Below are 72,089 nucleotides of genomic sequence, written 5' to 3' on the forward strand. Positions count from 1 at the left end.
GTGTTCGGGGAGCTCGACGGTGAATCACGAACTACGACGTTGCTTGTTGCTCGAAGACTACACCGGTCTGATTCCTGGTCTTCCTTAACCACTCACAGAAGAACCGTCACGTAGTGACGCTGGATCGCGTGATCTATCGCATTTCTATTATCGTCTAGACACCTAAAAATCAATCGACCGTTCGAGAGATTACCTCACAAAATATCGCGTGGCTCTTCCTTTCTCGTTCTAATCTCTCTCGTATACATCTCGCAGCAATCTGCAGAACCACAGTTTTTCAAACGGTGAAAGACGCAAAGGATGTTACAGTGACTCATGCATTCGATCATATTTCGAATATACAATTGCAAAAATTTTTATGAAACTTCTACTGATGTAATATCATAGTTTTTATACTTCGAGATAAATTTTACGTAATTTTGAAACAAGATTCCTAGTTTGGTTCGTAATTATGTCAAATAAATATAACAGCCGCGTCCGTGAACGAATTTGTGGGTTACTGTAACTAGACGAAAGTAAAACTCTCACACTTGGTTACGATTCTCGATTGCTGAAGATCTCGAACGATCTATCAATTGTATTCATGGACCATACTATCTTGGCTACAATAAAAAAAGTCGAGCTGACCAGACGATCAAAAAAGAATAGTCATACGTAGGTATACACGTATTAATTACGTAAAAGGCTGTGTATACAGCGGGACGCGATCCAGCTCTAGAGACGCGCGACACTTCTCGACAAGCGTGTCGGACACCGGTGACGAACCAGGATAACCGAGCAGGGTATATACACATAGTAAATCATCGATGAGTGTTCGAAGGCTTCTCGGCACTGAGTGTTCAGGCGTCGTCCCTACCACTGAGCGCTTGACTGGACCACTGGTGAGTATGACTTCTAAACACTCAGTGTCCAGGAGCGTTCGACCACTCATCGATGATTTACTCTGTATATATCGAGGGAGGGGCGGTAACCGTACGTGACCATCCTTTCACGATTATTATTGCACACCGTCGGGTTCTTCGTCTTCCCGACGAAAAGGACACCGCCCGTTTCTTGGGTAAGAAACGCTGAATCTCGTTTCGCGCCGATTCACCGTCGAGCTCGGGACTAGCTGGCGACCCCCAATCGCAACGAGGGGCCGCGTGGCGTACGAACGAGGAGGAAATTCAGCGGCGACAACACGCGAAACGAAAAGAAAGATCCTAGTAAATGCACGATAATGAATGTCACGGGTAGTGTTGCTGCTGGATCGGTTGCTGGCTGTTGCTGCATCGATGATGTGAGGCGGCGGCCGCGGCGACAGCGATACTCGACGCCGACGTCGCGACAGCGGCGGCTGCTGCGGCAGCGGCGGCGGTGGTTACGTCGGTCTGTAACGCGTGACCGAAGCATCGCTGAAATCTCAGCGGTATTCCTGCTTGCTAGTAGGCGGCAGGATGGACGGTTAGTCACTGCGGCGGCAGACCGGTCGGCGGTTTGAATTCGCTTACGACCGACACACCGGTCGGCGGTTTGAATTCCCCGGCGACGGACACAACGCCGCCGCCTCCGTTCGCCTGACCCGGGAACTGGGCCGTGGACACGGGTGGTTGATGATTGAACGCTGGCGCGTAACACTGCGGGAAATACAGCTCCGGTTTGACCACCGTAGGCGTGAGACCCCTCGGTACTGGAACAGGGCCCAGACCAGCCGGTGTACCGGGCGGTTTGGTGTCGCTGCTCGAATTCCGGCGCATCTTCGCCGCATGCGGATTCATATGGTTGTCGATGTGCTTCTTCACTTCTGGTTCGGTGGCAAAACGCCGCCTGCAGTTCGGCATCGGACAACAGAACGGTCGATCGCCCTGATGGGTACGCGTGTGCTGGTCCAGTATCGCTTTTTGACGGAAATCTTTGCCGCACTGCTGGCACTTGTACGGCTTCTCACCGGTATGGATACGTACGTGCTGGTTCAGGATCGTACGCTGACGAAAGTTCCGGCCGCAGTACACGCAACCGTACGGTTTTTCGTTCGTGTGGATACGCAAGTGTTGGGTCAGATGGGACTGTTGCCTGAACCTTTTGCCGCACTCCGGGCACGGATACGGTCGTGACTCGATGTGTATACAACCGTGCTGCAACAGCGTCGACTTTTGCTTGAACTCTTTCTGGCAGATCGGGCAACGCACGTAGAGCGGCATACCCGCGGAACGACCGTGCTGTATCACGTCCGGTAAACAACCCTTGATACCGCCCTGTTGCTTGATGTATTGGAGTGCGCCGAAGCTGCCTGGGCCGCTTGCCCCGAAAACCGCGTGATTACCGCCCTTCGGATCCTTGAAGTACGCCGGATATTGGATGGAATTCACGTCCGGCGCCGGACTGAACGCACCCGATTGTGTGTCCGTGTCCCCGAACGTCGAGGCCACCTCCTCCTTTCCCTCCTCAGGCGGGAACGGCACGTCTTGGGGCCAGAGTGTCGGCGTCATGCCGTTCTTGAAGATCAGATGCGGGCTCACGTCTGCAACAGAAACAGAGAACACACGGTTCATTCCTTCGGCTGATACGACACGACGGTACACACGGTCGTTGGAGGAAGTATTATTTTTATTTTTTGTTAGTTCGCCTGGACTACGGTACCCGCGTGTGGTGAAACCCCGGATCAGTAAAGAGAATATACCGGAAGAACATTGGAATATACAGTAAATCATCGATCAGTGTTCGAAGGTTCCTCTCGGCACTGGATGTTCGGACGTCATCACCACCACTAGAGGGCAGGGTCTCCTGTGGAACCAAACAAGCGCCCAGTGGTGGGTATGACGTTTGAACACTCAATGCTGAGAAGTCTTGGAATGCTCATGAATGATTTACCGTAGATTGGAAAAAGTTAGATGTTCCGTTTTCGAAGAACGCAACAGTCCTGTTCGTCTGCTACATTCCAATGTTACTGAAGCAAGAAACGCGAGAGAGAGAGAGACCGATCGCGAATTGTTGAACAGTTTACGGACGCGGACAGATCATATATCCGTGATCCACCTCCTCCACCTTCACGAAGGGATGCTTTTAATAGGGAAGTAACACTACGGAGGAGTTAGGTGATGTCGATTAGTAGCCGATGCCAGAACAGAGATCACGTAATTAATATCGGTGAATCTGTATTGCAACGTAGAGATGAAGAGTTGGAAGAGGGTCAGTACGCGGAGGACATCTCAAGAGGAATTGTAGGATGGGAGGCTCCTCTATCTCACAGCTCACCAGCACATTCGCGCGTCCAGCTCAACCGTTCTGTGATTCTTTCGGTTGGCTCTCTGGTGGCAACGAGGCCGATGCTCGATCAATTTTCGTGTGAATTTATTATTCTCTTTCATCTGGTGAATGAACGGAACGAAGATTGACCGGTGTGTCCGTGTCCTTGGATCGAGCAAGGGACAAGTGGAGAACGAAAAAATGGATCGAAAAAACGAAACGAAACAGAGAGGACGATTGTTAGTACGAAATGAATGTTTGCCTGTGAATGAATGGAGAATGATGATCAAGAGAGAGAATGAGAGATAGAGAGGGAGAGAGAGAGAGAAAGAGAGACAGACGATAGCGGTGGCAAAGGTAATGGACATCGAACAGTATCTGAAACTCTCTTTCTCTCTCTCTATATATATATATGATCTAATGATGACGATGAAGAGATGAGACGATGGTGATGGTGGCGGTGACGGTGATAATGGCAAACACAATAAGAAAAAACCAGTGAATAAATGGGGGGTGGGGGGTCAAATGTGTGGTTGTGGTGGACGCCCTCTGGGAGTCTGGGAGGCAGAGAGAAATGCTCGCCTTGGTGTGTGCGGACGTGCTGATTCAGGATCGCCTTCTGACGGAAGTGTTTTCCGCACTCCGGACATTGGTATGGCTTCTCACCCGAGTGGATGCGCAGATGCTGGTTGAGGATCGCACGCTGCCGGAACGTACGCTCGCAGTACACGCACGCGTACGGCTTCTCGTTCGCGTGTATACGTAGATGCTGGGTTAGGTGCGATTGCTGCCTGAACCGACAACGTTGATTTCTGTTTGAAATCTTTCCCGCATGTCAGACACTTGAACAAACGTAGATCGCTGTTCGCCCCTTTGCCGGACTTGCCGCTCTGCTGTACGATGTCCGGCAATCCGGTCGTCATGTTCGGTGCCCCAGGGCTGGCGTATTGGTGCGCGTCCAGAATCGGCCCGCCGTCACCTTGGCCGAGGGACGTGAGCATCACGCCCGGCTGCTTGAGATAGTGCAACGCTGAGAAACCACCGGGCGTGAGCATATGAGGTGGCACGGACGGCGATGGATGCGGCCTGGCCTCTTTGAAATAATGCTGGGGATACTGTTGTAGCTCACCAGCGCCTGGAAAGCAATCGCTACGGTCCACCTCGTGTGGCGTTAGTTGCTGTTGCGGCGAATGATCTTGCTGTTGTGTTTGTTGTTGTTGTTGTTGTTGCTGCTGTTGGACTTGTTGTTGCTGCTGTTGTTGTTGTTGTACCTGCTGTTGCGTTTGTTGTTGTTGAACCTGTTGTTGCGTTTGTTGTTGTTGTTGTTGCTGCTGTTGCTGTTGTTGTTGCTGCTGTTGTTGTTGTTGTTGCTGTGAGGTGGCAGGATTCGATTGTATATCGTCGTCGGGCGGGCTTAAGGCTTGAGGCTCAGGGGGTGCCGAGGGGTATGGCGAGGGCACTGGTGAGGCCAACGAAGGCGGGGGACCGCCACTTTCTCCCTCGACAGGGGGACCACAGGCCTGCTGTGGACTGCCGGACGAGGAGGAGCCCTGCTGTTGCTGTTGTTGTTGTTGTTGCGGATACAGTCCGCCGTCCTGGAGAGATCCCGGCCCCGGGCCCCATTGCCCCTGGGGTCTCTCCATGTTGTCCTTGTATAATACGTACGGCGCGCCAGTATCTGGAATCAGACAAGTCGAACGAACCTTTATCGATGCGTGCTCGTGCAAAAGTAACAAGCGTCCCCGCGTTGCCTTTGTTTCAGTAACGGGAGAAGAAGCAAGAAAGAAAGACAGAAAAAAAGAAAGGGAGAGATCGAGATTGGTCGGTTCAAGTGGACTCAATTCGTTACCAACAACGCTGGGATAAGGAGTTCTAGGATTCTCGTGCAAACCACCGTGTGTGTACGTGAGTAGATTTTCTAATTGCTTATGAAAATACTAGTAATGAATTCGCCGCCTGACATTGTCGAGTACAACAAGAAATTCTGACAACGGTTCGTTTCTTCGGCGTGATCACTCGCGGAAACAAGCCTAATATCCACCAAGTTTACATAAATTGTTAATCATTTTTCCCGTTTCGCTAACGACCCCACCAGCGCGGCGCATCGGATCAGTAACGGAAACGCGGTTATATCATCGGACAAGCGCGAACATTACAAGTAACGATTATATGGTACGCGATTTAATACGCTCGTAAAGCCCCGCGCACGCTTACGTCGATCCAATTTATAATGGAGATCCATGGGTTGGAAACGAAAGAGGCGCGTGCCCACGGATACGCGGAAGGTTCGTTTTATGTTTATTCGTATTGTATCGTTTGACCTTGTTGACGTTGTTCCGATCAGAAGACAACGATAAATTTCTTTCTCCTCCTTTTGGATCTGTCGCGATCGGCACACACGGCTAATCTCGCGTCTCTCCCGATTCCTCGACGATCGAGCATCTTTCGATGCGAGTGAAACATTGTATCGGATCGGGTCCGCGCACAGCGGCCGAGGCGTGTACATTTTCTACCTATACCACGTTCAATCGACCACGTTCCTGGTCACGCATGGTCAGACACGTCCGGTTCGAGCTTCGCGCAAGTTCAACGGCTGTTATGCAGGTCGGATGCACGCGGGGATACCACGTCCGCGCGAATGATTTATGAAGTGTTCCACTGTATCTGCGATGTCGAATCTCTCTGGCCGACCGTTCTGCGAGAGGCGGTGCAAAAAACGTTCGCGGTTTACCTCTCTCTCTCGCCACATTCTCGCGCTCCCTCTTCGTCGTCTCGGCCTTTCGCGCGCGTGCGATCGTAGGCGGCGACCGTGTTCGGACATTAGAATTGCGAAGAAAAAAGTCTATCGACGGTTATAGTTTTGTTTTGTTATTGTTCTTATTGATTCCACGGGTTATGGCGATTCGTTATTATACATACATGAACTAATTGAAAATAGAGAATAGTTCCACCTCTGACGTGCATATTTAGCTAAAAGATATGCAGCCCAACATTCTAACTTGCAAAGTTGCTTGTGAAGTAAGCCACAGAAGGATCAATGTCACAAATATAAACCTTGAATCCTTTTCTATTTGGAGCTTTCGAGAATAGGATGAATTCTATGACTCCTAGCCTCTATTCGTTCACTTCTCGCGTCGCTTCTTCACGCTCTCCAGGTGACAAAGGTAGATCCGCTGGCGATAACAGTGATCCAACGGAAGATTTAGTCTCACGATTAAGTAATCGTTCCCCAGCGACACTTTTCTGTTTTCGGACTGCGCCACTTGAAACAGTGACCCGATGAAGAAGAAATCACTCGACAGTCCGGGGTAATTGAATCGATAGAGTAGTCATCTAACAAAACGATGAACCTCTGGTTCAAGCGTCGGCAAATGGTCGAACCATTACTCTAGGTCTCCGGGAACAGAGAGAGAGAGACTACTATACACCTCTATATCCTCCTCTATCAACGATTACATTTGTCACCAATTGTTGACCGTCCACCGATTCGATCGGTAAATCTCTGAATCGCGTGTGTAAAGTAAACAATCGATCCCAACTCCACGAATCCTCTATCCAACAAATTCCGATCGGTCCATATCCTACGAGGAAAATCTTTTCAACAATGAGAAATCATCAGTTTAAAGGCCATAATGCTGAATTCCAAATTGGACGAAATAAGTGATACAAGAAACGAGGACACGGAATCATCGAGGCTCGTTACGGAATCACCGACGACACGCGTCTGTCGTAATCACGGCTATCAACGGTATATACAGAGTTGCATATTACGAGGAAAACAACGGTCCTCCGGCAGATTCGCTCGCTCGTTCGTTTCGCGCGCGCGCCACGCATCTCATGATTATGGAATTCGCATTATGCAACGTTACGCACAAAGTATTCCGTTTTATCGGATTAATTACCTCGGCTCTTTATTCCATTCTTTCGTTTATCCCGATCGTCGCGCCGGTCAACGCTACACGGGACGTATACATATACATACAAATACCGCGTAATCCGCTCGTTCGTGCCTCCTGTTTCAAACCTCTGAGGTTTTTGTATTTTGCGTCGAGGGGGCTATGACGCATCGACGGATTATCTTCGTTCCTCCGTTTATTAATATCAAGAGCACGCTTTCTTGCGTACCACGGCTACTCCGCTCGCCCCCCCCCCTCCCCAACCACTCTTTTTTTATTTCTCGGTCCAAGAGGAGGGAATGCGTATCGCCCTGTTGAACCGGGCACCGGTCTTCTCTCGCTTTTGTTGCTCGATCGCAGCCGGTGCGTTCCACCGTGACAAGTGTTGTTGAACCTGCTCGGAAGAAAGATACGATACCACACAACGACGACTAGCACAACTGGGCAACTGTTGGTACTCGCGATCTCGGTTGCGACACCGGAAAATTTACGGTTCTCACCGAGTTTCCCCTAAAAAGAGTTTTTGTGCGCGATCGACGACAGATTGTGGGGGCGGTGAGTCATTTCGACACACAGTGAATGGCGGAACCCGCCAAGAATCAGATTTACCCAGATAAATTTCTTGAAATTGATCGCGTGATGAAAGAGGCTGACGAGAATGGACTTTGAACGACGGGCAGGTTTTACCATAAAGGAAAAAAACTACCGGTTCGATTGTTGCCCAATTCTTTCGTTGTGGACTCTTCTCTCGGGTTAGTCATCGAGCACAGAACTATGGAAACTATAGAATTTTTGTTTGATTAGATTTTTGTTCAATCCTCCGACAACAGTGTCTGGATAGATCCCCATTATGACCTATGATTTTGGAAACTTCAGGGAACGTTCCAATTTGCAGAAACTGATAAAGACTAAGCACAGTATACATATGTAGATCCGAGTGACAAAGGAGTAAGATTCAAAGAAGCAGTGTGGATTTGTCGTAGAGTGGATTGTAGTGTGAATAATAGTGTGGAAATGAACGTTATCGTAGTAATATAGTAGAATAGTTGTATATATAGTCTTAGGCATTTCGTATTATTATATATTCTTAGTTAAATGTATTTTCGTTTATATTACACTTTAATCTGGATTCACGATGCTCGTCCAAATCCCACACTAAATAAAGCCGTGTACAATTGTTTCATATTAGCATTTTGTGAGACAGGCCAGCCTATTCTACAGAAATTCGTTTCGAAACCCATCCAAAGACAAACGGGTATGGGTTTATCTGGTTACCTAGATAATCGCGGTTTATTTGGTCACGGAAAACATTCGTTAATCATTCGAACAAGCCTATACATCGAAACGTTAGAGCTCCACTAACTTCAAACGTAATAAAGAGTTTTATCATAGATTCTAGATTTAATTCAAACGAATGACAATTTCGAAATGTTCAAAGTAATTTGATCACCCACTGTACTTGTAACCATAAAAATTTACCAACAATTTCCTGAAAAAAGAAAACTCTCGCCGGAGAAGCAAAAAGATCGTCCGTAGATTCGCTCGCGGATGCAAGTTAAGGCAGCGTGAATTAATGCGAGTCGCGTTAGATTCAGTTAGTGCTTAGCAAAACAAATTCGAGCTGCGGATATCATCCGACGTGGACGAATAGTTCGCCGCCGGGGCCGTTCAAGCGTTTCGTCGGATCCACGAGTTCCCGGGCTCGGGGATACACGCGACGATCATTAAACGCCCGTGTCATCTGCAGTTTCGCGATCAATTTGAAGCGCTACACGCGGTTCTAGCCTCCGCCCCTCCTCCTCCCCTTCGAAACGACGCGTTTTGCTTTTTCCATCGCGACGTTAACGAAAGGAAACGACTTCGTTGCTGTTCGTCACGCTCGATTGTTATATGTACGTGGTCTTTTGATACACGTCCGTCTGCCAAGTGATGTGATATGTACTACGCTCGGCGTTCACGGAATCCATTCCTCGATGTGATTGGTTCTTTCGATCGATGGACCTTGAGATTCTGGGAAAATCGCCGGCGTTGCGAAACAGCCATCGTTTCTTACGGCCAATCGGGGGATATTCGATCATCAATTTCGCGAACGTTAATCCAGATTTTTCTGTTAATAAAAATTCTTCATTTCCGGTGCTTACTTGACTATTGAGGAACAAATTAATTGTTTGTTCATCGAGAATTGAAAAGTTTATTAACCTTGTTCCGATCTGAATTAGTTCTCTCGAACAAAAGGACAACATATTAAAAATATAAAAAAATAAACAAAAAAACGAATAATCGTTAACCTGGTCACTTCATCTTTTTGGTGTCTCGTACAGAAATTTGTTTCCAAAAAATCAAGAAGTAATAGTCGTTGTTCGGAAAGGAAATAGTCGGTTTTTGGCTGTTAATTGTTTTCGCTTTGTAACGGTAGACGTATAGATTTTCGTTGGTTAAAGTGCTAAAAAGAACCGTAAGAAAACGAAAGCATTCTTTTGCCGTTTCTTCGATACAAGTTCGAATCCTCCCAAAGTCGAAGCTCAATAAACCCCCAGCTGGAGAGCCTTAACAACTTGCCTATACGACAAATTTAACGACGCCCGAAGTACGTATCACAATTGCGCTTGGAAGATTAGCGCTTCGATAAATCCAGTTCTATGAAAGAAATTCTGCATTGTAGTCGATACACCCGACTCCCGACGAAGGAAATATTATCGTCGAGCGGATTAGACCTCGAACGACGCGAAATCGCTTTGGTGAACGCTAGAGACACAAGAGGAGGAGGAGGAAGCGGAGTCCTCTATTCTTCTCCCGACGGTTTCCTCCTCGAGCATGTAACAAAAATAATTCTTTCCAAACGCGATCGTTGATCCACGGCTCTCGAGAACGAAACGCATCCCGTCGTCGACATGCTTCGCGAATCGGTGTGCAGGAACAGCGCCGACGGAATCATAGTTTTTTTCCCCTCCACCTCCGTTATTTTCATGTCCTTATCGCGCGACGTCAGGATTGATCGGGCCGCATCTACATAATATTATCGCTTATTTATTCTGCCGGCTGTCGCTGAAACGGGCTCCCGGCGTATCATTAATTACGCTGATGAGTGTTCTGTGGCGCGCGCGCAAGCCAGCGGATTCCCGTCGATTATACAATACACGGGGTTCACTCTGATGATCAATAAACAAGTGCGATACGAACGATTCGCATTCAAAGAGAATTATGCGGGATCCGGAAACTGGAATCTTTATGTTGCTTTTCGCCGCGGCGACATTCAAACGACTCTTCGAAATTAAATCGATACACGGTCTGGTCCAGACACTTTCGACTCGATTTGAGATCCGTGAACGTAACGCGTCGGTTGTATTCTTTTAACCCTGATCCGCTGCGGTGAAAACACAGACGAGGAAGATGATCAAGGTGGGGGCGTAGGGTAAGAAGGGGGCGGGGAAGCGTCACTCGTGTTAGGTCCGCGGTTATGGCTCGACGTTCCTCTCTTTCTCTCCCTCTCTACCTTGTCCACGGAACACGCTGGAAATACACTAAAAGGATAAACATGTAGAACGATTTCGGGGGATAAGGTGATCCTCCCCGCGGCGTCTGGACCTTTTTCGCGGGCATCGAAGGATATATCCGTTGTCGGGTCTCTCGTGTAGATCTTAATCTGGGTATTTTGGGAACCGGACGGAGAGAAATAAGAGGAGCAGAACGCGACGGCTGGGGAGCTTATGAGAAGACGCGAAATAAAGAAAATCGCAATTGCGTTTTTGCATGAATCAGAAATACGATATATAACAATAAGAAAGACACGGCGCTGGAAAGCGAGATCGAACAGCGGCTTGGTGGTTCGGACGCGCACAAGTGGTCGGGACCATGAAGGCTCATTCTATTAACCTTGAGAGTGAAAAAAAGACAGTGCTTATGATCGCTTCGCTGGAAAACACTTCCTTTCGGAATCGGCTAAGGCTTTTTCTGCGGCGGAGTTTTGTAACGACGTCTGGCCAGACACGTCAGAGGTGCTGGGATAACTATTATTCCATGATAAAATGCAGTGAGGTTTTTACATCATACGGAACCAGGTGGAATTTTTAATACGATAAATATAATTGTATTTGACTATGATTTCTAAAAATTACTTCATAGATCTCTGTACTCGCATAAAGTTTCGCGTTCTAGTCATGAAGACTACGGTATCGCGGCGGTTCGACCATTTTCAAGTAGAATCAGTTCTCAGGGTCAGACCGCGCCGACGAACAATCAATTCCACCTCAATTTTCGGGTTATATTCGTTCTCTATAACTTCCCTAATAACTATTCTCAATAAAAAAATTAACGAATATTAATTAACTGTAAATGACATAAACTCCACATCGATCCTATTTCAATCTAAACAAATGTAATCGCTATTAATCCGCTCACAGCATCTTTCTCAAACAAGTCATATTCATAAAACAAGAACCAATAGTCATTTTAAGATGATATAAAACATTTTTTAAAATATATATTTTCTTATACAAAAGTGATAAAGTGAGCGTTTACTCTAGTAGACAAATGCAGTTAGCGGGTTAATCCTACCTCGTCCCAATTTCAAATTTTATTTTCACCCACACCTTTGACTCCGCAATCCCTCTCTGTCCCAGAAAGAAAGATTTATATGTATTTTTCATTCCGATTCGTCCTCATTCGCAACAAAGGCGTCGATCGGGTATCATTCATGCGTATACACACACCTACACACACATGGTGCACGCCTAACGGAAAACGTGTTCCAGACGTATTTTTTTCCCAATTTCTATGATAACCGAACGAGTTCGCCGTTATCGCAAACAGTCTTAGTATTTAAATGACATTGGCATCGAAACGAGCGAGCGCGCGCACGGCCGTGCAATTTTAAACGCGAAGGCTGGCTCCCGCTCTAGCCGGTCGCGGTGAAGGTTGATATACAGATTTCGCGGTGAAGGTCGGTTTACAATATCCGGTATCCGAGGCGGCTCGGTATTCCGAGAGTATCTATCCGTGTGCTTTCTCTCGAGTCCCGCGTGCACGCGCGCGCGCGCGCGCCTCCTCTGCGATACATCAGGCCGCGCGAAAAATAATTGCTCCCGTCCGACGGAAAGCACAAATTTATCTGGCCTTTTTTTCTCTCCCCCCTCCATGTCCCCCCCGTGCTCGTACACGCTCTGTTCGATACCGTCGCCGGTGAAACGTGACGGTAATCGGGGCCTCTCGATCACACGCACGCACGCATCGTTCTTTAAATCAATCGTTATTTCCGAGACTTCGTTTTCTATCGGCTTCGCGGACTTTTCACTACCGTTTCTAGAATAACTTTTTTTCCAGCCATTTTTTTCATCCAAAAAGAAATGAATCTTTAAGAGTGACTTATTCGCGCAGTGGGTAAGGGCTAAAGTCATTATCATACTACTAAATATAATTGTAGTAGTCCAGTTTTGGCGAAATAGTTTGTTATCGAAATTTCAATTGCGTATTTCTCTTACACTCACGGGTTTTCCAACGACAATGGTCGTAAAGTAGACCCTTTTTGCCGACGAGTTCCACCGACGTCGTATGGACCGTGTACTAATTATTCCGTTTCATTTCTGAAAGACGGTATATGCATTGCCAACTAATAACGGGCGGTTCACCAGCTGGCGGTGATACGAAAAAAAACAAAATCAATCCGCAGGAAAATTCTGCCCGCGATCAATGGGACGACACAGTGGCAATTCATGTTAATATACGGATGTTATTAAATTGCAAGAATCGAAATATGTTAAATATGCGCGACGAGTCAACCCGTGATATTCACTTAACAGGTTAATTAGCATTCGAAGCGTTGCAGTTTCTTCCTGCTATTTAAATGTATCCACGGCGTTCAATTAAAATATGTGTATACGGAAAACATTGAAGCGATACACACGAGTTTAGGACAAGCTCCCTATACACTAGTCCTGTGATTCATATACACAATTATCGAAACACTGTTTACATATACATATACAATTCAGTGGCTCGAAACTCGGAACCGGCGCGAGCGTTTCGAATCGAGCACGGGATCGACGGAGATCAGTAGAGCGTATCTCCTTCCTGAAATTTCAAAACGATACACATACACGTGACTTCCCTCCCAATTTCTCGACGTGTCGGTGTGTGTCTCGAAAAGGTTGCGCAAGAATTCACCGAAAGTCCGGCGGTACGCGAGACGACGATAAGAGAGGCGTTGTTGCGGGTATAATATCCGCGGATCGAGGATCCCCGCGAGTGATCCATACACACATACAGACACAGGTTTTGCGGACGACGGCGGCGCGTAAAAATAAGTGTGCGCGCCTCGTAAATTTAATTGCGAGACGCGGCAGCGGGTAGGCAAGGAGATGATATTTTTCACGTAGGTGGACAAGCCCGTTCGGCGGCTACGGCGGTTGCGGTCTGGAAACAGGATTCTCCGGGCGACCAATCGCGCGGACCGTGTGTTTCCTTTAACATTGTTTTCATACATATTTTCTGAGAGCGCTTTTAGAGGTCAGCCGTGTTACGACACATTCCTGTCGGCTGAATCGGTCGCGTCGGGTGTTCCACACTGAAGCTCCCTCCGCTATTCTCCAAGGAGGCAGAAAGCTGAGGGCACGACACACACGATCGCAAACGACCGAAACTGAGAGTCGGTAGGTACAGTAAATCCTCGGTAAGTGAACACTCATCCAGGATTTACTGTATTCAAAATTCTGCTCCATTTTCATTTTTAAACATTACTATCGAATCGGAGTCGAACATCCTTAGTAGATACCTGTTGTACAGGAATTCGCGCGGTTTTTCTTGACAAAGGACAATCAAAAAGTAGACGTATGTATATACGTCCATCCGATCCACGGAGTCCCCGCTCCACTTGCTCCTCTCTCTTTCTCTGAATGACGTTTTGGCGTGCGCAACCGGTTTGCCAGCGAAGGAATTTCTACGAAATTAAACGTCTCCCCCCTCACTCCCTCCTCGATAAAAATATAGCCGGGCTTCGGTTGTCTCGAGCGATAAATTAGATGGCTTCGTTTTCTAGACCGTCGTATAAATAAAATATATCAGACGGCGGAGGGACGCGTCCCGTAAATACATGGACGGAGAGACGACAAACGGGAAAGTGTTGTGTCGACCCCTGTGTGTTGCATCGCGGATGAATCGGTGAAAACGCGATCGCCGCGAAAGGGGGGAATAGGGAGGAACTTCCTCGTCGTGGTGGCTGGGAAACCTTCCAGAAGAAAGCTTTTTCGGGGCACTGAGACAGAACGAGGGGTGGAGGGGGAGGAGGTGTCCATGGAAAGCGTGAAGTTCGGAGGGATGCGAAATTAGCGTAATTGTTGGGGTAATGGAGTAAACGTAACGAATAGACTACGGATTTTCGTGCATTAATCCGTAAATGTGAATATATGTAAAATCGAACGGAGTGAAAATTTCAGAATTGGTGGGTATAAAGTTTGCTTTATGTTGAATGTTTGCAAATCATTGACAATAATTTCAATTGGATAAATTGATCCATCGGAATCTGAATTTCCATAAAAATCTGCGGTCTATATACGAGTTATTTTTAAGCGAAGATGACAGTAGGATTAATGACTTTTATCGTAAGATCGAAAAGAGGGAAGATCAGATGGTGTTCTGAAAATCGAATACAGGAGGGTTTGGACAGAAGACGTTGTTCTGCCAATCAGATACGATTCTTCGAAGAGACACCGAGTTTTCTTCTTTAACACGAGGAACGGTACACCAATTAGAGGACGCTATATTTGAAACCGTAGGGAATGCATCGTCGAACAAGACCATCTTGCCAAAGGAAACATAAAACCGAGAGGTTCTGCAAAACATAGACCATTTAATACCGAGAAACTACCCGCAAGAAAATTACAGTAATCCGATGATTAACGAATAAACATTCTCTCCCATCTATCAAAACTTTGAGAATGAACGCTCTGTCCGCACCTGCCTCATTACGGTCGGAACACCCAACAATAAATTTAAAATCACAACACTCTACCTAAAATTCATTTTATCGACCAGCGGACGAACACCATTAACCTGTCATTCACCAAAAATGTTCAACGTGAAATTCCAGCTTTGCGATTCTACACTCGCATTTTCACCCAGTTTCAGCGTGAAAATTAAAATAAACAACAAAGTTCTGTATGGTCGGTAAACAGATAAATCGGAGGCATCGATAACTCATCTGGACCAGAAAAGGCGGGGGAATTATCACGGTCAGTGAAAGTTCCGTCCGTGTGTCGTTATTCTTGGCGAAATGCGTTCTACTTTTTTTTTTTCGTTCTGTCGATCGTGACTCGAGCACACGTCTCGAAGGGAACTAGTCCGCCGGTTCCTGGAAGAGGGAACACCACACGTAAAATATAATTGAATCGGTCGTTAGAATTCGACGCCGTGAGAAGAAGAAAAAAGGCTCCATCTGCTGCACGCGAGCGCGTAGACAAAATACCAACGGTGGCCGTCGATTTTATTGCTGGGAAAAGCCGGGTAACACGCCATTAGGCGCGCGTTATTGGAACACCGTGTTGACGGTTCACCCCCTGCCACTCCCCCATGTCGGTGTCGTAAAGGACCGCTGTTTCCTTCGCGTTCTTCTTGCTCGATCGACGGTCTTACGTATTCTTCGATAGGTTTCAACGACTCCGTGGCGTTTTATTAACCCGAGCTTTCCCGTTGATCTTTACTACTTGTGTGCCTGACGAGCTAGATAAAATCGGTCTAGAAACGTTCCGTCCCGTTGTTCAACACCGCTGCCGTCTCAGAGTCCGTCCCTCTTGTGTGTACGTGTGCTCGAGCCCTCCACACGGAGGATATCGTTCCAGAGTGATTTTTCGCCGTTTTGTGGGAGACGGAAGAGACTCGAAAGCCTCGTGCTTCTGTCGAGTTCGCGGTAAAGCATACTTCGTTTTTTTTTCGACAATAGCTTCGAGGACATATGAAACCCAAAATGAACGATTTGAAACTGTGATGCAGTTGGGAGATTATGATATATAAATCTCGATACAGGATCGAGGAATTGCCTACGATGAGACTTTATGAACTATTTTACACGGTGCAACTTTTTTCCATCAGTTCGTATACGGGAGGCTACGGTGTATTATTATTCAGGACATAAGGGATTCCGTACAAACGTAAGCAAGACATATCCGTTGGAACGAAGCGCTATTACCAAGCAATATTGAACTTGATCCACTCCAAGAGACCGCACGGCCTCTCTGACGCGAATTTTCTTCAATTCGTCGCGCATCGCCAGTCTCAAGGGTCTCTCTCTCACTCTCGCGCCTCGTTTGACTGTCCAATTCATCTCGTTAAACGCGGCTCGGTACGAACGCGTCTAATTCGCCGAAAGATTGCGGCCAACTGCGGCTACGACCTTTGGCGTTCCCGCGAAAACCGATGCGAATCGAACGATCTCGAAATAATCGGTCCCCATCAAACGATGACGTTTCCGCCAGGATCGTCGGCGCATATTGCAAAATCAATGGAAACGCGAGGAAATATTAATGCTCTGAACGAATCGGTCCGAATCTCGTTAAAGAATCAGCCGGTTTACTCTCACGTTTGTTTGTAACCCAGAGAATCATCGACAGCGACGATCGCGCGCGATGATCGACCCAACCTACAGTGACTCATAAATTTGTTCACGGACGGCTATCACATTCATTTGACCAAAGTACGTACCAAACTACGAATCTTGTTTCAAAATTACGTAAAGTTTATCACGAAAGCATGATAAAAGTAAAAATCACGAGGATACATCAGTAGAAATTACATAGAAATTTGTACAATTAATCGTACATGCGAAATGATCGAAACAATACACCGTGGACAAATACTCGCTTTATTTCGTGCCCCGTAAGAACGAATGTACCGACCCCATCATCGACCTGGGTTGTTGACATAGGCGGGTTAGGGTCAAACACATTCTAAAAAATTTAAACAATCGTCGCCTTTGGATAGCACGCGGATCCGCGAGAGATTATTAATCGTGGCGGAACCGAAAGGGGAATAACAAAAGATCGCCCGGATAATTATCGTGGAAGGCCATTGGGAAAACAGTTTGGATCGCGCGCTAGTTTCCCGCGTGTTTTCAGAGCCCTCTCCCGCCCGACAGATCGCCTGGCATGGAAAGCATCGTCCGAGAGAGACGATAAGAGGTCGAAGCTATCGTGCCACTTGGAAGAAAGTTTACGTTCACGCACGATACCCCTTTCACTGATTTATCGTCGGTCTGTCGGTGTCAGTGAGCGACAATAAAGTTTTTCCTCGCATCCGGCCCTCCTACACCCTCCAATCCTCTTCGCCATCTCCCATGTAATCGCGTGTGTATTCAGGAGGGCCGCGTTTTCTCGCCGCAGAGTGCACTAAACGCGTTCCAGCCACCGTCGCCATTTCTTCACCAACGAAGTTTCGAAAATTTCCCCTACCACCACGAGACAGAATTTTATTTTGCCACATCATCGAAGCCAAAGCGAAGAGAGCATCGCGATCGGAGCTTCCAGGCGGACGACCCACGCTTGGAAAATCCCGTTTAAAACGATTGATCGCGGGACAGTTGGTCTGTGTAACACGCACCCCATCCACTTACTCGATCTTCGATAAACTTTCCGTGTACGAGGAGTCCTTAGGGGGATTGATTCTTCTGCTTGGAGGTCTAATAAAAAATGTCGGTCGAAATCTTAACTGGTGAGGTGGGGTCTTAGAAACCCCATAAATAGTTTTAGAAGATTTTATTTTTACTCGATAGTTGTTTAATGGGAGGATTCTTCAGTTTAATGTTTTCGTACATGAGAATGCAGAACAACTGGCTGTGGTATAAGTGATAAGATTGCCACCTAACCAGTAACGGGTTAAGAAGCTTTCTGCACGTTGAAGGATCCATGAATCTTTTTGGTGTCGTATTCACGAAACACTTGAGTAAACGCACAGTTCACCGGATAGATATTGACTCGAGAACGAAGAAATTCTGAGAACTTCGAACGCGACGACGAACCTGTGTCACTCGAGTCCCTGACACTTTGAGCGTACGCTGAAACGCAAACTATATAAAATTTCAATATTATAAAATTACAAACACAATTAATTTTACGGAATACATAACGTACCAACGTTAGAAAGATTTGTCGATCTATTAATATCATCGTGTGAGGATTCATTCGCATAATTCGTCACTTATAAATTAAAAGGACGCTACAAATTCTTAGCGGATAGTTTTCGCGTTGGTGTTGACAAACGTATAAGCCGTCAGCCACGTTCATTAATACCCGCTGCCAATGTACGCGCGGTTCCTTGAATCTCTTGGAACGATCGAGGATAAATTGAAACAACGTCGTTCACGAAACCGTGACGATTACACTCTCCAGAAGACATTTATCACCGTTAGGGATATTCAGATTGAATCAGACACGAGCCCCGCGACATTTCAAATCGCCATCTCTCGATAACCCAATTTTACAATAATTTTACGGGGAACCGCGGGCAGACAGCATCCTCGATCATTTTCTGATAACCGATAACACAGGCTGATATCACACCTTCTCCACCCTTTCTTTCACCCGAGGATCGTACCTCGAAAGACGGTGGTTATCAATGGGAACGACAGTTACTTATCACTTTCATCGGAAGCTTTCGTCCCGCTGGAACAATCGGCTTATGAATTATTCGCGACCCATAATTGCATCGATCCTCAGCGGGGTATACACCTGCAGCAAGAGCCCGATTGAACGTTGCCCGACGGCCCTTCTTTTTTGCTGGGCGAACAATCACGTTACGGCCGTCAAGTTCATTGAATGCTAAAACGCCGCCGTCGCGATAATTGCCACCGGGAGAGGCGAAACGGAACCTCGCCAGGGAACGAATTCAAAGGATTAGAAAGCGTCCAACGGATACGAAAAATGCAACCTTGCCCCCATGCAGGGGGAAGGAGAAACCGGGGACACGGTTCTTCGCGAATAATGAGAAATATAGGACATATGTGAAAAAAAAAAAACGAAACCTGACGGATCGCTCGACTCTGGACTGGAATCAGATCCTCTCGCGTTAGAATTCTCGATGTAAGTGGGAAAAACGTGCGAGTAAACGGGAAGAGATTTTCGAATTCGATTTCGCCCGAGCACGGGAACACGCTGAATCTGGAACCGTTTCTCGAGTTCTTCGTCGTCACAATGTAAGAAGCGTCCTATTTGACACTGAGCCCGCCTCGACGATATCGTTGAACGAAAAAAAAAAGAAGAAAAAAAGAAAATGGGTGGAGAAAACCCCTTGAAGCTTTACAAAGAGTTTCTAGCCAACGGAAGTTAGAAGAGCACGAAAGAAGAAGTAGAAGAAGAAGAAGAAGAAGATGCGGTAACACAAGTGTGTTCGAATTCGATTTTATGCTCCATAGAGAAGTTTCCACGACACTCAAAGTATATATTGTAGCACTAGTCTCGAGTACGCGTGCACTCTTTCTCTCTCTTTCTCCCAGTTGGACGATATCATTGATTTTTCGGAAATGACCGGGGCCCCCGATTACGTTGGCAGAAGCCGTCTTTACGATTTGTTTTGGCGGCGAGGAACGCGTAAAAGAGAGGAACGTGAGAGGAGGAAGACAGCAAGCAGCACGAGAAGATAAAGAGAGACATACTGACAGAGAGAACGTGGGGGCGGTAAAGGGGAGAAACCGTCGACGGGGAATACCGTGGAACGGTGAGAATCGGCGAGAACGAGAGAGAAAGAGAGAGAAAAAGTGAGAAGGAAAGGGAGAGGTTGAGCGAGTGCGAGAGAGAGAGAGAAAGAAGGAAATGGCTGGTGGTTACGCATGCGCGCTTTTTTCGTCAGACAGCATTTTTAAAGATTTTTCCTCCCGTAGCAGCTTGCAGATTTAAGTCGCCAGGTCGATCCCGTCGATTCCCGAACGCCCCGAGCCGGCTGCACTTCGTTACGACGCCCCCGCCGCCCCCATTGCAACCAGCTCGGAACACACACATACACAGGCGTATCGGGTCTTTTTTGCTACCCCTTTCGTCCCTTTAATTCCCTTATCGAAATTCGTACCGACCAACGTGGAAGGGGGACTTTGGAAAGGCACAGGGGAGAAGTATGTATACGTATACATAGAATACAGACCCGCTCGCGAAGAGATCAGGAATTCCGTTGTAACTTCTGTATCGAAAGGCCTCTTTCACCTGACAAACGAAAGTTGTTCGTCGCTCGCGCGTTGAGAAGTGCAGAGCATATATCAAGAGCGTATGTAGCTACGATGAATTATTCTTTTGGTTCTTTTGTTTATTCGTTCGCGCTCGACACGTTCCGCGTGGAGTAATGTCGGAAGATTCGGATGGGGAACAGGTGTGGTCGGGAGTCGTAATTCCGAAGTCTTTGGTTGAATAACTTCTCTGTTTGTACAACTGTGCTCACGGTGTAATGTACCTGTTGGTAGTTCGGTAAACAGTTTTGCTTTTGTTTCCGATGAAATTCGTAAATCTTGATCGTTCCTTCTTTCTTCGAGATGGCTCGATGTAAGAAACGATTTCGAAGCCGAAAGCAAGAGACAGTGGAGTGAAATTGGATCCTTTGTAGTACTTTTTTGTCTACAAGCAGAAGAAAACAGGGGTCTCCTTTGACTCGTGGAAGAAAAATTATATTGGGAAAATTTTGCGTTCAACAACTGAGAATATCGCGTCACATTAATTTTGGTTTGCTAATGATCTCGCCCTTCCAAAATCGGCTGCGTCGAATTTCGTCGGATTTCGACACGTTCACTAAACATTTCACCGAAGAACAGCTTTCGGTAGTTACGGTTGTCTACGGGGCTCGTGAACGATTTTTTATGATTATTTAATTCTTCCTCGAATACTTAAAGGGCACAGCGAAAATGTCGCCTGTGGTTTGTATCACCTTTGTGCGCTAACGACGGCATTTGTTTAGGCTCGCCGACACGAGCCACCGCGGATGGCCGTTGCGGCTCATGCATCTTCGATATCGACTTGGTTTCAACGGTTCCTCGTTGACGGCGATCTGACGATTCCGACCGCCATGTGGCATGTATGTATCTGTGTTTAGCAGTTTCTGGTAGCACAAGAAGAAATAATATGCTTATTATTATTCGTAAGAATTTTTTATCCCTCAAAGTTCCTAACACCTCTTTTACACATTCGTGTTGTTCACCGGTGACAGATACAGAACTTTCCGTTCACGCAGCGTCGGCCACTGGTGACCCCGTCATGTAATACGAATACAAATGGCGTGTACGGAAAGTCAGCGAATGAAATACAGTCAACGTGGTGAGAACGTGTTAACACATTGACAGTCACGATGGTCACGGGTGCCATTAAATTCTACGAGAAAGCATTAAATTTATAAAGACACATTTAACCCTCCTATCCAGGAGGTAAGGTGGGTTGTTGACGACCCAAGGGAATTTCCAATTTTCCAGGACTTTCCTTCGAATTTTTATTTTATCGAAAAAATTAACGTTTTAACGATCTTCCAATTAACCCTCCAAGACGCATAGAGGAGCGCGGAAGTGGGGTGTGGCCTCTGAAATTTACGATTGACCCGCGAAATCGCGAATAACCTAGCCTCTGTATGTACGTGTCTGTGTCTGCTCTCGAAAGTCCCCACGGTGACGTTTAATTGACCGGGGTGAAAGCGACTTTGTGGGCTCAAAGTGAAGGCGCTGGCCTCTGTCGATATGCGTGCAAATAAAATGAAAACACCAGACGGTCGGATGTTGGCCCGGGAGAGAAAACCAGATCCTCCCCGATATTAGAAGTTTCCCGTATCTCGCGATGTGTCCACGACGGAATTACACGTCTCGTCGCCCTCCACGTCTTCGTTTTTCATTCCTCCGCCGAACGAGCAAATACGAGGAGGGATCGTGGAGCGAAGAAGACGAAGAAGTGTGCTCGTTTTCGCCAGTACGCAACACGTATGTACAACAACCGAAACCTCGGATGCTGGCAGGGGTTAAACGCTCATGAAAACTTTATGAGAAGATTAAGGTCAGTTTATTGCTGTGCATCCCCGCAGCATGGTGTTCAACCACGGGGAATTTCGGTCCAGATGACAGGGCTCGGTTATCGTGCCTTTATCGCGCGACATTTCGCGACATCGTGAAAACGAAGGACTGGGGGGGATCGCGCGCACATTTTCCCCGCGGTCAATCGGTTCTACGTAGTCTCCCTTTCACCCCTGGATCGAGGAACAGCGATCGGCGGAACAAAGAAAAGGACAAAAGGATGCCGCAGTAATGGATTGAAAGAACAGGGTTGCGGCTCGCGAGCCGCAGTTTGGCCATCGTCGGTATATAATAACCCCACGTATATTCTACTATCATGTGGTGCGAATGAAACTGTCCCCCATTGCAACATTTTCCCGCGCAATGTAGCGAATTCGCCTGGATGATAAAATTTCGATAAAAGTTCGATTCCCGTCTCCATTTATGGAGTTTCATTGAAGTCGACGGCGTAACACTTCCAGCCCCGCCATCCCTTTAGTTAACACGCGCACCGGACGCGATGCAGGTTCATTCTCATTCCGAATCGACGGAGGATCGGTTATTTTGTCGCGCGTCCTTGCGCGGGGCCACGTCGCGGGGCGAGTGTTTCACCTCCTCTCCACCCGAGGCTCGCTTAAGATTCTCCGGGAACGCGGCTGATTTAATCGTACGCGGATAACAATACCCGCGGCTGCACGCGACTGGGCATATTGAACTTTCGCGTCGTGAGAAGAAATAGAAATGGCCGTTTAGCCGATAACGCCTCTCAACCCCACCAAACACTATTTTCTGTTCTTTTTCGTGGGAGGTACACCAATGTGATGGTGGTTTAATCGCTCTACAACACCTGGCGTGCCGCTGAAATATCACCGTATATATCATTAAACTGTTCGTCACCTTTGTTGGTTCGTTCGTTAACAGACGTTTATCGAGAAGAAAATATACAATTTCGAGAATACATACAGACTGAAAAGCCTTCGATGTGAATTTGCGATCTCTTTTCTCGAGGTTCCTATCGGAGAATTGGTGACTGGCAAAAGACTTTGGACGCGTGTTGGAAGGCCTAATTAATGAGGGTGACATACGATGAACGACAACGGAGCTCTGCCTCATTGACACGTCGCTCGACACCGAATTCTATACGAGCATCTGGGGTCGTCGCCACCGGGGTACATTGAACTTTCGCGTTTGTCCCAAGAAATGGAAACAGGCGGTTCATCAGATAACGATTTTTCACCACCGAGTGCCGCGGAGGGAAGCAACACTCTTTTTTCGCGGAGGATTACACCCCGAAGAAACTTCCACGATGTTGCGAGAGTTTTATGGTCATCTTGCTAACCCATGGTTTTTTGACAATCGTCTTACGAAACTTTGTGTACGCGAGTTAAGAAATATGTATATGCCAACAGAGTAATTGAAAGTTTCAAGAACAAAGAATAAGGATTACTTTTGTTTCATCTGGAATTCCCGACTTAACGGAATCACCACGCAAGAGCTGTAACGTGGATAGAAACAATAGATACGGCTCGTCTTGCTTTAGGAATAAGTTAAAAAATAATATTTAGTATCTGAATTGCCGAAATATGTAAAAATTGCACGTATGCCAATTAGCTTTAGCGACGCCCGTGAAGAAATATTAAACTCGCATGAAAAAGTCGCATCCCTTTCTCAGTTTTCTTCCGTCAATCAAGACACGAAACAACACTGGTGGTACTGACTTATCGGGAGTGGATTCTGTACGAGAAAACGGAGAGTCTCGACCCCGTCGAGCCAAGAAACATACGCATACATTCAAGCAACTGGGGGACGTCGTGTGCTCGCGCGTGCTCGATCCGCAACACGCGGAGACGAGACGATTATTTACAAGGAATCATTCATAAGTCCCTTTTAATGTCGGAACGATCGCCCGTCGGGGCTAAGTTTAGCGATAAACCGGCGCCAGAATGCGTCCATTGTTCGGAGGGGGCACTTTCACGAAAGAAGCTCGAGGGAGTCCGCCGCGACATTAGCGCACTTCGAGCAACAGATCGACGATCCGTGAATTAAAAATATCTTCAACTGATTTCGAAATTACAACGTTTCTCGCGCATCGAGCTGTTAGCAGAACTGGCAAACTTATTCATAAAACTCGAAGTATCTCCAATACTATGAACTTTCCGAAAAAAGTTGTAACCTACCATTCTACAGAAACAATTAATATTGATATCGGAAAAAAATATCGAAAAGCCGTTTTTCCTACAGGAATTGGACCACAGTAAAATTAAGTGATCTAAATCATGAAATCTCACCGTGACGAGCCACATGTGTTCACTAGATTTCCACCCCCGACAGACGGCTGTGAACTGTTCCCGCGCACGGATCACTTCGATCCCCTGATACAAATAGTAGATCTCGCGAATTAGTTGTAGAACACCGATTGGTTGGTTCCATTCTTGCTGGTGTTACGGCAGGAGGGTAGAAACGCGGGGGAAGGGTAACCGATCCAGGCAGTATTGGCAGGAGGCCGCACTCAGGAGTTAAAATCACTCGTGGGGGCTCGCGGAAAACATTCATTTGCAAGAGCAAACATTCCTCTCGCTATTTATCGAGTGTCAGAGGGAATACCTGCGGCCCATTTTCGTATCGAGCGCCGAAGGGACCGGGTGGCGGCAGTGGTCGTGGAAAGGAAAAGAGAGACGAAAAAACACCCCCGCGCCACGAATCGGGGGAGGGGCGGGGGGAGCGAAACAAAAACATAACTTTCCACGATGGCGGCGCGCGAAGGGTGCTCGAGGAACGAGTGGGTCCTCCTCTAGTATATTCGATCGTTGTTATATACCTCGTCAGATCGAATGTTTGTTTTCAGAAAAATAGACAGAAACGAGCGCGAGCGCTGTTAACACTGCCACCAGCGTTGTGTGTATAATAGTAGGTATGCGTATACCGTATTCACGAAGTCGAAAACGTCGCCATCCCCGCATTTCGCGTGTGCTTCTTGTATTCTATTTTTCGGCTTTGTCCCATCTTTTATTATTCCGTCCAGCGGTCGCTGTGTTTCCTTTTTTTTGTAATACTCTTCTCGATGCTGCGCGAATACTACCTGGGCTTCGAAACTGCCGATCCTTCGCACCTTTCGCGACTCGATAAGACATGGAAGACAGAAAATTTAAATAATACGATGCATTAGAAAACGTCTCGCTTTTATCTTATACATAACCAGACTGCGGATGTTTATGCATTTATAGCATCCCTTAATTTGAAAAATATAACTAAATGAAGATATTAATGTAGTTTAATACTATTTATATTATGAACGTAGTAAAGTTTCTAATGCTGATTTCAAAATTCTATCCTATTTCAATTTTTAGATATTTGTAGGTATTTAAAATTGTGGATTTGCATAAACTTCCGCAATCTACTTATAACTGTACCGTATGCATGCACACTTGCTCAAAGATCTTCGATTTTATTCCTGCTCGTCCCCCACAACACCCTCGTACATATATTTCCGTGTAGCGAGTATCGTGGGGCGCGGGCTCCTTAACGCGAGAAATCGTCGGGGTCCTTGGTGTGCGCGCGCGCTCGAGTAACAACGGCTTATCGGAATCGTTACGCGAAACGAAAATACAAGAGCGACAGATAGGGGACTCTCGTCGACTTTCGATCCGGGCGAGGTTAAACGAGATCGTGGAAACGATAGAGTGAGCGGGTCTTGGCACCGCCGCGAGTGAAGATAAATCAAACCGATTTATTCGGTTTCGACTCTCAACCACCGTTTTTCGCCCCCCTCCCTTTACGAAACCGATCAGGAACGGATTGTTTTTTTTTTTTAATACTGTCAGTGAGGGTAAACTGTACTTGGGAGCTAAATTTTTGCCCCCCTACCAGTAGTCGATCACGAACGGGGGAGGACCCTAGAATCCGTGTGGCTCGCGACAACCACGACGTTGTTAGATCGGTTTACCATCGATGAGGAGGAGGGGGGCATTCGATCGCAGATTTTCCACACGCAAACACTCGGTTGGTCTTCGAGCTCCCGCGTCGATTCTTACGTTCCCGTTGATACGGAGCAATGCTCGCCGCGCGCGCTCGAGCTCTCTTATCGTCAGAAGTCACACGATAAACTCGGTCGACGTTTATTCTCCAAATAAACGCGCGTCTCCCGACGTTCACGAGCGGGAAGTTATTCAATAAAACGGCCGAGCGTTAATCGTGGCTGGCCACGCACACACGAGATGTGGAAGTGAACCAAACTCACGTACACACTTGAAATTTCTGACGGATCGATCGAGATCCCCGAATCGTGTCGGTTCCGCGAAAAACCGCGCGAGGTGACCGCGGAACCCGAGGAGTCCCTTCGGCTCCTGAAGGAGAGTTTGTCCCGTTGGGCCCGGTTAATTGCATGGAAATTGAAGCTTTCTTCCATGCTTTGCGCATCCTTGATCAGCTTCGATTATTCTACATCGATAGTGGATACTAGAGTAATTTCACGACGAGGAGAATAAACGCACGGCGATCGGGAGGTGAATAAAAGAGGCCGCGGTTGTGACGTTAGCGGAACCGTTTAATGTCGCGTGGCAAATGTATGTATGTACCTCGGAAATGAGCAAAGTTCCACAGACCGATCATCTGTAATTCTCCAGTTGGTCCAAGCTCGAGGGGTGATGGCTACCGTGGGTTGTGAATCAATCGTTTTTATTCGAACCAGGAGTGACTTTGTGTACCGTCCAATAACGATCCAGGTGTACACCGGCCGGCGGCGTCGATATCCTCGTCATGTCAATCGACGAAAATGATCCTGTTTCGATGACGACGACGACGTCGACGAGGAATATCGCGATAAACCTCTCACACAGCGGTGATAACGGTTCGCTCTTGCCGGTCGATAGCTCTGCTTCTCTCTCCCTCTTTTTTTTTGTTCGTTCGAAACTAGATTACAATTCGACGCTTCATAGAACGGAAACAAGTAAATCACTGGGCTGGTCGCGGCGTTTTATCCTGTTCCTGCGAGGGATCACTCTGTCTCTCTCCCTTTCTCTTCTGTGCATCATTCCTCGGAACTCCCTGACCAAACAATGTTCCATCATCATCGGTTACAAAGGATCATCATCGTACAAAATGGGAAACACGCGCGAAAACACAACCATGTCTTTCGATTCTCCAGTGATTGTGGAACACGGAGTTAACCTTGCACGATAAGTTTGAAACGGGTACAATAAGTGAACGTAATTACACCACCCTCTTGAGAGATACTAGTTCCGAAATTTCCACCAAGGACCTTGAACCCTGCACACGGAAACAAGAGCCTCGAGGAAACTATGAATTCGGTCGGGGATATTCAAACTGTACCGTGACTGCTCCAGGCAACAGAACCGAGGTAAAACCGGTAGTATGTGCATAGAACTTTTCGAGAACAACGCTGGAGGATCGGTTCCTGTCCCGAGTCTCTCTTTGTGGTAAACACTATCGATCTAGCGAAACTGGATCACTGGTCCCACTGGTATGTATGTAGTCTAAGGTGTCCGAAACGGTATTTACGACACACAGTGGGATCCTTAGGGTTGAGCATCGTTGGCTCGTTGACGAAGATCGGTCGTCGTCATAGTCGCGACACACGAGCCAGCTCGGTCCACAGGATCCACGATCATGGTGGTGGTGGTGGAGTTGCTCACGATCTCACCGAGGGCCGTTCCCTCTCGGTCAGGAGCGGCACGATCATCGCCACACATAAGCTATACCCCCGTCAGCGAAACGTTCACCTTGACCAGAGAGCCGCGAACGGGCGAAGCTGGCTGGCTGTGGTATACACGAGGCGTGTGTGTGCACACTGGGAGAGAGACCACGATTACACAGCGTGCGCACGACACACGACAGCAGCACCACGTTAGCAGACACGTTTTAACACACAGAGATCAGAGAGCGATCAGCAATTCGAAGGACTCCGCCGTGGCGCGGGCCGCTCTCGATCGTCGCGCGAAAAACACCAAGAGAGCTCTCTCTGGCTAATCATCGAAAAAATTTCTTCGGTGCTCCCGCACCAAGGGGAGGCTGTGCCAAGCGACGGTTTCGTCACTCTGTACACTGGCGAGACCGATAATTTCAGACGCGATTAGATGACCCAACCATCACCGACGATAGCTAAACGAGACCGTATTTTGCGGATCAGCATGCTCTCGCGGTCCCCCCTCTTCTATCTTGCTCGCTCGTACCGTCCACCAGAGTCTCTTTTTCCGTCTTTATCTACCTCCTCCTCCCACTGTCTCTTCTTCTCACCCCCACCTCCCTCACTCTTTCTCTTTCACGCACCGAGAGACTTTTTCCTCGACTCTCTCGCGCGCGTTTTGCACAACTTCCAGAGGCCCAGTTGACACGTAGGTATCACAAGGATGGACACGAGGATCTCCCAATTTTATCTTGATCTTCGATTCCATCCTATATATATATATATGTATATCTGCTGTTCTTGTTCTCTATTGTACTGCTCTATCGGAATTCGAAATTCAATGTTCGCCAAGGACAAACGACACGAGGTTTCTTTCCTTCAAGGATCCCCCTTTCGATCCTCGATTCCATCTTATATGTATACCCTATACATATATGTACTGATCTACCAGATTGGAAATTAAATATTCGCCAAGGACAAACGATAGATTCTGTGGACCCCCTCCCGTCAACCGTTTAACCGTATGTGATCAGCCATTTTCGCGCGTGGATCAAGTTAGTCAGTGATCAGACAAACACAATCCGCGCAACGGCGGTACGCGTGGCAAGAATATATCGCAGTAGCCTAAACGCTGTTTTCACGACGGTCGAGGCGCGACACGACACACATACACCTCGACGCGGTGGTGCGCGGCGGCGTGCGTGGAGAGCGCACACAACACACGAGTTTAGAAGTTGCGGCGGGCACGTGTCTAGCCAGCGGCGTGTTTTAATCGGTGTCGGGAAGAGTACTTCTGCTAGATGCCAGGGACTGTCTGGGGCTCTTGTTGCTGTATGTAACATGTGTATGCACGCGTGTATACATTGCGGAGGAGGCGGTTGGATCGGATGGCAGTGAGATAGAGGGTGACAGAGAATAGAGAGACGCGAACAAGAGACAGACAGACAGAGCGGGAAGAAAGGAAGGAGGAACGGCGGGAAAATTTGAAAGCGCGCGTACATTATACAGCGTGCGCTCGTTCGCGTGGACGTCGTTGGTTTTGGCAAAACGTGGACGACGCACAGGTGGCTGCGTGCGTGATTTCGGATGATGATGGACCGAGAGTAAGGGGAGGGGGAAGGGGGATGGTGGGAGCAAAGTGGCGGGTAAACTTGTGTCGGACGTGGCCACGCGGCGCGTAATATGATCCCTTTTAATCAAAGACGTGGTGTTTGTGTTTTGGATTGGTACTCACCGGAGTTGTAATATTCCTTAAAGTAGCGTGTCGCCGCACGCTGGACGATCGAGTAATACAAGTTCACGTACGACGTCGACTGGTTCTGTGCTGAGAGCGCCATTTGCACTGTTTATCGCCCGCACGCGGTCCACCGTTGTGTATTTAGAATTTCTTTCTTTTTTTCTCCTCTTTGTATTTCTCGCCCTCCACGTATATATATATATATGTATATATATATACGTAGCAGAGAACCGCGACGCAACGTGTGTGTACGGGCGCGCGCGTTTATACACACAGAACAGCAGGATATCAGAGACAGAGAGAGAGAGAGAGTGAGAGAGAAAGAGAGAGAGAGAGAGAGAGAGAGACACACACACACACACCGACTGGGTTATGAATCAAGAGCGCGGTTGCGGATTTGATACGGCGCACACGTTCTCTCGCGTGATCCCACACGGGGGCAGCGAGCGGGCGGGCGGGTGGACGGCGGGTAAAAGATGACGCGCGCGATGAACGGACAAACGCGCGAAACGTGTGTGTCCCACGTCGTCGTCGTCGTGTCGTACTCGTCTTTTCCCCTGTGTATATATTCTTTTTAACACGTCGTCTCTCCACCGAGTTTATATTCTTCCATGTTTCCTCCTTACAAATTTTCGTCAGGGGCCGTGTGAGCTGGATTTCTTTTGCCCCCCCCCTCCCCCCGGAAAAACTAACTTCTTGTTTTTTTCTTTCCGTGATTGGTTCTCTGCTGCTGCGTCGCGATATCACCTGTGCCCCTGGGAATCCGGTCGGTTTCACGGCGCCCGTGGATCAGCGTAAAAACTGTTTCGAGGAAACAAACAAAAAACTTCTCTCGATACTTTGTCCCCACACACACTAACACACACACGACGTACTTTACTTAGTACAACACAGGTTCTTCTTCTTTTTTGTTTTTGTAAATATGTTGCTGTTTTTTCTTCTTCCCTTAAACGATAGTTACCGTCTTGTTTTTTTTTTTTTGTATGTTTGTTCTTTCACATCCGTGGGTTACGGCCTTCGAGCAGCGAGAGACGGTTCTCGCGTGCCGGCAAGAGGCACCGCGACTTTAAATCCTCTCGGCACACACTCCGCTTTCGGGTTACCCGCGCGCCGGTAGACAGAAACTCGGTAGACTCGGCCTGAGCCCCCCCGAGTAACTCGCCAAGACCGAGACACTGGCGCGAGCTGCAGCGTTGCCACACTTCCGTCGCCGCGGTGCGCGCCCGCGGAGTGGGGATTTCTGGACTGGTTCGGCTCTCGGGTTTGGGATATGGGTAGACACACCGTCCCATCAGGGAGAGGGGGAGTGAGTGAAGGAGAGAGAAAGAGAGAGAGAGAGCGAATGATAAAGGACGGAGCGGAGAAGGTGCCGGCATCGGGCTGCGAGTGGTGATGGCGCGGCAGGGGCGGATTCACGCGACTCTACGGGCTCCTCGATGTCCAACGCTGCCGTCCTCGCGCTCCTCTAGATTCTCGTTCTCTTCTCTTCGTGTGGTGGATCATCGAGAAGGGAGAACTCCCAAACTGACAGTAGGACCCCCTCGTTCTCCGCTTGTCCCTTGGCCCCCTTCCCCTCCATCCTTTCACGACCCTCACGTTCTCGCCGGTGTGTGTACGTAAGCTGGGTACAAGGCAAATTGGGGTAGCGTGACGGGCGAAATTTTTAAACGGATCTTGCCTCGCATGCAGACGATTGCCGGTCAACGAGCTCTTGATTTTGTCGTTAATTGGATGGTAGCGAATTTTATACTTTGTTCGCGAAGTCGCTTACCGAGATACCCGAACGTCTACAGGTTGGAGGGAGTACACGATGAGTATCGTTTATGGGGAGAGGACCGGTTCAATTTTGCGAAAATGCACCGATTCCAGTGGAATTTTGGAAAATTACCGCTGCTGGTCCACATCGTGGTACGAAGAACCATTCGTGACGCTTTTAGGGACCGACGAGAATCGTCGAAAAACAGACGATGTGTAACGCGTATCGTCGGAGAACGAGATCTTCAACATGGTATCGCCCCGCGAGTTTGTCTTTCTCGGGGACCAGGCCCGTGGAAGATCGGCTGCCAAGAAATCTGCCCCGAAAAATCCAAGGGCGGCGAAACTTCCGCCCCTGGCGGATAGAGAACCAAGGGTGGTGGTGGTGATGGCGATGGTGGTGGTGGTGGTGGTGGCAGTGTGGCAGCGACGGCGGTGACCGTGCCGTGAGGAGAACGGTGGTGGCATGGGAGGAGAGGACAGACCGCGTGTGCAGCAGACGAGGATGAAGCATAAGCGGAGACAGCTGCGAAAGAGAGAGGGACCGAGAGAGGAGAGTCGCGGCAGCGAGGATGTTATGTCCATAGGGAGGTCCGTAGTGGAAGGGATTTGATACCATGCTCCGCGTGGCAAGGGTGGGGAAACACCGAGTCCGCTGGTAGGGGCAGTTTCGGCAGAGTGGAACTCGACGGTGGTGGTGGGAGATCCTCCAGTCGCCTTTCATACCCCCTCGCTCCACCGCTCCCACCTCCTGTTTCCCCCGTCACCACACCATTCCCCTCCCCCCCTGGCTTGATGTACCCCTCGATGCGCGCTGCGCCGTGATGCATCGCGCTGCCGCCGGCCGCCTCTGCCGAGTCACAAGGTATGCTCGTGCCACGAATACGAACTGCCTCTCCCAAATCAATATCAGTCGTCGAAAAAAAACGAAGAAAAAAGGCGACTCGGCACCTATAATTGCCGAACTTCCGCGATAACCGTCTCCTCTCTCTCGCCGGCTGTCCCCGCACTCCTCCATCTCCTCCACCGCCCGCCACCACCGTCGCCTCTCCGCGAAACGCTACGACACGCCACCCCCTTCGACGCCGGCGGCTACGTTAGGTTAGGTAGGTTGATTAGGGCCTCCCTCCGTTCACCGGTGTGTCACGCACGTTTCCCGCCACCCAATGTCCGCGCACGATGATTTTCACTGACTATGCCTCTGGCCACGTGCACCGTGCCCAACGCGACACGCTCGTTCACTCGCTCGCTCGCTCGCATTCGACCACCCGCCCGTCGAGTAGCCGCCTCGAAGGTTACGGCTGCTGCGAAAACAAAGCGGTTGCTGCTGCGCTTTGCTCGAAGCGACTGGCGTGGTACTCAGGCACAAAGAACACAACCTTATCCGGTGGTGGAGAAGGATTCGAATCTTTCTAACTTCTCGAACGGTGTCAACCGGACCTGCTACCTGGCAGTCGAGTTGCCTCGGAGATTAGCCTCTACGGTTCCCAATCGTGATACAGTAAATCCTCGATGAGTGTAGCAAGGCTTCTCGGCACTGAATATGAAATATTTTTATAAACTAATGGTCATATGCGGCTGAAACAGATATCATTGACTTCAGAATTCCCAACTCTATCACTGTGATAAACCTCTCGAACACTTATCGAGGATTTACTGTACACCAATTTCATGAATGCGAAAGTAGTTCCTCCTCCGTGGTCTTGATATGTCCTTCTGTTTAGATCGTATCGACGGATATCGATAGGAACCACTTATGTACATACATATATATTGTAACATACGTATGTATGTGCTCGTTTAGTCTATCACTCGACAATGCACCGTTGTACCGAGCACGAGTTATCGCGTGCCGTAAGCAACCAAACGATAACACCGCGATTCATAGCGGGAGGAGGAGGAGGATTGGAGGTTCTCTCTCGAGGCCTTCCGTTCCGGACAGGGATTCTTCCGTCCGCCACTCCGCGGGACGACACACATACACACAGATGGTCTTCTCGTGTAGTTGTTTGCCTATTCGGGACTTCGTTGTGATCGGTCCCCGAAACCGATTCGTAGGATTCGTGTACAACCCCTCAGAGGAAGGGAGGAAGAGGGGTGGATGGGGGAAGGAAAATTCGCTTTGCACCAGGAGTGGTGCCGTTCACGAGCGATTCCCATTACGTACAGATATTTCGGTGCGAAAGAACGGAAAGAGAGCGGCGCGGGAGCGAGCTCGAAAAAGACGAAGAACAAGAATGGAAAGCACCAACGGGGCAACGTGCCGGCCCGAAGTTCTCGGCCACGAAACGAATTTAACGATCGCTCTCGCGCACATGGAAAGGGAGTTAAAGTGAGAGAGTGAGAGAGAGAGAGAGAGAGAAAGGAAGAGTAAGCCCGCAGGAGGAATGTGCCGTCGGTGGCTAGATGGCTGGTGCGCGCCGTCCCAAAGACGAGGAGGCACCGTGGAGAGAAAAGTGCGCGCGTTAGTCGGCGGCTGCGGCCTGTGCAGCCGTGGTCTGCCTATATTTATCCGAGGATGCAATATTTGGCCGCGTCTTCTAGAGACTCGACCGGCCACATTCGTCCCAACTTCCAGCGCGCGCGGGATGGGCGCATGAACGAACACAGCCTCGGAGCCAGCCTACACCTATCTCTCTTTCTCTTTCTTTCTCTCTGTCTCCCGTTTTTTCCCTCTTTCCCTCCTTTCTCTCTCGAACACTCACTCTCTCCGTCCCTCTTCTCGATACCCAACCCCTTATCCCTCCTCTCTTCGTCTTTCTTTACCCTCTTTCTCTCTATCTCTCCTCGTTCCTCTCCTTTGGTCTTTCTCTCTCCCTGCTCCTTCTTCTGCTTTATCACAATGAGCGACCGCGTGTGCGTGTCCGTGTCGTTAGGCAGTAGCTGTCGGTGCAGGCGTGGTTGGTTCCTTGCCCTCTGTCGCGTATTTATATCTAGCGAGTAGAGCGAATGCATTGCGGCTCGCTTCTTGTTTGCCGGGGACCGCTTCTCTATCTCCGTTACACACGTCCAATTCGCTTGCTCGTACGCTCGCACACTCGATCGCCCCGTTCGCGGCTATACTCGCCCGTACACGCGTTCCATCTCGCTTCGTCTGCTCGCCGACTCGCTCGCTCGTTTGCTCGCTCGCCGCTGGCCCCGTCAAACCTGCTCTCCGAGCATAACGTTAACGCCTAGCGCCGGCTAATCACCGGGATACGCAGATTTTTCCCGTCTCCCTTCGATCGACTTACCTGTACACTGCGATTTTCGGTCCCTTAACCGTGTAGTAGCCACTGGCCACGATCATCGCATGATCTTCGAGTCGTTCTAAAGGATTTCACGACTCTCTAGAACTTTGGTCACCAGTCTTGATTCTTAGAATTAGATTGATTTCTTGGAACTGGACTCGAGAAAAACTTTGTTCACCCTGTTAAGGGTACTAGTAGGTTCGAAATAGTAAATTCTAAAACCTTTTAGTACATTGAATTTAAGAGGATCGAATATTCTATAAGTGCATAGCAATTCACAGTCTACTTATAATCTTTCGTGTACATAGGGTATACAGTAAATCGTTGATGAGTGTTCAAGGGCTCCTCGGTACTGTCCAAAGACGTTGTCAAAGAAAAAACCAAAAGTGGACCACGAAGCAGCGGTGGTATCGGTCGTGTTCCATTATAACATCCTTCGTCGCGTATCACCCGTTCAACTTTTTGTTCCCTGTGGGTCCTACATGCCCCGTTAAATCCGTTCTAGAAACAGCCGCTTCGCGGCTCGCCCGTCTTATGTTAAACGGAGTCGGGGTATGGCCAGCCGGTTCGCGTGACGAGTTATAATTTCCAACAGTGTTGTAGCCAAGAGAGGAGAGTTCTCTCTCGATTTTAATGCCGCACCAACCACGCTGTCCTCGTAATTTTACGACATCCGCCGATTCGACGTTCCTTCCGTCGACAACGCGTCGTCGTCGTCGACCGGGGGATTAAAATAACGTGTAATCGCGTGATTACTCGGTCACGCCCGATATTCCAATTGATCGACTCTTCCTTCTCTCCTACCTGTTTTCGGAGAACGCGCGGGATCACCACGGAAATCGCCGGGGACTTTTTTCAAGTCCAGGGACTAATAACGCTTTTCCTGCGGACGCAGCTGCTATTCTTGCGTATCGAGCGAATTCGTTTTCTAACACGCGCGCGTGTGTGTGTAGGTTGGGAAGTATTATATCAATTCCACTCACGGGGAAATGACACAGCCACGATAATGAGATTACGATACAGTAAATCTTCAATGAATGTTCGAAGGTTCTTCGGTGTTGACAAGGAGAGGTCCGTAGGTGTAACGCTGACTTTCTTTCTAGTGAGGTTTAGCAGGGTGATAGAGTGTGGAATTCTGAAGCCAATAATATTTGTTTCAGCTCCATACGGCCATTACTTTATGAAATATATAATGTCCAGTGCTGTGGCGCCTTTGAACACTCATCGAGGATTTACTTTACTCTGGAAACATGTCTGTGTATACGTGTATACCTGTATATTGTCTCTCATTAGATTCGCGTCGATCATCTACCACCGCTATCATTCAGAATAGATTTTCATACATAAGTAGTAGGTACATCGAAAAACCACGGTGGGTTACGTCTCGATTCGCCCGTTCTAATAGTATTCGAGCAGCTAATTAACCCCGAACCCGGCCGCAAGATCTCCAGTCCTACTACCAGCGATAGGTATCCGATTTCTAGAACACCAGACAGCTGGAGGTATAATTGTTCTTTCTGCTTTTGCTCCAGATTCTCGGTGACTGAAAACGTTTCCCCCTTGCAATTAAAGAATCGGTCCTCGTATAAATTAACGATAAATCGGTCCGAACACGACCTGGTACCGCCCCGTCGCGTCAGGGAGAGAAAGATAGAGAAAGAGAGCGAGTCTACGTATATGTTTAGCAGTCATCGGTGTGTTCTGTCATCGTTCCCTTAACGCTACCACGGCGCTCCGTTTCTGGTGTGCTTCTCGGAAGTACAGTATTTCCCATTAATGAGCCAAGGGCCCCGACTTTTACCTCTCGGATGCTATTTACGACTGAAACTCCCCGGGTGTCGGTTTTCTCGTACGTCGTCGTCGTTTGTTTCGCGACTTATTTCTCTCCCTGTCGCCAATCGATATATGTATTCGATATTAGCGGTAATTAAGTCAGTCGCGGTTATTACCAGAGATAAAAGTGGGATCAATGTCTCGTTCGACCGGTGGATCGTAAACATTCGTCGAATGTCGGATCTCCAGCCGTAGCTAAAGTGAAGTCTGTGTGTATGATGTGTCCTCTTGATAGTTTGTCTGTGTATGATCCGCCCTTTCCACTGGACCGATTCCGTTGTCCACCGTGTATATTCGCGAAAGACACTCGTCTACGTTTATTTCAGTCACACCCTCTCTGCGTCTAGTTCGAACTATAGTTACCGTTTTATTAGAGGCGGCCCGTTTTTAAACAAGACGCTCCGTGGAACGTAATATCGTTCGCTCTTCACTCGTTGCTTCGCCGATAAGTCGTGTGTGCCTCCCGGACAATCGCTTTAACCGATGACAGAAAGGGAACGATAGAATAAGAACGTTTTTGTGTGCGTGTATGTATGACAGAGAGATAGAAAGTGGACAATGAAGACAAGAAAAGAAGAAGAGGAAGAAATGACAAGCTGTCGGGGCTCGTAGGAAAAGACGACGGAAGGAATCGTGTCTCTTTAAAGTATCGGGGAGCAATCTCCCTCCCCCTCCCCCTCTGCCACGGTCGTCGCCGCTGTTACAATTTCAAACAGTCCCTGCGTTTCATTTATTTTTTATCGGGGAGAAGTTTGTTGACCTTGCAGTGCGAAACGCCAGGAATACATTGGAGGAGGCACGAAAGCGGGGTAGAGAATAGACGATGGTGGTGGCGGCGGTGGCGGCGGGTGGTGGCGAATGCTGGCACTGGCGTGTTCGGGGGAGAGGGCTTCAAAACGGGGAGAGACGTCAGGGTTGCGCCCGGCCTGTGGTGGAGGGTTGCGCCCGGCGGGAGTGGGACGAATCGGACCGGCGAGCAAGTTATTTCGCGCGAAATGTGCATTGGCCGAATTTGGCTTCGTGCTTTTTCTCTTTTTCCATTCTCTACCGTCGAATATTTTCTTTCTTTCTCTCGCGGACGTGGCACGCGTCTCGCTATACCATCTTATCACTGGGGACGACCGATACGTAACCCATTAAGGAACACGTCTTACACCGCTACAGTCGTCAGTGGCTAGGCTAAAGTACAACTTTTTCTCCCGGAGACGCGTCGTATTAACCCTTTCAACGTCCAGTATGACTGGACAAGGATTTTATTTTTGCACTTTCTTCGATGTAACCTCTTGATTTATAAGCAGCGCCTACAGACGCTTTAAGGTGTTGCCAGGAAAACAGTCCGAAATCATCCGAGTCCATATTCCTTTCTCTGTCTCTCTCTTTCTTTCTATGAACGAAATCGCACAGAGTTTCAGAAGTGGCGGCCAAGCTGCGGCTGCGTGTCGTTTGTTTGGCTATTAGCGAGGCTCCGCGACTGTTTATCGTGTTTCTTCGTTCGAATTAAAGGAGGTAACGTTTTCTCGCGGCCGACCGAGATACACTTGGTGTTAGACTAAAACTCCATGACTATCCCTTCTCCGTAACCATTTTCTTGTACGAATCCTCTTTTCTTTCTCCAAATCATACCCCAATTCGTCTATCAGTGTATTTATACTGGTATATTGCCTACAACTACGATGACGTTAAATATGTTCACTGTCAGATGAATTATCAAGGAGAACTTCAAAGATGATCCACGGATCGATCAACTGCGATAGAAAGATGACATTCTCCTTACGGGACGAACGCTACTATATCGACCCTGCGCACCGTTTTAATTACCCCCCTTTGAAAAACGGTTACGATTCATCGTAATATTCCAGACGTACCGGCGAAGTCTCGAGCATTAATTAACGAAGATTAGCGGGATGCGCAACAATGTTTCGCGATATTATCGCGGAAATGATCGCGTTCGCGCCGCGCCGCGAAACACGGCCACTAAATTAAATCCGTTCTTCGTCGAGCAAGGGAGGAGGAGAGGGGAGGGGGAATGTTTTTCGCGAACGTGAGCGCGCCCGGACAATCCCGCGCGACGATGAATCAAACTAATTAAATCATTCGCCCACGCGGTACAATGATTTCGTTTTAAGGCGGCGAGGATGCGATGGTCGTTTTCTGGCCGGGATGGGAGGAGGGCTGTGTGTGTATGTGGGGGGGGGGTCAGGGGAACGCAAGTTGACGATTAAAGTCTCCTTGACACCGGGACACGCGATCAACGGTGTTTTTTCCACAACCGGGGAAAAATAGAAAAATGTCCCCGGACATGTTACAAATACCGTGGAATTTCAGATTATCGAGAGAATTTCAGTATGACGTATTCTGTTGTTGCACATATTCTCCCTGTTGTTTCGTTGATGGTTAACAGAGTTACGTTAATCTACAGTTTTTGATCTGCAACTTGGTAATTCACTCGGGTCATGTGTCTGACCACGAACAGTCCGGACTGCTGCATCTACTTAAAATGCTAGTACACATACGTAAACGTCTCAGTAATCCAAACTATCTAATTCCTCAACATCTTCCTATAAATGGTGATCCACTCCCTCCAACAGGGGATTCGAACTTATATCCTCCAATTTTGAGTCAACTGGAAGCTATTGCAAAACCTGAACCTGCACGAAAAGAGAAATGCTCCAGCTAATTTCCGACTGCAATGAGCCCAATTCGCCTTGGCCAAAAAACCCAAAGAAAGTGTCGGTTCCGTGAGCGTCTAACAGGAGAATTCGGTAATTTCTTTGGGTCACTCGGTCCCCCCTATCCGCGGACGCCTAAAAATTGAAAGTATCTGCATGGTCTGGCGTGGCCTTAAAACCGAGCCTAACCATGGGTTAGGTTGGGCGGTGTGCGCGCACCGCGGTGGGTTCGCGTGTCTGTGTCTCGTCCGGGCCACGTGTACCACTACTCTTGGCCCCGGCTCGACGGTTCTTTCGTGAGTTTTTTGACTTCACGAACCGAGCCGGCGGCAGCGGCCTGCCATGCCATGCCGGGGCGAACTGTTTTGCCTGGCCGCTTCAAACCGAATTTAGAGCGTGGTGGTGGTGAAAAGAGGTATATACCCGGGTTGAAAGGAGAAAGAGGGGCAGGGAGGGGCGAGAGTGGAAGAAAGACGAAGAAGAAGAAGAAAAAAAAGGAAGCGGAGAGCCAGGCGAAGCTCGCAGCCGCGAAATCGCGGCCGAGCCCCAAGCATAGAAGGATTCGTTATGCGTTGCGCCGGATGAAAGATACGCCCTACGACGAAACGAAGGAAAATTATGAGCGGTGCGCGCGCGCCAACGCGAAGTAATATTTAATGCGCCAGAAAATTCAGCCGCGGTCCAACCGTTGTGAAGCAGGGCTCTTGCGATTTTCCTCCCTCTTTTCTCTATTTTTCTTCTTTGTTCGCCCGGTTTTTTCACCTTCTCTCTCCCACTCTGTTGCGTCCCTTTCCATTTTTTTGTTCATCCCCCTATATTCTACGTCGTTGACACACTCGAAGAATTGTGCTCGTAATTAATGGCCGTTAATATGTTTAACAAAGGCAATTAATATCCCCTGGACTCGCCGAATAAACGGGCGCGGGATAAGAGGGGAAGGGAGAACGTACTTGCGAGCGCAACACCCCACGGCCACGGTACGGCGTTCATTAGAGATGGCCACCGCTCGAAGTGTAAATTATGACCGACCAGACGATTGACGTGTTGTGATAATTAACACGTAATAACATACCGTTAATATTCCTTTACAATTGCATCCTGCAATATTCATGGATTTTTTTTTCGCTCCGTTCCAGTACTGGTTGCATAATACCGCTCATTAACTCCGCAATCAGATTGAACCGGCCGCCGTTGGCCAGCGGCCGTGGCTGTGAAGCCTCTCTGTTTACGTATTCCAACATTGTGTCTATTTCCCTGCGCTCGCGCGCACGCTTCACAACAGTGCCGATTAAGATGATGGCCGCGCGCGAATCGCCTGACTTCGCCCATTGTGCGCTCCCGTTCCAACGATCTGTTTCCCGATTCTTAAATCAGGGGCTAATTATCATTCGTGAATCGGAATAAAATCGCTTGCTCGAGCAGCACATCACCGTCCACGCGATTCTTCATGTAGCAATCTAGGTCCGACATTGAGGACAGGTGGATCGGGTATACCAGGAAACCGATGAATTGTATTCATCTTCACTCTCTTGTGTACTGCATGCGTTTCTTTGTTTCTGCGTCTTAAACAGAACGGAAATTTAGTACGTATAATTGTTATTACACTCAATTTTCTTACAACACTTAACGCCCCACCCGCGGTCTTCAACCAAGGGGTTGAAGGTTTGATAGTCCCGGGCACTGTAAAATCTTATTTCGCCCCTGCTTTCATGGCAAATCTCGAGAGCCAAGACTATTCAAAAGGCAACATTACTCTTCTGTCGGTCCAATAAACCGCATCGGGGTAAACGATCAACGCTCGGTCCAAGGAAGGCGACCAAGAAAAAAAGACAAAACGGAGGAGAGTCGGCCGATCGCGGCCGAAGGAGGGGCAGAAAGAAAGACGATGGAAGGACCAGCTAAGGGGCAGAGAAAGATAGACAACTGTCGTGGTCTCTCTTCGCGTGCATAATTGCCGTGATTATGGGTGTGTCAGTTGGGCCCGTCTCTAGGTGCAAACACACACGCATTCGGGCTTTAGATGCAGCTGATCACCGGGTGCGTGTAACGGCGCTGCAGCGGCGACGGCGACGCATCGAAAGCGCTGGCAACTGCGCAACGGCGCAGACCGATGCGCAGCATCATTATCTGGAGCGCTGCTTAGCGAGGAGCATCATCCGTGTTGCTCGTTAACTCGCCGTGCATCTCATATGAATAAACCTCTCTTCTTTAATTACCAGGAGGCGACGGCGACCGTTGGGAACCTAGCGACGTTTCACGCGAATCCCTACCCCGATGGTCTTCTCGTACGCCTCCATTGGCACACTTCGTGGAGAGACTCGTCCGGCCGATTGTGCCCGGTACCCACCCTTTTTTTCACCTGGTTCTCCGGTTGCATCGGTTACCAGGCGGTGCACACCTCGCCTGCGCGGTCGCTGAGGCAAACGCGCGCGCGCGTTTACCTCGTTCCCGCGACTGAACATGAAATTTGAATGTTCAGTCGTCCATTTTGTACAGGCTTCCTTCGTCTTTCAAATCTTTTGCATCCTAAACAAACAGTATTCCAAATAAATAGTATTCTAAATAAATTGTATCCTGGATAATAGATCGTATCTTAAATACAGGGGATTCCGGTTATTTCGGACACATCAGGCATAGCGTTAATTGACCCGATTAAACGGCTGTCCTAATTATGGAAAGTATCATATATAGGTAAATACAGTGTATTCGATTAAGTTTTGTTCTTAGAGCCATTGTCCAAATAAACGGCTTACCTTCATGAAATAGTGGCCCCATTAAGGTCAGTACTTCCTGTTCCTAATTGAATGGAACGGCAGACATGGTAGCTAAATATCATTGAAATTCGCCACAGTACAGTAAATCGTCGATGAGTGTTGAAAGGCTCCTCGAGTATTTTCAATAAGAGACTACAATCGAACATCGAAGTCCTACTTCCTTCGAACATACCGAAAACTCTCCCAACAGGGTAGATCCTCTCGCTGATACGAGGTAGGGACACCACGGACGACACTGTGACATCGTTCCACAGTTGTTTACGTTCCAAAAAATCCTGGTACCCCCGCCCGGGTGGTTACAACAGCGTTGCGGCTGTTGGTCGCGCCAATTTGGCAGTGTCGTCCGCGTACGATATTCGCCCTGCGTCCCCCGTTGATTTACGATCACCGTCCGTGTGCCTTCTGTGTCGCGGCCACCGGAACGATATTTGGACCTGGACAAGAAAATGGTAACGTATCTTGGAACGCGAGCTAGCGCGCGCACGGCCGCTGTTGCTCCAATTTCCCGGCGGTGTGGTGCAGCAGCTTGCTCTGCAGTGCTTCGGGGCGACGAGCGTCGACGGGCAGGGGAGGGGACCGAAAAAAAAAAAGAAGAAAAAACGAAGGCAGCGAATCCCCGGGATGCGAGAGCGTAACCGCGTTTATGCATTTTCTAGCCGGTAATACGCCGAAATCGATAGCCAGTAATTACGTAGAAAGCCCCCCAGGTTATACTTTTCAACGACGATATTCCGTCAGGATATTTATTTCGTCGCGAGGTGACCGTAGGACGCCCCGAACACCAGAAGGGGATGGAAGAACGTGATCACCCGACATTTTCTCTAATGATCGACCGCCGTTCGCGGTGCGTCGCCGTACCCGCGTGCCACTCTGCTTGGCTTTGCGGAACTTGCGTAACATCGGTAATTACAAACCTCTTATTATTATTATTATTATTATCGTCATTCTTATGATTATGATCGTGTCGATGATCGCACACCGTTCCTGGAACTGGTGGTATGTATGTACATCGCGCGGGTCGCCACTTATCTCCGTACCGACGTGTATAATTCGCACTTTCACATTTTTCACAAAGTCCCAGGAAGAAATTCGTATCGTGTGGTGTATGTATACGAGAGTATTGCGACTGGCATTGTGAAATAGACACGCGTTCCGTGTTTAAATAATTGCGATCTCGTTAGACGTTACTGTTTTCTTCTGTTTTTTTTTTTCTTTTGACAGAGAGAGACAGAGAGAATACATCCATACGTCTCTTGCGATTACAAGCGGTGGTACAAGCGAAACGAGAGAGCACGAAAATGCGTGTCCCGGCGGCTAATCGCGGGAAATTGAAGTTTTCCCCTTTCGAATTACACCGATAAGTATATACTTTAGTCGAGATACCAAACCTCGTCGGATAATCGATCTACCTCGTAGATTAATCCCGGTTTCCTGTTTCGATCTTTTCCATCGGTCCACGGATCGATCTCCCGGGGGCGCTCCGGCGTCGATTGACACGCGGCCGCGCGCGATGGATCGATCGATCCCCGCGTATAGATCGCTCGTTATTGCTAATCACCGCGATCGAATCGCGCCGTGATCGGGACACGGATGATTTACACGGCGACCGAATGGAGAAGGGCGGGGAGGCGAGGGTAAGGCAAAAACCTGGCGAGCATCGTTAAAAAAACACATCCTCGATCTTGACCTTTTTTCTTTGCCTACCAGCTTGGGCAGGATGCGACCTTTGAAGGATAATTTAGATCCCATGCCTCGCCTCGAAACGAGATCTCTTTTTCCCCAATTAAATCGAGTTCCAGCAATTACCCGCGACAGGATGTTTCGTACTCGGCGATAACGCGATCCGACTTTCTAATCGCGATCGTCGACAGGGTTAGCCCGCGGCCGCTGTGCCGCGCCAACGGAAACCGTTCGACCAGGAGAAAGAGATCCATACCGATCATCCGTGTGTGCGTCTGTGCGTCTATCCGTGTGTGTATGTTACCCATTGAACCGGTGCGCCGATATCATTGAGGTCCAGTAAAAAAATAAATAAATAAATAAATTGGTGGATAAGCGTAGGTATATAGAAAGCATTTGGCCAGGAGAAAGAGGTCCATACCGATCATCCATGTATTTGTGCACGGGTATGTGGATGTTATCAAACGAACCGGTGCGCCGATATCGTTCAGGTTCATTGAAAATAAGAAATAAATCGGCGGATAAGCGTATGTATAGAAAGCATTTGCCTACATATACATACATACACACGCAGAGATTTATCGTAACGGACGTGCACCGTTTCGCGCGCAGTCGAGGAACGTCGCGAAGGGCGGGAAAGGTAGGCTGGTTACGAAAAGGCTTGTCACTCAGTTTACGCCGATCCAGCGCAGCGCGGCGATTCGAAACCGGTTCGTCGCAGCTCTCTGGGTTTCGTTCTCCCCCGGACCGCGAAGATCGAACCGCCGTGGACCAAACCGGCAGCAACGCCCCGACAGGCAGGCACCGAGGAGTGTAGCATCTCTCTGGCGTAACGGAAGCCGCAACAGCCGCACGGATTCTTGTTTTCGCGTTGCTTCTCCATTTTTTCTCTGTTCGTCCCCCCTGTCCCTCCCCCTTGGATCCCCCTCCTCCCTCAACCCCTTCTCCTATCGTTGGTGGTGTGCCCAGACCAGGCACACGCTGGCCCGGTTCCATCTCTCTTTATATCTCTCCGTCTCCCCTCTATATATCTCTATCGCTTTCGTTTCCTCTTTTTCCTCTTTTTATTATTATTTTTCCTCGTGTTGCTTCTCTTTCGCGCGCAAGCTCGTTGCATACACATATACGCATCGGCGGGCGTAGCTATCCGGCTGCTGGTGCTGCCCGTTGCTCCCTGATAAAATCCCACAAAAATCGAGAAGCCGTTAGCTCTGGCGTGGCTAGCTATGGTAACCGAGAGGTGGAACCGGTGCTCAATATAGATTCAGGGAGCAGCCTTTACACGTAGACCGTAGGGGAGGTGGGGGCACTCGACGCCCAGGAGCTCGTTGTTAATGTTAAATGAATTTTCCGATCATCCATCCCCCTCTTCTCCTTGATTTTCGGAGCTGTTCGACGACGAGTATGTACATGGGTTTTTGGCGATCTCGTCCCTTTGTTGGTCAATCAGGTCGACGAATGAATACGGGGTAATTAAAATATTGATTGATCTGCAGTTTTCGGGCCGAGGATACAAGCGATCCGGTGTTTTTGTTCGCGGTCCGCTTGAATACGAACGGTTCGATCCGGTTCTTTTATGGAAATTCGTGGACCTTGGCTTACCCTCGGCCAATTGTCATGCGATCGTTCGGCTACAGATAAAGAATATATACAGGGTGTATATATTCTTAAATACTAAACAATGGCGACAAGATCCAGGCATTCAGCGAGTAATATATTTCCAGGACTATCAGGGCAGCAACATCTTTAATTATACTTCGAGCAACGTGTAACACGTTCAGGATTTGATACGTGTCGCGTTGCTCCGAAAAATAAAGCGAGCAACACGAGATCGTTTCCTGGCCAGGCTGGCGTCTTGCCCTCTCTCGCCCCTCCCCCAAACCACAATCGTCGCGTGTGTATTTTATACAGGCGTCAATTTCATTCGCGTAAATTTCAACGGTCGCGCCTCGGGAACGACGACGGATTTCAACGACGAACGCGATGCATAAACACGAGCCTTGCCCCGACTCAACTTAGTGAGCAACGAAGACGAGGACGTAGCAGCAACGACCGAGTATAGGAAGAAGAAGACGACGAAAAAGAGAAGGAAGAAGATGGCAGAAGAGTGTGGGGGAGGGAGGGAAGGAAAGGACGGAGGAAGAGAAGGCTGCCAATAGTTTCGTGCGCCCCGGTATTCCCGCTCTACAAAGTTAATTACGTGGCTGACGCTCGTTAGCGAAAAAATCCAAAGGCGATAAATCATAGTGATAACTGAACATACATTTCTGCTCTGCTAAGCGTAAGTGGCTAGGTATCTCTGAAAAAAACTCCGCGCACCGAAGACATTAACGGGGAGGGGACGGGGAGCCCCACTGTCTTGATGCTGATGTTACACGAAATCGTTATTGCACGCGTTGCTTTTCGTGACGTTCGAGAGAGAAAGAGTTTGGGAGAGGATGAATGAAAAAAAAAGACGCCAATTACTTTCGACCGTGGCTCCGATAGGATCGGCCCGATACAAAAGCTCATTAACATTCTAAACGCAAGCTCGCCCCGTGAATATGCACGCGTTCGCGATCCACGCTCCCGTGGATTTGTCTTGGAAAACGTCTGACGATACCGGCACATCAATTACCAACGGCCTACCACCGGAAAGCCCCGAAGTTATAACAGTTTACTTCGCCGTTGAACCACTGAATTCACTGTGTGCACACGCCTCTGACAATTTGCGTTTTACTGTGCACACACCGTTATAATGTGTACGGTGTTCGAAGCGGCCTTACCCGTCGGAAAATTCATGGGCGTATTCTGTTATCCCCGCCCTGGTCTGGAGAAAAAGCCCGTGTAAACGCGTGCACCCGTGATTAGCCTTCGCCTTCGGTGGCACACGGCTGGTAGAAATTACTGCGTTGCTCCCTGTTGATGACGAGCACTCGCTAATTTCTAATGATACCGATGATTTTGCTTCTGTTATTCGGTTAATCGTCGGATGACGAGTGCTACGAACGCGACTTGGCGAGGAAGAATTTCATTTTGCAGATTGTACCAGTTTAGTCAGCTAAAGCCGGGTCGCCTAAAATTCTTAACCTAGGAGGATTTGGAGAAAACAGAAAGAGAGAAATATTTATTAAGCGCCCTGGGATAAGATCCCTTCGGAGCAGAGTATATACATCGTTTCAACAAAAAAAAAAAGTCGCAATTGTAGACAGTTGTGCTTCACAATAGTAAAATAATATATTATAAAGTGATAATAAGAAAAACAAGAGGACATAAGCAAATATGTTCTAAATAGATTAATGAAGATAATGGAAGATAAAGAAATAAATAACAGAAAGATCAGTACGTGGCAGACATGATTCTTGGTAGAAATGATGGGAGAAAACAGCGTGATTGAAAGTAATGAGGAACGAAAAAGAATAGTGTGTTACAATACGAAGAAGATATACTACATGAGAAAGATGGTTGAATTTAGAAGGACATTTGATGTAAGGTAATTACGACATGGTACAGTCAGCGAAGAGACAGGTAGCAATCTGTCCCCCGAGGGGGAAGAACAATATTCATCACCCTGTCACACAACCGATCAGATTCGTTCTGGCCAATGAAGAACAAGAAAAACTGACGCTTAATTCGAGTGTATAACAAGAGGGGAGGTGCTCCGCGTGACGAGAGGTCTCTTAATCGCTCATGAGATCCATTTGCCACCGGTGACTGCCGCGACTTTGTAACCGTTGCTGCCCGAGAGAAATTCGAAAGCGAATCTATTTCGAAACAACGAAAGGGTGTGTAAGCGTGTTTGATCGCCAGGAACTTTGAGAAGCGCAAAAGACGACACCGCGAGAGAGACGTGTCCCATTGATTGTTTTTTCCGTCGAGCTGGACCGGACATTTTCCCCGAGTCGGCGTCGCGCAGAAGATTCGCTCGACGACAACGACGTAATGAGTCCCCGCTGGTAGTGTCGTTAGTCGAGATCTTGATGATTACGAGCGCGGTTTCCCCTATCTCTCCGTTCGAAAACCAGCGAAGAGGGACGCAGCAACCAGAAGAGAGTGGTCGTCGTGGGCTTCTCGCGGTGCCTCCTTAGATGACGGATGGGGACAGTTGTTGCATCGCAGTCGCTGCCAAGAATATCTTCTCCGTCGCCCTTCTCCCTCCACCTTTATCTCTCGAAACGTCACTCTTCTTCCTTCGTCTCTCTCTTCTCTTCTCTCTTCGGCCCTCCTCGCCTCTTTGCGGCCGCTTTCCTCCTTTAACCCTCTCGCCGCGACGACTTTTCGTATCGTGTCGTTCGGCGTATCCTCGAAGGCGGACTTGGGTCCCCCGTCCGTAATTATACACTTGTGGTCGCAGTCTCCTCGAAACCTGCAGCTTTATAATCAATTTTCGAACGGTGATAATTAGTATTGCACCCGAGATTGATGCTCCCCGTGGCAATCCTCTGTTTCTTTCTTGCTCGCTTTATTCTATTAGATATCCGAGACGAATTCTGTGACGTATAGGTACATTTTGATTTAAAGTGGAAATAGAAGGTTACGTGTTCAAACTGATGGGAAGTTATTTCTATACACATGTGTACTAATTCCGTAACTTTTATTCTATCATAACAGAATATAATGAGTTACTGTTTCATCAGTCACGGAACTCTGGTCCCATATTTTTCCGAAGAATTCAATCGGAATCTGGCATCCGTAATATAAAGTTTCCCTAGAAATTTACTTTATGAAATTCATAGCGACGGTGTACCTTCTAAAGGAGAAGGTCACCTAGTCAGCACCCGAACGAAAGATTCAGCGAATTTCCTAAATAACCCGCGTGGTATGATTTCGAGTAAGTGAAAGAAGAAATGATCGAGGCAACACGGGGTCCGAGCACCCAGCGAAAGGAGAAACGCCAATATCCACACGCGTATCTGCATCCACATTCCGATCTATCCCCGTTCTATATCTACCAAGTTCATCATCTGCATCCGGAGACCGGTCTACAACGACCGTATCCCCCCTCCCAATCGAACTTAAAGATCTACAGAACGCGTGTTTCGATCCTTGCCACACAGCCGGACCAATGACGATCCATAACCACTTCATCTTTCTGTCATCGATCTTCGAACGGAATAATCGCGTGATTCGTCATGAAAAATTTGCGAATCTGAACCTACGGCAATCGCGTTAGCGCCTCTCTAAATCCAGCCTCTGTCCCGCGCGGTCTTATTTTAAGCGGCACCGGCGGCGTCAGAATCCACCCCTAGAAACCAGTCCGAATGGAATTCTATTCCAGTTCGACGAACTCTCGGCCATCGTCGTTCTGTCGACGATGCAACCCGTGCACGCGTCAAACTCACTTGCATCCGCTCGCGCGCGCGCACACTCTCTGTGTATGTGTCTCACTCTCTCTATCTCTCTCTCTCTCTCTGTCTATCTCTAGGCCCCTCCTCCCGCGTCTCTGAATGTTACTCGGATACGTGCTCGAGTATTCGATCATCCACGCTCGATGCGTGTAGATCCCCGGACTAGAGACACTCCTCTTGTAAATAGGATCTCGGGCTACTCGACCGGGTGTGTCGGTTGCTGCGACGTAGGGTTGGTAAGCCGGTTAAGAGAGCACAAGCGAAAAGGAAAGAAGACGATCGGTCATCCTGATGCATATACACACATTCGAGACTATACGAACGCACTCGCGAGCAAATCGAAGAAGGGACGAGCTCCTCCCGAGTAAAGTATCTCCACATCGCGATACCGCGACAGACGTATAGTCGACGGTCACGATACAGTAAATAATCGATGAATGTTTGAAGACTCCTCGGCGCTGGACGTTTGACTGATTCCATGGGGGACCCCTTCTGTGGTGAGGATGACGTCTGAACACTCAATGTGTAGGAGCCTTCGAACAGTCATCGAGGATTTACTGTAATAACTGTATTGGTGGAAAATTAAACTGCAAGTAACCCATTCCGAACTTAACATTGCAAGGTCCTAAAGATGCTCGAGCGTCTCGAGTTAAAGTTTCGGTTACCGAAGCGGAGGTACATTTATAACTTAATGGTTTTACGAGGACATAATATCGTGCTCGTCGACTGTACCTAGGGACACACACACACACACCGGTACACGTCTCGTAGTTTTTATATTAAATTGCTAGTACGCCTGCTGTACGGTCGACTAGGCCTCGGAGTTAAGATAGCGTTATCCTGATGACGAGCACAGAGTATATCGGCAAGTATTACCGCTGGAAATTATTAACCATCGCTGGATCAGCTCCGTCGATCGAGCTTCTGCGAGCCAGTCTACGAAGATAAGTTACTCTCTCCGTCGCCTTGCGTCGCGTCGTCTCGAATAGAATTGCCGTGGTCTCCATTGGACTTTTTTTCCTTTCTACCTCTCCCGTCGTTCTCCTCTTCTCTCTTCCCCTTCGCCGCGGGAGGAGGTTAATACCACAGACTCCGCATTTTGCCACAGGTTCTGTCGATGGAAACGAGGAAAATTAGGGTTGATGCCTCGCGTGGTCACGTTGGAAAGAAAAGGAGGAGATTTCCCCTGTGCGATCGGTCGAAACGCTGTATGTACACCGTACGGATCGTAAAAGCGAACAATTTTGCGTCCGCCGACTGGGGATCTGTTATTAAGCAATTATCCTTGAATTATGACCGCGGCAAGTGGCTCCGAAGTAAATTGGACATCGCCCGCGCGGCTGCTGCTTTCGCTTACCTTAGGCTTCCCGATCTTAGAAAAATGATTTTTAATCGAAGGCCGCGGATTATTAACCGGGACATCGTCGTAAATCGGCATGGATCCACCGATCCAGATTGTAAATAATACAAGTCGAGCGGGATTAACCGCGTGTACGGTTTCTGTTCAAGCGATCGTCGTCGATCCTCTTCGGTTAATCTCTGTTGCAAAATGTCGCGAAGAAAAGTCGTTTCTACCCGTTTGTCATTATCTTCTCCCTTAAGATCTCCTCCCTTGTCTCTCCCCCTCTCTCTCTATCTAACGTATTGCGTTATCAAAACTGGCACCCTCACTCACACGGTAGCCAAACTGGACTATCGTCTATTAAGTCTACGAGTCAAATGAATATTTAATAATTGGTAAATTCATCGGAAGTACCCAGAATTTTTGGAAGGAACTGTAAGTGTGTCTTGAAGAACTACTCAGAGCCTAAGGGTATCTTATCCCAAGGGGCTTAATAAATATACCTCTCACTCTATTCCATCAGTTTTTCTGTCACACATACCGATTATAATCCAGCTAAATCTAGCGCATTGTCATACTTAACCGTAGCCTCTCCGTGCCCCGACACGCCTACCCGAGTTTAATGAACTTCTGCCGATCGGGCGCCGATGGTTGCTCGCGGGCTCGCTTCTATATAACATCGCCGCGCGCCGTGGAGTAAGCCGTTATCCGCTGGCGCGCGCTCGACGCGGAGGCCTGACCTACGCGAAGGATTTTCGAGCAACGTAACTCATCATTATCTAGATAATACGCGGCTCATGCGCGCACGGCCGCAGTCCCTCAATGAATCACTTCCACACCCAATATCGACCGACACGCTCGTGAACGATCTGCACGCGTTTTCACGTACCTACACATACCTATACGTGTAGCCAACAAACACACACACACACACACACCTACACGCGCAGATTCTATGCGCTTTCCAGCGTATCGAGGATTCCTTTCGGCGAAGAAATATCACCACGGATGGTGACTTACGCGCGCATTATTCAACCCGGCCCCGTCGATGTCCTTCGTCCCACCCCTCGATCGCTCCCTCGTCGATCCTCGCACGCGGGTATCTATCGCGGATGGAACGATATATCCGGTCGACGGTGAACGTCCCTGATTCCAAGAAGCTTGCATAATTAAACTGTCCCTGCTCGGGACGAGAATATTCCGTTAGAAGAGCGGATCGTTAAAAAGCCGGAAAACAGGGAAACGGCCAGAGGCGGGGAGAGAAAAAAGGAACGTATACACGGCACATCCCATCGTGTGGCTCGCCATCAAACCGTGGCACCCAGAAACCTCCCCTTCCCTACTCCATCACGTCTACGACGCCTGTTGATCCTTTGACAGGATGAACGTTTAGCTCCTTCCACGCTACCTCGTCGAGCTTCTGGTTTTCATCCCCCCTACCCCCTTCATACTCCGCCTAGTTGCTCCCTTCTCTATCCACAGCTGTCGATCTTTCCTCCTACCTATTTGATCCTGCAGAGAACCAGGCAAATGCGCACGGCAGCCTGGGTATGGGGAGAAGAGCCACACGTGTATCGGTTCACGGTGAAAATAGTGCAATAAGCGCGTAGTTATGCAGCGGCCACGGTGGCGTGTGGTTTGCTCTCCACCATCACCATCGCTACTACCCCCCTTCCCCCCCCTCTCTCTCTCTCTCTCTCTCTCTCTCTCTCTCTCTCTCTTTCTCTCTCTGTCGAGAGTCGAGTTTTCTGCTCCGGTTTCTCCACCGGTGTCGGCCGTTCTTCCTGCCACCCCCTTTTCCTCCCGACAACCACCCCCTTTACGCTTCACGCCGCTATTAGAGAGAGAGGATGAGGAAGAGAGAGATACTGTACGTGTGTACTGCTCCTCGGACCCAAGGTACATACATACGTATGTACTCGGGGGCCACGGACGTTTAAACGGGGATAGTTACTAATTACAACGGTTACACCGGCGGTTCGCGGAGAAAAAAGATCGGCGGCGGCCCGATCCCGTAGTGCCGCGGCGGAGAAAAGGGGGACACCGTGGAAAGGGAACAGGAAAAATTTCAACGGAGAATGGGCGGGCACGACACGACCGAGTAATCAGTCGGTGGATTATAGCGCCGATCCATATGTATAGGCATATGTATGTGTGTGGAAGAACGATCGGGGGACCAGTGTGCGCGCTCCCGCGTGTGCCAGTGCGTGTTTACCCTACCCCACCGTCTCCACGTATCCTTTCCTATCTTCTACTTCTTCTGCCTCTTCGCCCCGTCTTCTTATTACTCTTCTCGTTCCCCTGCCGTGCGTCGATCTCTCTACCACCCTAACCGCCGTTCTTCCTCTCTCTTTCTCTAGCTTCATCCTCTTTCTCTTGTTCCCGTTTCGCGTGCTCCATCTTATTCTTCATCCACGCCAGAATCCTGTCTCTCCTCTCCCCACCTCATCGGTGGCTTTTTGCTCGTCACCGTGGCCGGGGACAGATCGGTTTCTTGCGGTGCGCCTCGGCCGATCGCGTGCGTAAGTATCGGGCCTGCCTGCACGGATGGTTAATGAACTTACCGTAATTTCAGCCTCGCGTTTCACGCCCGGCACAGCAGGGTCGACGAGTGTCCTTGCCGAGGACCCGTACCGAGCGTCCATCTTTGGACGGTTGACGATCGAATTTCGGGGGGCATCGTGGACAGGTTTCGACGAATGAAACTCTTCGCGGGGGAAAATTGTGTGAAATCGAAGACAAAGTATTACAGTACCGAAGTACAAAAGTACTAAATATTTTCCGTGCCAGGGCATTCGCCGGATTAAATACTTCGTCGCTTTTATTATGTACAATATTCGACCATTTCCATATTGTAGGTACTAAAAAATGATCAGGAGGACGGTGGCTTTTAAGCCCTTTAGTGAATTAGAGTGGATTCCGAGCCCATACTGAACACTTCGTCCGAATCTATAATATAGTCTCGTACATAGTGAAAGGACTCAATATAGAACAAAAACCATGTCCATTGCATCGAATGTCTGGCGTGCACGGTGTGCAGACTACTAATTGAGCCAAGCAACATAATTGCAACGTTTCGCGTGCGGCGGCGGCGGCGCAACTGCTTTTACCCAGACTCTTTACCTGGTAGAAATCATATTATCAGCGGGAGCGGCTCGAAAATATCCACGAAGATTTCTAAACCCGGTAAGAAGACCTCCGTTTCACGCCGTGGCTACACAGGGCGACCCGAGCAAAACAAGCATCTGCAAAAGAGAGCCACTTTCACGGCCCCGTAACGATAACCCATCATACGTATGTATACCCGACCGATAATTTGTAAGCGTACCCGTTCCCTCCGAGAGCAAACTTACAAATCACCCGCTGATAGACCGGTGGATCTGTTCTTATCGCGTGGAGATCAACGAGCGAAGCGCAAAGAAACCCGAGACAACCGTCGACTCATTACGCACCGGGCCGCAAGAACGGCACATCCTAGAGGATCGTACAAACCGCCAACGGGCAAAGAAGCAGCTACTTGTATGAAAAGGTAGTCCCCTCCACTTCACGCGCGACACGTCGAAAATTCGCTGGAAACGCAATCAATGGGCGGTGGATGTCGTTGGTGAAATTTAGAGACTAAACGGATCATACGAGACAAAAAAAAAATGTTTGAAACTGAATTTTATTGGTATAATAATTCCTTGCGAGTCGAAGTTACCCGAACTTACGGTAGATTGTCATCACGAAAAGGAGTTCTCGCGTGGCTAAGATTCGCTGGAAACGCGATCAGGGGTGGCGGGTGTCGTCGGTGAAACCTGGTCGAAACGGATGCCGGTTGTGGATGAACAGGAGCAAATGGAGGAGGGACAGGTCGTCGTTTCGCGGCGATGGCAACCGAGAAAATCTGAATACCACCGCCGCTGCCGCGCCGTATCCTAGAAGCGGGCTGGAAGCGGATCGCTTCCGTGTGCCACGGCGTAAGTAGTATCGCCCAGGGCGATGCGGTCCGTACGACTGGCGGGGCGGAAGACGACGGTATGGCCCCCGTCGGTTCTTCACCTGGCCACTATGTACAACTACGCTTCTCTCCTATCACCGGAGCGTAGCCAGCTGGAACACCTGCGGCGAGCGAATTTTTGGCGCGATTTCAGCGATCGAGGTTAACGCTTCACGGCTACCGCGGCTCGATCTGATAACGTTCGATCGTTCTGTTGCGCCTTTGATTTGCTTGACCGTAGAGAGGACCGGTTCTCTCGGAAGCGATGAAAAGAATAGACGGGTTAGAAAGTAATGAAATTTCTAAATGGATAACCCGTTCGCCTGATAGAAATGAACAATGACTGGAAAATGGAGAACGTTGATTACCGATTGCGGCCACAGAAATTGTGCACCACCTCGAAGAAGATACCAATGTCTTTGGTTGAACGGTCATCTAACAGCCGATAACTGTTTTATATCTGATTTATATCATGTTAGTTACTTTATTTTTATGTAATCTTGAGGAGTAACATAATTTATTATCATAAATCTTAAAACTCTTTCTCTCCATCGACCGAGGAACACAAGCCCCTTGTGCTGGGCTCCACCACAGAAAGACCCTTTCTATGGTGTACGTAAGAATGATTTCGGATCCGCGACTGGAGGCTAACAGGGGATCGAGAACTCGCGATCTAATATCCCTCCGGGGACACCGTTAATAAAACAGTAATATGGAAACGCGAGCAGCTCCAGCTTCTCGCGCGATATTACGTTAATATTGTAAGTACGAACCAATATGAAAACTAATACCGTGGCGGAGATTACGGCCTGGTGGCTGTGCAGAAGAGGGGAGGCAAGGGGGAGGAGGGAAATATAATGGTACTCAGGTGTGGATGCGATGAACGCAACGGGGCTGGAAGAGGAGGAGATGGGGGAGAGCAGGGAGGTACTGGCGATCGGCCGTGAAAGGTGGCTAGAAAGAGAGAGGAAGACAGAGAGAAAGAGAGAGAGAGGGGGATGGATTCTAAGTGTAGGTTGCGCAAAAAGCAAGCAACCAAGCAAGGAGGAAGGGCGTCGGCCGGCCTCGCGAAGCGCCACTCGGTCAAGCTCACTGCCATCATCTAGATTCTAGATAGGCAACGGCCGACTCACACAATCTACGATGTATACGTGTGTGTGTGTGTGCGTCTGTACCGACTCTAAGACTGCCGGTCAGCCTTGCCTTTCTTTCGTAGCCGTGGACGACGGAGGCCGAACATCTCCGCGGCAGGCGTGCACAGACGCCGGTTACACGTCGGTCTGGCGGTATGCAGAAACCTACCGACGAATCCGTTTTCTGCTTCTCTCCGCGGGACCGATACCCCGAGTTGGCCAGGAAAACTGTTTTTCTTGTTGCTCCGGTATTAATCATAGCTGCGCGACGAGAAATCTTCCTCAGCCCACCCCTTCCCTGGGCCCCTTCGTCCGGTTATTGATGAAGGAATCCTGCAGGTACTGGACGTTTTTTGCCCCAGCGCCGCGTGTACCGTGCAAGGGGTTTATTTTTAACCGGTCGGACGATGACGACGGTCTGTGTTTGTCTCTATAATTCGCGTTTAGTTTGAAAATTCCCGGGGTACGTACATACATACATAGTTTATGGGATGGCTGTTCTGGGTGTACGGATGAAAGAACATTATTAGAGGGTTGGGTTGAATTGGTAGCTGCCCGGTTGGATGAAACTTGGAATTGTTTTGCAACTTAGACGTAGTTGGGAATCCATTGTTCAGTGTGTGTAAATAATTACGATCAGTCTGAAGGGGATGATTTTGACACTTTGGCCTCTGAACGGTTCATACATGAATTGCCGGAACCTTCAAGGAGCCAAGCGGAATAACGACTAGTTCTATTATGTTCTCCTGCGCGCGAAGATTATACAAGTATTATCTGTTCGTGATTGTGACACGCACCATCACGGTCCAAGAACCTCTCGCTATCGCTTCTCGTCCTCAGCGTCGATCTAGAGAGAGAGTTGGTAACAAGCAAGAAAGAAGGACGAGAAAGCGTTCCGAGCTTCCTTCGAAACCACGCTTGGAAACGTGCCACTGGACCACGCCTGGTACGGCCCAGCCTCCTGGACTAGCCGAGAACCGCATGTATATTCGCGTCTCGCGCCCGCATCCTTAATGCTCGCCGCTCACGAATGCACCACTCCCCCTCCCCCCTTTAAGTGCCTATAATTCCGCCAGAGGATCGTATCGGCCTTGATAATTATACCGTACGGTAATATGCGTTTATTTTAAAGGACGAGATACTTAGTCGTTTCTGGAAAGAGGAATCACGATCGCGCGCGACTCCATGGAAAAGATCGGGCCTGGCAAGAGGAGCGTGTTTCGGAAAATTCTCATTCGACCGTATAAATATATCAGGTAGGGCTGTTATTACGATAAATCAAGGGATTTCGCGGTGCCAGGCATCCACGATCTCCCTTCATGATAATTGATATCGCCACGCATCTCGGATCCCTATTAAAAATCCATCTGCCCGACGCGGACGATTCTCGCGCCAGTCGATCGATTAACGATACACGGCATCTCCGTGCGTGGATCGTCTGTGTGCGGAGTTTTTCCCCTCGATCCGATCCAGGTCCGCGTTCCGCTAAAATGTGTGTTACCTACCGATGGAACTGAAATTCCCTGCGGATCTGGGCGAGGCCCCGACAACTCTCCGTAGCTCGCCAGTGACGCGTGCAGGCCGCGAAACTCATTGCACCGTGACAAACTACGACCAGACGGGGCACATCGGGTGTATTAACCGATACACACTCGAACCTGTCCCTCGACTGTCGACGATCGATGAAATCGGTTGCGGTCGGGAAGATCGGTTTGCGAATCGTTTTCGATCCGAGTCCGATAAGTGCACCGATGATTTAGAATCTAGATAAAATGTTTCGAATAACGAATAAATGATAAACAACTACTTCGCCACTTTTTCTTATTGATATACGTGAAAATTAAAATTTTTATAATACAATGATATTCCGTCCTGAATGAATAGACACTTGGGAAACAATTACTTAATCTCAGTAACTTTCTAAAGGTCCGAAAGGGATGTTCGGTGCGTGGTTAAAATACGGAAAGTATGTATTTCATCGGAATCTTTTGAATAATCATACTTAATAATTGATACGAAATCTCATCGAAGCTCCAAGAGAACTGATTCAATTGTGATAGATAATTCGAAACTGTTCCAGCACCATTCCGACCCCCTTCATTGTCTCACTTTCATCCCTCCTAAAACGTATTTCTCGTCAGTCGCCCACGACGTAACGTGGATACCGTGTAAGTCGTGGAGAGTAATGTAAATTTTAATGCCAGGCTGGGTCCTCCTGCATTTATGAAAATAGAGGGGGGGACTCATTAATATCGCATGAGCGAGATAACGCAGTGGTTCCCGTCACCGTTTCTTTTTCGTCGGCTACCCAGGCGTTGTTTGCGTTCAAAGCACAATTATGCGGCATTAGGTTTCCGCGCGCGCGCTCTCGCAGGGGGAAGGGTGGCGAACCTTGATTTGGGGCAACAGGTGCACACAATACGCATGCATAATGCCGCAGCCAGCACATGTAAACTGTCCTGCACGACGCTGGCTCTGCACCCACACCAAATTGGCGTTATTAAATTTACATATCCGAGCGGAACGCCGCGCGCGAGAGCTCTCTCTGCCGCGGAATTAAGCGATTCTTCCTTCCGTTTTCCTAACCCTCCCACCAATCCCCTACCTTTCTGGCGTCTCCGTTCTCGTGACCTCTATCCCGAGCCGGCCAAAGGGCCGAGTACTAATTAAACTATTCCATCGTGATTTATGAACGTGGACGACGATCATCTACCCGGATAGAGCGTCGTCTAGCCGCGAAACTGTACGGTCATATTTTATAGAATCTTCCGCGCAAAAGCTTTTTCTTTTTTCCTTCGATGCACGCCATTCCATCATCCAACAACCCCCCGTCCAGTTCTGTAATTCATTCAACGAGAATCCGGACTTTTCCGCGATTTTCCACCAACACAATTACCCCTAACTGCCCGAGGCGAACGAACGTTCGGAATCTTGCGAACTTATTAACGGGGGATTCGCGGGGAGTTCTTTATGGAATTAATCGGTTCTACAAATCCCGCTGAAACAGTCAATTTCTAATCGGTTTCTTCTAGTCGACCATTTGTCTCCCAGATACGGGTGCTCGGCGAGGTATTCATTTTTTTTATTTCTCTGTAATTGCGGTATAGTAGGTTCAGTAGGCGTTTGTTTTTTTTTTTCTTGTGTTACGACTCGAGTGAACGTGTCACGGATAAACGTGACACTTTCCCCGCGATTTAAACGCGTGGTAAGGCTGGGAAAAATTACGAGTTCACAAATTTAGTTAAACAAAAATTAGTAATATCATAGTTATCTTCGAAATCTACTCAAAATTTGAGAATCCATATTGAACAAGGGGTAGTTCGACCGGTCTGCAAGGGATTTAGGGACAACGGGAAACGGGAAGGTTTGGCAAGTTGAAATTAATTCAACTCTGCAAAAGTAATTCTGGCGTCGGGCCACACCGACGCTGGTGTAACGTTTTTTCCCGATCTACTTGACCGTGAGCCACTGCCAAAGCTTCTCGATACTCGGCGTGCCTCCTACAGCTCTGCTCGTGACCACGCTATCCAGTTCAAGGGGTCGAATACTCCTTCCTCCAATCACCGCTTTGAAATGTCCGACGGCAAGCGAATCGAATTAGTCATTCTTCGGTGAACCGACGCGGCGCGACGTGGCGCAGGCCGAATTAGACGCAGCGTCCCGCTAAATATATATTCACTACCGCGGCCGATGCGATCGGAAACACGTTCGCGGGCTGTTTATTTTCAGAGCAATTTTCCGCCACGATGCGAGACGACGACGACCACGCCGCTCCGTTTCAGATGTCCGTACAAAGTGACTACCAAATGATTTCCCGTCGAATGGAGAAAGTTTTCCTGTCTTCGATTTCGTGTGGATTTAAACGATATATGTGTATCGGCGCCGGGTACCTATGTTTATCAACAGGCCAGTTGCGTTCACTAGGGAGTAGCTTTTATGTATGTTCTGTTTGCAACTTCAGGGAGACAGAAACATATACTACCGGCCTAAAAGTATGGGACCAGGTTTGATAATTATTAAAAAAAAGGAGAAAAATATTATGGCACAAAGATTTGATAAAAGTAATGTGCCAAATCTAATTGGAAATGATTTGTATATATGTACTAACTCTGTACCTTTTAATATATCGTAACAAAATAATTAGTTACTGTTCTATCAATCATGAACTACGGTCCCATACTTATGGCCGGTAGCGTAGTTTTGGACATTCTATTCTACTTTTGGAAATCGATACCTACATTCGAAAGTGTCAAACAACATTTAATTTGGTGATTCCGAAGATAATTCCTTTAGAATTCCTAACGTCCTTCCACAATTCAGGGGATTACAAATTTCAGAGAAGTCTTATAGTTACGACGTCTGTATATTGTCAGAAAATGAAAAATGGTAAACGCCACGTAAATAATGACGAAAGATCGGAGTACACCAATCAACTAGTCTATCCAAAAATCCCGTGTTGTCGCGTACCGATTTCTTTCGCGATCGAGCATATCACCAACGGGGTGGGACGACTGCTTTGTTCTCCGTCTGTGGTTAGACGGACGTACACAGGCGATGACTTTTTTGTTCCATGGCCCGAGAGAGAGAGAGATCCCCGACCCGGTTTCGTCCCCGGTTCCCGGTTACAAATATCGGTCAGTTTCGTCAGCTGGCCCCTCGGCTGCTGGACGGGCTGCGGATTGATTTTCAACACGGGAGAACACGTTGACTGGATCAGTACCAAAAATGAATGACGCGCAACAGGTTACCCCCGTGATACTTGCACGGCCACGTCCGCCATCAGATACAAGTGTGTGTGTGTGTTATTTGCATTTATGTATTCGAGCGTTGCGTTCCCTTTAGAGCGAGCGCGCGTGGCCGATCCAGTAGCGGCCGTGTGCATTTTCTACGAATGCTTTCTCTTGCTCCGCACCAGCAGCCGGATTAGCCTCTGTTGGATTAATTATACCCCCTGGACGTTTCGCACGGACACGCTTATACTTTAATCGGTGTCTATTATTTGCGGCCCGCGCGACCAGTAGTTTCCCGAGTAGGAAGAGGCGCGAAGGGCTCTCTCGCCGGAAAATTCGGACGATTCCGCGGGAAAAGTTTCTTGAACTCTCGCGGTAACGAGATGTTCGACCTTCGCAATGATCCTGGTTCACTCTCCGTCATCCAACGTTTGAATGGAAGCAGCGAGTGTGGGTCTAAAAGCACATTTAAGACAGTCGAATAAAATTACGACTTGTGGTAAAGAAAATGTATATTTATGCGTTACTACTAAAACGATCAATAGGGACTGTATACAACCATATTTTACAGTTAATTCAACTTTGACCAAAACGTGCTATAGATCCTTCATTCTATGTTTTCATTCAATTATTGAATATAGACGAAAGGATCGATTTGGATTAAGCGCATCGACCCGATGGATCTCCCATGTTTCTGTGGTGACTTTCACTTCAACTGATATTCATATTTTACTATGTACTCTCTCGACCGTTTAAGGAATTACCCCCAAATTAACTGAGCTTTGTTCTTCATATTCTCAGCTCGATGTAGTTTCCATTCGTACCGAATGTAACCTTTTGTTTTCGAATGTTGAATACGTAAAGAATAATTTCCCGAAATTCAAATCCTTTCATCTTTTTTTATCACGGTATCTTTTCTCCCTTGAATTTGGAAGAATAATAATTTAACAAGGAGTAACGGCGATAATCTAAATCTCGATCTAAGTCGGAATATTCAAAGATCCGAGCGGGCTTGGGCACGATCGACAGGCTTTTATCAATTTTCCTCGGCTCTCTATCGACGATGGGAGCAAGAAAGCGTTTCCGTGCTTCAAGATAGGCCCGATAAATCGCCGGTACACGGCGGGCAAACAGACGGTCACGGTGAGAGGGGAAGTAGAAACAGGATAAAGAAAAAAAAATAGGAAAAAACGAACACAGAAGTGGTCGCGATTTCGCCGAGGTCCGCGAAGCATCCCGGCGCGCGCATTTTAATTGTTTTCTGCGGGAGAGAACGCCGCTCGAAGCGTATGTTCGCCGAACGACGATAGAAAGTCGGTTCGTGTGCTGCCTCGGTGCTTTAAAGCCTGGGCGCTTCGATGCCTCGAGGAGAGTGCACTCGCGAGGAGAGTCCGCCTTGATTTAAATGCGTACGAGGACTTTGGTGGCGCTGCTCGCCCGTGCACTTGTATGCGTGGCTACTAGAATAGCAATGGTGAGTTATTTTCAGGTGACACTTGGGTGAGGCGAGAGAGAGAGAGAAGATTAGTGCGAGTAATGTCACTCATAGGCGTTCACGCCACGAAGAACCTGAACCGAGCACGCGAGAGTCCCTTGGTGTATTCGGATGTCGAATAAGTCTTAACCCTATAGTTCTCATCGTTTATGCTTCACGTTTGTATTCTTACGAATAAAATTTTGCCTTTCGCGCGCGGATGAAAAATTAGTCAACGCTTATAATTAAGGCGCGTCTGGTCTGATATGTAACGGGCGAGTTTCAGGAAATTTCCGGACAGTTACGTTTCTATTTCTGTTCTATAAAAGGAAGACGCGCGATAAGATCTGCGTGAGTAGCAGTATTCCTTAATGAGAGAGGAGAATTCGAAACGGTAGAATGTATGATAGAATGTACCTACTCTTTATCTGGTTCGGGAACGCTTTTCTTCTTGTACACAGTAGAATTGGACGGTGTTAGGTAAGACTGTGTTACGGAGCGTTCTACCTTCACCGTTTCTTTTTAACACTCACTTCTGGAAATCGTTTATACTACAGGTTACCCTCGTGTCCCACGAACTGTGTCCATCTCAAGTATTCTTATCATTTCAAACAATATGCGAAAATGTTATTAATAAAAGTTGTAGGATTTAAAAAAAGTACATAATGCAGAAATAGTAGGTTTTTCACGGGTGAATGCATAGAGAAGATATGGAGGCCAATTTTATTTTCTTAAATGGAATGTCTAATTTTCTATGTTTCATTTCGCTAGAATAGCGAATTCTGAGTATAAAAATACTATACATATAATTCGTCTAATGATGGCTAATGATCATTGCACGTTTCGCAATCGTACACGAAAGTCTTATTCGCGTCGAAGCAACGAAAACGGTTGGTGCATCGGGGAATTAATAATAGTCGGAACCAGGAACAGATTCTTACCTTCTTACGCAACACTTCAGGCCGGGTAATCGCGCGAGAAACTTATTTATCACTATCCCCCGATCCGATCGGCCCATTAAGATTCCTGCGAATCGGCCGGTTGCCGTCTCGGTTTTGTCAACCGCGTGGAAACATTATCGTTACCGCCGCGGCTGTGTCTGCGGCGGCGTGTAATTCGATAAAAACGACGAAAGTAAATCAAGGTGCAAGGTCGACGGTATTTACGCAGATATATCCCGCGGCCCGCGTGAAAAAGAGAACGGGACACACGTGTGTTACACGTCGAATCGTAGTCGCTCTGTTGACTCACGCGCGCAAAGTGCTAAAAATATAACTCATTGGCAGCTGGTGCCCAAGCTAAAAAAAATAAAAATAAAATCGTGTATAATCGTAATCGCCGCTACATTATACCTCGAAGAGGATGTCTAAAATTGATAAAAATTTCTCCATTAATCTACCCCCATTCGAATAAAATGTATAAGTTTCACAGTCCGAGGGGACTATCTGGAAATCATTGCCGGTCGCGAGCAGTCACATCGATATCCGTGGTCCACACGAACAACCCGGTCCTGGAAAGAAGTTGGCGTGGCGGAAAAGAGGAAGGAAACGTTTCTTGACGTCTGTCGCGGTGACGATCGCAATTACCGATAAACTGATCCCCTTTAAATCGATCTCGGATAATTTCTGACCGCGCCGCCAATTTTCCATCCCCCTTCGCCCCTTCCCTGGTTTGCCGCACGCGCGTCGTCCACCCTCGATTTGCCTCCTGAACTTTGGCTTATCTGCGACGACGACGACGAAGGGAGAGAGCCCCCGGAAGTGGGTAAACGTAACGAACGACGGAGGACATCGGTGTGGAATAGCAATGAGCCGCGTGGACAACCGTGTCTCTCTGGCTCTCACGTTCGAGCTTTTTCTTTTTTCTTTCGCGATCGACTCGTTTCTCTGGTATTCTTATAGAGTTGTCAGCTGGGGAGAAAAGTTTCGGTGAACTGATACACGTGCTCGTCGAAGGTCTGGGAAACAGTTGGGGCTTTCGAGCTTCCATGGCCTTGACGTTCGTACATTTATCGATGCGGAGGATATCGGTGGGTAACTGCTTGTGCACTTTTGGATAATTAACACTAGAACTATCAGCGTTGAATGCATAATAATTGAAATATATAATACAGTAATATACATAATATATAATACAATATAGCATAATAGATACTAATGATAGATAATAGATAATGCAACTAGCAGATGCCCCTTTTTATTCCCCAAAAAGTTTAATCCAATACGAGCAATAGTTTTTTCAAAAACAATTCATGAATATCAGTTACTTTTCGAATTGTTACACGAATAACTCTCTTTAACTCTAATTCTCACGTTAAAAAAGAGTTGCTATTACCTTATACCTACTACATTTATCCCCCTGTTTGTTGCACGGTTCTTGTCCTCGCATCGCTCTCATACCGCGCATCCGATCTCCGTCCACGGTTGTATCGTCTTCTGGATCCTCTTGATTTTCCACGAAGAACAACCCCCGACGGATAGATCGTTCCCTGAAATCGCATCGCCGGGGCGGCGTAAACGATGCAGGGGAGGGGGGAGACCGGTTCGATTAGTATCTTAATTGTAGCTTTAATTGTGTTCCCCGTTTAACGACCAAGTTATCCAATCACTTTCTTGGCCGTCGATGGAAGTGGCTAAATAGTTTCACGAAAGTGCCGCGGCGAATGCTCGCGAAACTGGGAAGTTACATCGACTCTAGGCGAACTTTTCGGTTTGCCTTTCGCAATCGATCCGACACGCGTTTTCCCCTGTGCGATTAACTGATTCGCGCGCGTGTTTTGTTCCTTTTTATGTATCGTGGAGCTCGCGCGTATAAGCTTTTTATTCCATTAGCTTGTGAAACGATATGATCGAGCAGATGTGCTACTTCTCGTTAAACGTTCGATCGATCGAATATAATATTGGTTCCCCCTTGTTTCCCTCCTTGCCGCCTTCGTCTTTCCATCCTGGAAGACGTTCGATGATCCAAAATCCTCAACTTCAAGGTCTCCATCACTAGGATGATCTGCATTCGAACGACCTTAGATCAGAACCGTTGCAAAATTGAACAGATTTCCCGGCAGAATTTTTCGTAAAAGGGACACCACCGAACGAAAACTGTAGACTGTGTACGTTCGTTTCTTCTTTCGTTCATGCATGATTCCCAAAAAATGATGTTATTGCGAATAAAAGACATACTTGGAAATTCGGAAACAAAAACAAAATGTCATTATTATTCATAAATATATTTTAAATAGACGCCACTGAAAAAGAGTCTTAATAATTTCTCCCTGAAGGGGTTAAAGATCGATACAAAATATCGATGAGTTAAATTGAAAAGTATCGATACTGCATCGCCCATCGCTAATAGCCGCTTGTCGCGTCTGGTCAGGACGGGTATATTCTACTCGGGGTGGTGGTGTCTGGTCAACGCCTCGGCCATCGACTTTAACGTTTCCATTCGGCTTCTCGTTTCTCCCCCCGCGCGCGCACCTGTGTAATTACTTCGGACGCATACGCGGAACTTGGCCGGCGTACAACTAAAAGTCGTGCCAGAATGTGTAATTTTAATATCGCGCCCGCGGTGTCACAACCGCAGCACCGACGTTCCCCGATTTCACTCGACGTAACACCGGGAACGGCGCGCGGGCCCCGGGTCGATCCTTAAAATCGCACGCGATCGATGACGTAACAGCGACGGCGGCGGCGGCGTTTTGATTTACTAGCTCTCCGGCAACTGGTTCCAGTTCGCCAGCAGCAGCGTACCGAAAACGTAATCACCGTAATCGACGTCGTAACAGGTCGTCATTAATTCTGAAAAATGCAACCTCCCGGATGGAAAAATATTTCCCACCTCCCCTCCTAGGCTTGTCCACTCTTGTGTTCTCGTACCGTTGTGAAACACATCGCGTGTGTGTGTGTGTGCAGTAAAATTCACGTAACATTCTCCCCGCTATTGAATATTCATTGTTAAACTCCAACTGTTCGCGGGCTAGCTCGACGAAACGATTTCTTTCCAGGCTTCGACGGAAGCTCGTTAAGGTGTCGTCGTCCATTCCTACGTTATTTGACGATTTTTTGGCTTTTAGTCCGTTAAGAGTGCGAAGAATCACGGTGGTGATATTAGTATCCGTTCATTTACTGCTATAACGACATAACTGAAAAATCACGATTTTAGGGAGAACGAGTTTAAATGATTTGATGGCTATATAATTTTTGTACGCACATCATATTAAAGTGACTGTCCAACCGTTTTTTTTCTATACTAATAACTAACAAAAACTACAAATTGTGCGTTATGCCATTGTATTGCAGAAAATTAGCGGGATATTATGCCAGATCGCTAAAAAGAGGTTCCGGTCAAGCGGAAGTCGAATCGTCGGTAGCACAAATTCGAAACGATCCGAGAATTCTCGTTCATACCCCCTCCCCCAGTGGATATTAAGAGACCAGGCCCGCCGGAGAGATATCTGGACGCAGGCCGGGCGGGGACGCAATCAGAATAGTAATTAAGGGATTCGGTTAACGCTCGAAGCGCGAGCGTAGAACGCAACCCAATTTAAGCGTACAAAAGTGCACGGTAGGTTAGCGAGGAGGACGCTCCTCTCGAGGGAAGGAAAAAGAGAACGGCCGCGGGGCGCGCGCAGTGTGAGAAAGGGAGAAGGGAACGAACGGACAGAGGCGACGCACGATGGGGAACCGACTCGAGCTTTTACGCACACACATGTGTACACGCGTTCACAGAAAAGTTATCGTGTTCAGGGCGTAAGCTGTGTGGTGTTGTGTGTCACACAGTGTTCGAAGTAGGGATGTTCGATTCCGATTACGACCCTTCAGAAGGTCGATTCTTTTGGATACACGTCACTGACAGGTATAACACATCCACTAACGGGCATACGTATGGGACCAGGTCTGATAATTAAAGAAAGAGGCAAATATTACTTTACAAAGAAGAAAGAAAGGTAACGTGTTAAACCTGATGGGAAGTGTATATGTATGTGTTATACGTGGCCGGAGACGCGTTGACTAAGAGAATCGACTTTCCGAAGAAGCAAATTGGAATCGAACATCCCCAACTCGAAGGGAAACCGAGAGGCGCTCGTGATGTTCCCGCGCGAAATCGACTGTATATGCACATGATGGGACTCGCACGTGTTTGGTAAAATATAGATCGAAGAATGTCCCTCTCCTATTAATTCATCGACTCTTGCATCCGTTTCACATCTGTACGAAGAAAAAACTTAAGAAAGGACACACTCGCTAATAGGATTATTCCAGTAATCATTTCCAGACGTTTCACGCTGGAAGAATTCCGCGGGAAGACGGTACACGAATTATCGATGACGTTAATTGATCCCCGAACTTGTACATACATATACTGACGTCATCTTCAGCGCCGAAAAAAATTCCACGTAACTTCTTCTTCGTCCCCCAGCCATCGTTCACCCGGCGAGCCACCAGCACCACAAGCAGCACGGGGCCGCCTAGCGCGCGAATCTGTGTGTACGCGCGCGCGCTACGCCGGGCATGTGCACGTGGTGTGCACGCGGCGAGGTTCACCAGTGTATATACTCGCGCAGCAAGGGTGTGGTGTGCGCGAGTCCCATGTGAACACATCGATACTTTTGACACATACTTTTACATACAGGTCGTACTTCTGCCCATTAGTGTATGCGTTACAGTGATACATACATCGTTCCTATACACACGACCAACTTACGAACTGTGGTGTGGTGACCACAGAATACGTGCATACATACATACATACTTACATACATACACACACACAGGTTCTTGCTCTGCATGCGCACAGGACACGCGTGTGTATCAGAGACGACGCGACGCAAGATTCCCCGTGTCTCTCTCGCAGGGTGTGTATCAACGCGCACCAATGCCCACCTGAAAGCACCACGGATCCGCCTCGCGTGTCTCTGCACACCCATACTATCGAAGAATCGCGTGTGCACTCATATACACACACGTGTGCCGTAGACGATGCGCCGCGAACCCGGGTGGAAAGTAGGGGAGAGGGAATTCCTGCGCCCTCCTCCTCATCCTCCTCCTCCGTCGCTTGCACCAGCCCTCCTCTCGCAATAATCCCCCGTCCCCACGCCTGGCGTCGGCGCTCGCGCTTACACACACACATACACAGATCAGCAGCAGCCGTGGGGCCGTTTCGAGTGCGGTGCGGTGGCGGCGGCAGGTCGACCAGGGGCAGGCAGAGGAGGAGGGCTGTCAGGGTAGCAGGAGGAAGCCGCGAAGCGGGAGAGGAACGAGGCAGAAAGAAGGAGAGAGGGACAAAAATCCGGCAGTGGCCAATGGGAGGAAGGCCCTGAACCCTGAGCGGAAAGATCCGACAACGTCGCCGTTGAGTTTTTGTTTACCGCGCTCGCTCGGAGGAGAGGCAGCAGCAGCCGCGTAGCTGCCCCTGCAGCAGCAGCAGTAGTACTAGCTACTACTCATTCGTTGCTTGCGCCAGCAACGATAGTAGCTACAGCAAGCCCTAGCCAGCAACCAGAAGCATCAAGCGACGCCGCGTCACGCCGTGCATCCGAACAACCGCTTCTACTGGTTGGGGCCTCTCGCTGGCTGCTGCTACTTCGTCTCTTTTCCATCTTTCTTCGACCCTCTTTCGCGATCCCTTTTTACCGTACCGTGGTCTTTCTGGCCACGCTACGTCGCCCTGACCACGACGACGTTCCCTTGGTCTTGCTACGCTTCGAATCCTTTCTCGCCGGACATAGGATAGATGACGGGGCGAAAATGTGAGAGGGAGAGAGATGATGTTGGTTGGAAGGGACCTTGATGTCCAGAATTTTGATGTTTGTCGATAAAATTATCCGCTGTTCCTTCCGTTTTGAAGTATAGACCCCTCTTCTTCCCCCCTCTGGACGCGTGGATCGAGGAATTTTCTGTTCTAATCTTGATCTCGTCCAGCGTCCTCTTTTGGACAGGCCGGTGTTAGAAGGATTGAATGTAGGGATCGTTGTAGACTGATCTTCTGTCCAATGTTATGGGAATCTTTCGGAGCCGGTCACTTTGAATCAATATATGACTTGTTCGACAAGCTTTCTTTTTATTTGGTCACTTTGCAGCGATCTCTGCTTGTTCTCTCGCCCCTGGGAACATTTTAGTGCCATGTTTATCGTCAGAACTACCGGGAGTAGCGACGCTGTATGATTCACCTCTCGAGAACTTAGATGATTTTAGGAACCGTGTTCACATATCTAAGGGAATTACGAGTCTGACTTTTATCAGTAAAGATCCGCACTTTCACTGATGTGAAGTAGATCTCCACGTTTCCAGTTGAGAAATTATCAAGTATTGCCTCCAAAAATAAATAAAACAACACTTCAAAATAACAAAATACAACATATACGTCAGTCTCATAATTTTGAAATAACGATTTAAGGATTTCGGTATTAAAGGATGATTCTTCCCGCTACAAGCATCCACAAAGCTCTGTCAAGTCATCTGGACCCACCTGGTTCCTTGAATGATTATCATTTGGTCCTCGTTCGCGGAATCGCAGCGTCCGTTACCCCCCGCGACGTCGCGCATTTTAATTAAAATAATTAGATCGCCCGGAAGGGGGCTGACGCGCGTTGGTGATTCGAGTGTGCACGGAAAGAAAAAGTAATTAAAAGGAACGCGTGACACGACGACGACGGAGGCTGGCGACGGCAGGGTTTTCCACGCGCGTTACACGCTTTTTCCGATTTCAGCTAGTGATGTATCGCTCTGGTCTCGCGGAGTTATATACCGGTTCTCTCTTGGCGCGCGCGCGCCCGTCCCTCCAGCCGATTCGTAAAAACCTGATTGATAATACTGCCGTGTACGCGGCTTTACGTGATATTAGGATAATTCCAGCCACCGTACCAGTCTCATTTTCCCCGTCCCTAATGACCGAAAACTACGGTTTCTTTTGCGCCCGTTGTCGCGCGATAAATCGCCTCGTCTGACGACCCGATGACTTAATTCGTCGGAAATGGTTGTTCGATCCATTACACGAATTCCCGATCCCGTTCCGACGAGGTCTCGCGTGCTATACCTACTGATATCTCGGTGTACGGTAGCTGCAACATGCAAGATCACGCGGCAAACTTCTCCGGGGGAATTCCGTGGATCTCCGTTTCGGGAAATCCGACAGTTCGTTTCGTCACAACCTAACTAAATGACACTCCAGTGCTCCCAAGACAGTGACTGGAATCCTCGAGACGTTTGCTTTTCAATCTAGAGATTGACTTCGAGCAAAAAGTAGCGCCTTGTCTCTAACAACCGAGGTAAGGGGGGAGATAACATTTATCTTAAGGTAAATTTTATAATATTATTTTTCTTCTCTGGGGGGTAGCAAAATCGAATTTTTTCCCCTCTAAGGTATTGCGGAGGCCACCTTTTTCCCTTTAAGGGAACGAGAGCAAATGCCCCCTGAAAATACGCCCACGTTCTTTAAGGTTTTAATAGTGTACTTTTTCATAGGTACGATCTTCCTATAACAAAAAGACACGAAATCCAGAATGAATTTTTTGCTGAAAGTCCGAGCAGCGCAGACCCTTCCGGAAACCCCCGTTAATAAATGCAACGCGAGATTGGGGGACATAATGCCGGGTAATGGGTCGGCCGGGAATCATCGGCGGGCCGGGACTAATTCCATCGAACGCGAATGGCCTCCCGCGTGAAATTTACGATATCACCCGAAATTGGAAACGGGCCGGCGACACACGCGTGTTCTCCCCGGGCAGCCCTTATCGCGGGCGGCGCCTTTTGCTGACGAGCAATCCGCGGTTAACGATTGCTCGAGACCGCGTCCGGCGCGCACACACAAGAGATGCGGGGAAGATTGCGCGTCGAAAGTCCTCGTCCTTTAATTTACGGTCGGTGAAACGGGACAAACATTTTTCAGGCGCCCTCACACCGCATAAGAGGGAGGGCGGAACATAACTCCGTGAGATCGGCGCCAGAAGATTCCCGCGGAACGAAATCCTGCTGCGTGCGTCTCAAGGAATTGCCGATCGATGGATTCTTGGATCGATGGATCGCGAGCACGAACGTCAAGGGTTGTCTAAGGTGTCCTCCTGTGAATCCAAATATCATCGAAAGGTAGGATTTTCCTAATTACTTTTTTATTGCTTCCACACCACCCATTTGCTCGTAACTAGACTACCGAAATTTATGCAAATACATAATTTCAGATACTAATATGTAAATGTAAAATTGAGCAGAATTTCGAATTCGATACTACAAGATTTACTACGCTAACAGTAACACATGAATAAAATTAAACTTTATTGGAACTTAAACAAATTAAAAGATGCTATAAATGCTCGTAACATTTTGAATGCCATTTCACTTAAATATGAGGAACTTAGGTACATTGCAAGGAGGCTGGAGTAATTAAATACCGTTAGCAAATTGTTGCGTAAACTTAATATCACACTATAATTTCAAACCAGACCAGATACTTTTTATTAAGTAAACACAAAGAAAGATTACGAAAACGAAATATAGCGTGTCTGGCTACGTACGGCTTTTTTCACTGCGACAGTCAACGTGTAAAGGTAATCGCATCCTTCTTGAGATCGTCCAATTTCCTTCTAAATTTCTACATTTTTTTTTAACACTTTCGAAACTGCATTCCCTCGTGAATGAGTCTTCGAGGAAAAGAACATGATTCTATACATATGTACATAATTCATTTTTGCACGATGAATCATTCCACGTCTTGCGCCACGATTGCGTCCAAATTAAATACTGTCCAATCGTCCGAATGAGCGTGTAGTAATATAACGATCTGAATGGTCCTACGAAACATTTGAAATTCGGTCGGTAACAGGAACGAAACTTATCGTCGATAACGAATGATCTTCTTTCCGTTCCGATTCTCACGCCGTTCAACTCCTCCACAACGCTTCTCAAGTTCCTTTCCCTTTAAATCTATCTCTTTCCTTACGCTTCTGTCCCCTCGAGTTTCTCTTTCCCCGTGTCCTCTCCTTCTCTCTCTCTCTTTCCTTCAGTTCTTTCTTCTTAAATCTCTTTCTTTTCGCAGAATACTTCCCCTCTTCTTTCGAATATCTTTCTCCGAAAAGAGAGAGACCCCAGGCGGTTTAAATCATTTCCCCTCGTTTCGTCCCTTCTTACTCATTTTCTTTCTCTCTGTCTCCTATACGGGTCACTCGGAAAGTTTCCAGATAAGGGGGCGGGGGGACGAAGGAAGAAGGAACCAGGATCAGAAAGTTGTCAGTAATTTTTCGAAAGTTCTCGGACACGTCCCGCACGAAGCAACGCTTCATTTTTCCGCGACGAATCTGAAATGCAAAACGACATTCCGGTTTGGGTAGATGAGAGCAAAGGGTCGCGTGCAACGATTCACTTGAAATCGTTCGAACTTCTTCGTTCCTTGGTTAACAGAAAATTCAATGCTGATTTATGACTTTAAAAACGAAATAAAGCGTGTCTGACTACGTGTGGCCGTTTTCACTGTGGGAATTAACGCATTAACCCTTTCGTTCCCACTATTGCCATACGGCTACGTATTTTTAATTACGAAATAAAACATTAATATCGTGTATCTTTTCATTCGCAACCTAGGGCTCTGATCGAACCTAAACTTTGAAAAAAGCATCGTGAATTCTCAGTGTGTCAGAGATCACGATAGTAGAAGCGGCGTGGGGTGTCATGGCTCTCTGCTCGTTGCATTGTT

General features: G+C 48.1%; 1 protein-coding gene across 1 annotated transcript; it reads right to left on the bottom strand.

The window, feature by feature from the left end:
* Positions 1-1,348: 1,348 nt before the first annotated feature.
* On the bottom strand, positions 1,349-29,664 carry LOC107185664 (zinc finger protein 768-like). Its single transcript, XM_015573400.1, is given in 4 exon segments — positions 1,349-2,500; positions 3,808-4,003; positions 4,005-4,903; positions 29,484-29,664. Coding segments are annotated over 4 exon segments (2,250 nt in total). The 5' UTR covers positions 29,587-29,664; the 3' UTR covers positions 1,349-1,448.
* Between the last annotated feature and the right edge of the window lie 42,425 nt (positions 29,665-72,089).

This window comes from Dufourea novaeangliae, unplaced genomic scaffold, assembly GCF_001272555.1.
Source record: "Dufourea novaeangliae isolate 0120121106 unplaced genomic scaffold, ASM127255v1 scaffold67, whole genome shotgun sequence".
Classification (NCBI taxonomy): domain Eukaryota; kingdom Metazoa; phylum Arthropoda; class Insecta; order Hymenoptera; family Halictidae; genus Dufourea; species Dufourea novaeangliae.